The 71,843-nt window shown below is 47.9% G+C and overlaps 1 protein-coding gene across 3 annotated transcripts; it reads left to right on the top strand.

Moving 5' to 3' along the window:
• The first annotated feature begins 17,490 nt into the window (after positions 1 to 17,490).
• Positions 17,491 to 60,594, top strand: PWWP3A (PWWP domain containing 3A, DNA repair factor). Of its 3 annotated transcripts, none has more exons than XM_066604715.1 (13): positions 17,491 to 17,639; positions 22,201 to 22,265; positions 33,861 to 33,926; positions 42,516 to 43,199; positions 44,804 to 44,929; positions 46,893 to 46,963; positions 47,299 to 47,384; positions 52,049 to 52,109; positions 54,714 to 54,789; positions 55,859 to 55,909; positions 58,152 to 58,585; positions 59,689 to 59,777; positions 59,859 to 60,594. In XM_066604715.1, exons 3-13 carry the CDS (start codon positions 33,893 to 33,895, stop codon positions 59,944 to 59,946), a joined length of 1,800 nt encoding a protein of 599 aa, XP_066460812.1. In that variant the 5' UTR covers positions 17,491 to 17,639; positions 22,201 to 22,265; positions 33,861 to 33,892; the 3' UTR covers positions 59,947 to 60,594. The 3 variants fall into 3 exon arrangements, with proteins under 3 accessions (XP_066460812.1, XP_066460811.1, XP_066460813.1); XM_066604714.1 differs by having other exon boundaries at positions 33,856 to 33,926; XM_066604716.1 differs by lacking the exon at positions 42,516 to 43,199 and having other exon boundaries at positions 17,496 to 17,639; positions 33,856 to 33,926.
• The last annotated feature ends 11,249 nt before the right edge of the window (positions 60,595 to 71,843 follow it).

Below are 71,843 nucleotides of genomic sequence, written 5' to 3'. Positions count from 1 at the left end.
TGCCTGCTGGTTACCGGGGTCTCTTGTTGAGGCTCTTTGCAGCTTCGCGCCCTGTTCTCCCTCCACTTCCGGTCCGGCGCTGGGGCAAGATGGCGGCCGGGCCTGCACTTCCGGCAGGACTCTCCGACGTCGCGGCTCTGGCGATGGCATCCTGCTGGACTTTATGGATGGTGAGTAGGGTGCCTTTGGTGCCGGTGTCTCGCTGCTGTCTCAGGGGGGCCCTCTGTTGTTGCGGTTGCCGGCTGTTGCGGCGCAGCTCCGTCCGGCGCCATCTTGTCGCCGCGTGGGTCCTCTGTTCTTCCGGGTTCGGGCATCACAGATGCAGGGAGCTTGGGTCCCCGGACTCTGTCTAGGGGGTCTGTCCTCATAGTCTGATTCGGATTCTTCGGCTCGGCGCCGTCTCTCCCCCCTCTCCCCCGCCAGCTCGGCAGGGGGCCGACTCCCGCCTTCACCTCCTCGCCCGCGGCGGTCACCGCTGCAGAGATGTACCGGTCTAGGGGTCCGGAATCTTCCCCTCTGTTTCTCCCAAGGCTTACACCTCTCCTTCTCCTCACCATGATCCGCCTTAGGCGTGTTTTTTTGTGGTTTTGGATGCCTTTAATAACGATTTTCAGCCGTGAGGAGGACGGAGCAGAAGCGCAGCACGTCTTAACTCTCCATCGGCCAGGCCACGCCCCCCCCTTCCTTTTATTTTGATAGGCCAAATAAAATTTATTGAAAATGAAGCTATTACACAAGTTTCTGTATGTCCTTCAATTTCCATTATCCTAGTTTGCAAAAAATTCTTCACTACTCTTCATCAATTAGTACTTTGCCTTTTATAGAGAGGCTCTATCTAGGATTAAATAAGTGTGACAATGTTGTGGGGGCTTCCTGTGACCCCCTTGTGTGTGCGGCCGAGCATTATTGTGCTGCCTCTTGGAAGCCGCCACGAGAGGAACACATGTCGCTGCAGGATGTCCTGATCATATCACTAAGCGGTCATTGTCCCTTGTACCACTATTAGGGGGGACTGACTGTTGTATGTGATGGCCTCCACAGCAAAGGTAGGATTGAGGTGCTCACCCCTAGGTCTTCAGACAAGAACACAGGCGTCGTCAGTTCCCAAAGCAAGTCTAGATTTGTTGCTAAAGACAACCCGGTTCCATGCTGTAGTGGTCCAGTTTAGTTGACACCACTACAAAGGGAGGTGCTGTAAGACCAAATGTCCTTCATCTAAGTGCCTGCAAATGGTTCTGACAGACACAAGGACCTGGAACGATGGTGCCACCTGTCTCTGAATGGGATCAAAATTGTCAGTGATCGAACCTGCAACCTCCTTGCACTCCAGTCAATAGCTCTCTCCACTAGGCCATCCAGGATTTGGACAGTTCCTTCGCTAAAACCTAGCCTTGTTCTCCATTCCTCCTGATCTAGCACCTGCCTTTCTGTCCTGGCCCCGCTCTGATGCTAATTGGGACTCTATAAAAGCTGTAAGGTTGCTATTCATGTCTGCCACTCTCATGCGGTTCCGGGCAGCTGCAAGCGTCTCTGCTATCCTTGCCTGCTTTTGTCCAGTACTGAGAGGGTTAACCAGCTCTCTAGGTGTCAGCTCACCTGTGGGGTTAAATAGACATTAATCCTCTATTTAAGGTCAGCTATGACATCTCCTCTGGGCCTCAGAATTAGGTTTCTTTTCACGGCCGGCTGATATACACTGTGATCTGATGCATTGGATTCCAATGCATCAGATCACATGGTTGTATTCCTGAGACGTAAAAAGCACCGGGCCAATATAGCGCCGGGTGTTTTCACATTGGGCCCAAAAGATAGTCCTGGAACTATCTTTTGGGACGGAATATGTCGGCTGCTGCATGGGCTGCTATGGGAGCCCATGACAGTGGCCACAGGTGGGAGGGACTTTAGCAGCGTGGCTGCTAAACACCCTCCCTCTGCTCTCCTCCCCCCGTGCAGGCTCACCTGTCCTCCCCGCTGGCTCTCTGTAATGGGAGGGGGCGGAGCCCCTTTTCCCTCCCCATCACAGGCTCACCATTCTTTTTTTCCTAGCTTGTTCTTTGCAATGGGAGGGACAGGGTGGAGCTAAGCACCATCCTGCCTCCTCCCATTGATGTCTATGGACAAGAAGCAGGAAGAGGGTGGGAGCTTAGCTCCACCCATGTCCCACCCCTTGCCCACAGCCTACTGGCTGTGGGCAAGGGGTGGGACATGGGTGGAGCTAAGCTCCCACCCTCTCCCTGTGGGAGCTTAGGCAGAACGGGAGGAGGCAGAACGGGACGGCACCTAGCTTCGCCCCCTCCCACTGCAGAGAGCCAGCAGGGAGGAGAGGATAGGGGGAGAAGCAGAGGGAGAATGTTTAGCATTGGATTCCAATCAGGGATAGTCAGATCCAAGGTTCCAGTGCAGGGTCACCCTTATCGGGGCAATTGCCTTGCTTGTAGGTAGGGGTTTGCCGTTCCCTCTGGAGCCAAGAGTAAGTCTCTTTTTTCCTGGCAACAGTCCCTCGATCTGAGGAGTCAGCTGCCAACCACTATAGGACTGTCTAGGCTTGGTTGGTTGGTCCAGTGGATCCACATTCCGTAAATCTGTAACAAAAGCCTGGCCCTGCCACACCCTCGCATGATTATTCTGCTTCACAAGTATAAGAATATGTCAAGTGTGGTACAAGGCTCTGTCCTAGGCCCAGTGTTGTTCAATATTTTATAAATGATCTAGAGGAGGAAATTGAGGGGAAACTGATCAAGTTTGCCACCGACACAAAGCTAGGATGGATAGCTAACACTAAAGAGAGAGAATTCAAAGAAAGCTGCACAAACTTAACCCCTTAGTGACCAAGCCTGTTTACGCCTTAATGACCAGGCCAAATTTTGCAAATCTGACACGTGTCACTTTAGCATGGAAAAAGACCAGAAGGGTTTTGCATATCCAAGCGATTTTGACATTGTTTTTTCGCCACATATTATACTTCATTTAGGTGGAAAAAAAAGACCGATAGAATTTGTGTTTATTTATTAAAAGCGCCAAAATTGGGAACATTTTGAAAAAATCGTCATTTTTTCACATTTCCAACTGCAATATCTCAAATATGTGCAAACATAATATAGAAATTTTTGCTAAGATTTATATTTCCATCCATTTTATTTTGGGTGCACATTGGAAAAACTTTCGTTTTTTTTTTAACCATTTAGGAGACGTACAAATGTAACATTACTTTTCAGCATTTTGAGGAACACTTTGTTTTCCTACACCAATCCAAGATTGGAAAGGCTCATAGGAGTCAAAATGATAGATACCCCCACAAGTGACCCCATTTTAAAAACTACACCCTTTAACGTATTCACTGAGGGGTGTCATGAGTATTTTAACCCCACAGTTTTTTTTCAGGAGTCAATGCAATTTAGAAGAGAAAAACAAAAATTTCATATTTTTGCAAATATGTCATTTTAAAGACAGGACTTTTTTCTATAGTACACATGAAAATTAGGATTTGCACCCCAGAATGGATACCCCTGTTTGTCCCGTGCTCAGAAACATACCCATTGTGGCCCTAATCTTACGTTTGGATGCACAATGGGGCCCAAAATGAAAGGAGCAAGCGGTGGCTTTCGGAACAGAAATTTTGCTTGAAGGAGATTTAGTCCCCATTGCCCACTTGTAGAGCCCTTGAGTCACCAAAACGATGGAGAACCCCCACAAGTTACCCCATTTTGAAAAGTAGACCCCTTAACGAATTTATCTAGGGGTACGATAACTTTTTTGACTTCACAGTTTTTGAATGAATCTAAGCCAAGCCGAAGGAAAAAAAATAAGATTTTCATTTTTTTGGTAATTCTGTCATTTCAAAAGCAGTTTTTTTTGTACCGCACATATATGAATGAAGACTTGCACCCCAAAATGGATACCCCTGTTTGTCCTGTGCTCAGAAACATACCCATTGTGGCCCTAGTATTACGTCTATATGCACAATGGGGCCCAAAATGAAAGGAGCAACCGATGGCTTTCGGAACAGAAATTTTGCTTGAAGGATTTTTAGTCCCCATTGCCCACTTGTAGAGCCATTGAGTGACCAAAACGATGGAGAACCCCCACAAGTGACCCTATTTTGAAAAGTAGACCCCCTAACGAATTTATCTAGGGGTATGATCACTTTTTTGACTTCACAGTTTTTGAATGAATCTAAGCCAAGCAGAAGGAAAAAATTATGATTTTCATTTTTTTGGCAATTGTGTCAATTTAAAAACTGTTTTTTTTGTACAGTGTACATAGGAATGAAGACTTTCACCCCAAAATGGATACCCCTGTTTGTCCCGTGTTCAGAAACATACCCATTGTGGCCCTAATCTACTTACAGGACACATGGCTAGGCCCATAATGGAGGGAATGCCAGCTGGATTTCAGGGCAGAACTGAATAAATTCCAGGCCCCATTGCCCACTTATACGGAAAAAAATTTGACTTCCTAAAAATAATCCCCCCCCCCCCCCCCCCGACATCCCTATTTTTTGGCATTCCCTAAATATTAGATAAAGGTAATAATATAAACTGCGTTTTATGTCCAAAGACAGGGGTAATTACGGAGGCTGGTTGGGTTGGGTACATGGGGCAAGAAAACCGGGTATCCCCCCCCTCCTCTCATGTATTTTAGGGGATATTTCGTAACCTCAGCGGCGGGGATGGGGTGTAGAAAGTGGCGCTCTGTGAGGCTTTGTAATCTTGCTGCGGTGCAGCGGTTTTACAGAGAAAGCGCTCAACAAGCTGCTCCTGAAAGCTCCCGGGGCTTCTTGTAAATTACGGATTACAGGTAGCGGTCTGAATAACGCCGGGCTCACGTAGCCGTAGGCGGAATCTGCTTGCCGAGGCCTGCAGCGGATTCCAGCTGTGAGCCCGGCTGTGACCCTGCGTACGGTTGCGTAATGTACTGCATTACTGCAATGGACGGCATTTCCCGTGCCGTCGCTTAGAGATGACCCGGGTACCCGTAGCCCGTACACAATGTGTTTGCATATGGGCTGCGGGTATATCCGCGGTCATAGAGCACAAAGGGCTCTAGGTCGCAGATATTCGTGGTAAAATATAGCATGCTGTGTTCTGTTTCTGCGAGTGGATTACGTAATTCCGACCCGCTAATTGGGGGGAATTGTGTAATCCAATGCATGCGATTGATCCGTGGATTACCGCTGATCAAGCGCATGCAGAACCCGTAATTCCTCTCCGGTCATGCGTGACCGGCCTAATGTTAGATCGCTACTTTATCACGTGACCGGGGACCGCTCAACGAGGACACCGGTCACTGCTCCAAGCACTCAGCGACCGTTGGTCGCTGGGAGCAAGAAGATTTAAAATTTCCTGGGCTCCCCGGCTCCTGCGAATGTGTCCGGCGTTTTGCCGGCGGGCGCATACCCAGTAGCTAGCAGGATCCATGGAGGATAATCGCATCTGGATTCAAATGCGGAAGCCTCCGAGAAGATGTTTCATCTCCCCCAACCGATCGCATCGGTGAGGGGAGATGAAACTGCCACTTTTTAAAGAACTTTTACGTGATTGCCATTATGCATTGGGTAACGGCGATCACGTGACCAGTAACCGCATACCGCGGCTCCCCGTGACATCTCCAGGCTCTTGGCTACCTTTTGTAGCCAGCAGCAGGGAGATTTTACATTTCTTGGGCAATATTTCACTTTTGCGCATGCGTCCGCCATCATGCAGACAGGCGCATACGCCGAAGCTGGGGTAAGGTCCACGGATCAACATTCCACCAGGGAACAAATCCGGGACCTTGGGTACGTAATTTCATCCCCCCTTACGGATACGATCCATAAGGGGAGATGAAACTTTAACTTTTTAAACTTTTTTTTTTTTTTTTTTTTACTTTTTAACTTTATATGATCACCGTTATCCGATGGATAACGGTGATCATATGACTGGAAACCGCATACAGCGGTCCCCAGTCATATCTCCCTGCACTCGGCTATCTGTGACAGCCGGGTGCAGGGAGATTTTGAATTTGCCGGGCTCGCCGACTTCTGCGCATGCGCGCCGCATCGGCACATCGCAGAAGCCAGCGGGGGGTCCCGACACTGGCCGGAGGACATCGGCGGACCTGAGGTGAGTATTTTCACCTCCCCTCATGGATCCAATCCATGAGGGGAGGTGAAACTTTTCTTTTTTTACACTTTTTTTCTCTTTTCCGCGATCGTCGTTATCCATTGTATAACGACGATCGCGGTACCGGGGACCGCTCACCGCAGTCCCCGCTGACATCTCCTGCCTCCCGGCTACCTACAGGAGCCGGGAGATTTTAAGTCTCCCGCGCCGCCGGGCCTTCTGCGCATGCGGCTGACGTAATGCCGCCTGGCGCGCATGCGCAGAAGGACGGCTACGGCGCCCGGAGCATCGGGACAGCTGGGAGTCGTGCGGTGGACCTCGGTGAGTAATTTTAGCTGCTCCGATGGATCCGATCCATCAGAGCAGCTGAATCTTTAACTTTTATTGCACTTTTATTAACTTTTTTGCGATCGGCGCTATCTATTGCATAGCGCCGATCGCAATGCCGGGGGGGGGGGGGGGGTCCGAACAGCCCGGGATGACAGCTCCATGCTGTCAGCTACCTGCGGACACCGACAGCATGGAGCTGTCACGTCCACAGCCCAAGGGGCATTATTCTCTGCAGGACACATGTTTTTACGTCCTCAGAGAATAAAGCCCACTTCGGGAGGACGTAAAAACACTATGGGCTGGTCGTTAAGGGGTTAAACAGTGGACGGCGACTAACAGAATGGTATTTAACAAGGAGAAATGCAAAGTCCTACATCTGGGCAAGAAAAATGAAGAAAGCACATACAGAATGGGAGGAATCGGGCTAAGCAGCAGCACATGTGAAAAAGACTTTGTATTGAGAGCACAGAGTCTAGATCACGTGAGGTCATTATCCCCCTCTACTCTTCCTTAGTCAGACCTCATCTGGAATACTCTGTCCAGTTCTGGGCACCCCACTTTAAAAAAGACATAGACAAACTGGAGCAAGTTCAGAGAAGAATTACCAAGATGGTGAGCGGTCTGCAAATCATGTCCTATGAGGAACGGGTAAAGGATCTGGGAATGTTTAGCTTGCAGAAGAGAAGGCTGAGAGGAGACTTAATAGCGGTCTACAAATATCTGAAGGGCTGTCACAGTGCAGAGGGATCAGCCCTATTCTCATCTGCACAAGGAAAGACCAGAAGCAATGGGATGAAACTGAAAGGGAGGAGACAGATTAGATATTAGACAGTGAGGGGGATCAATGAGTGGAACAGGTTTCCACAGGAGGTGGGGAGTTCTCCTTCAATGGAAGTCTTCAGAGGCTGTACAGACATCTGACTGGGAAGATCCTGCACTGAGCAGGGGTTCGGACCAGATGACCCTGGAGGTCCCTTCCAACCATAGGCGTACCGGCAGGGGGTGCCGGGGTCGCAACGGCGACCCGGCCCTTGCGCTTGAGGGGGCCCAGAGGCCCCCCTTCAGCATATACAGCTTTACTTTCACTTCGCGCTGTCGGCCGCCGCTTGCTAAGTTAGTGTGGTCCGGCCGGCCGACAGCACGAGCCAGAGAGTAGAGTAGGAGAAGGGAGGGGGAGGACTTAAAGAGAAGACAGGGGAAGAGGAGGGGGTAGGGGAAAGAGCAGGGAGGACACAGAAGCAGACTCACTGCACCGGGCACAGCACAGCAAGGCATCGAGTGGAGCAGGGATGAGGTCATCTCCCTGCTGCATCCTCCTGCCGACACTGTGTACAGCTGCTCTCCTCAGCAGAGAAGTAGTCCGGGCACCAGGGTATGTATCTGCTTGTCTGCCTGTCTGTATGTCTTTCTATGTGTCTGTCTATCTATCTTGCCTGGTCTCAGATAGATAGATCTATCTATCTATCCCATATATCTATCTATATATCTCCTATCTATCTATCTATCTATCTATCTATCTATCTATCTATCTATCTCATATCTATCTATCCCATATATCTATCTATCTCCTATCTATCTATCCATCCATCTATCTCATATCTATCTACCGTATATACTGGCGTATAAGGCGACGGGGCGTATAAGACGACCCCCCAACTTTCACCTTATACGCCGGTAATACAGTGGAGAAAAAAAAAATCATTACTCACCTCCCCCGGCGTTCTGTCGCGCTCCGGCAGGATGTCGCTCGCTCCTCGTCCCCGGCGCAGCATTGCTTTCTGAATGCGGGGCTTGAAATCCCCGTCTCCAGAAAGCTAATACACACGCCGTCAGCCAGTTACAGCCATTCAATGACATCATTGAATGGCTGTGATTGGCTAAAACACACGTGGCTTCAGCCAATCACACTATTCAATGACATCATTGAATGGGTGTGATTGCTAACACACGTGCGCCTTCAGCCAATCACAGCCATTCAATGATGTCATTGAATGGCTGTAACTGGCTGACGGCGTGTGTATTAGCTTTCTGGAGGCGGGGATTTCAAGCCCCGCATTCAGAAAGCAATGCTGCGCCGGGGACGAGGAGGGAGCGACATCCTGCCGGAGCGCGACAGAACGCCGGGGGAGGTGAGTAATGATTTTTTTTTTTTTACACTTTTTTTTTGTATTACCGGCGTATAAGACGACCCCCGACTTCAGAGCAGATTTTTCGGGGTTCAAAAGTCGTCTTATACGCCGGTATATACGGTATCTCATATCTATTTATCTCATCTATCTCTCTATCTCCATATCTATCTGTCTGTCTATCTATCTATCTACATATCTATCTCTCTATCTCTCACTCCTAGGCCACATGTCCACTTGCTGAATCCCGCAGTGAAATCCGTACATGCCCACGGACATGGAGAGGGAAAATACAATATACTTACCTCTCTGGACGCTGCGGGGCTCCCCTCTGTGCAGGCCTGATCTTCTTTCTTCCGGTCGGCGGGCGAGCTCGGCAGCGTGCCGCGTGCATGTGCACCAATATTTTAAAAAATCTCCTGTTCTCCCGCGTATCCGCGGCACAGCACAAAAACTGCTGCGGCTATGCCGCAGATACGAACATCTTCCATAGGCTTCAACGGAAGCCGCGGGAGCCGTCCGTGTGGCAGATCCGCAGGAAAATAGAGCATGCTGCGATTTCTTCCTGTGCGTGTGACCCGCACTCTGGGAAGGAATCCCATCTGCATGCTTTTAGCTGCCCTAGCGATGCCAATGCATCCCTATGGGCAGCAAGATGCACGAATCTCCCGTGCGGATTCTATAAATCAAATCCGCACGTGGACATTGGCCCTCAGGCATAGCTACGGGGCGAGGGGGAAAAGGGCCTGGGGGGCCCGAGCTGAACCTTTGCACCCGGGCCCCTGAGCCTTTAGGTCCGCTCCTGCATCCAACTACCTTTCTATGCTTTTAAAGGGGTTGTCCCGCGGCAGCAAGTGGGTCTATACACTTCTGTATGGCCATAATAATGCACTTTGTAATATACATTGTGCATTAATTATGAGCCATACAGAAGTTATAAAAAGTTTTATACTTACCTGCTCCGTTGCTAGCGTCCTCGTTCCCATGGAGCCGACTAATTTTCGCCCTCCGATGGCCAAATTAGCCGCGCTTGCGCAGTCCGGGTCTTCTGCAGTCTTCTATGGGACTGCTCGTGTAGAATGCCGGCTCCGTGTAGCTCCGCCCCGTCACGTGCCGATTCCAGCCAATCAGGAGGCTGGAATCGGCAATGGACCGCACAGAAGCCCTGCGGTCCACGGAGACAGAGGATCCCGGCGGCCATCTTCAGCAGGTAAGTATGAAGACGCCGGACCGCCGGGATTCAGGTAAGCGCTGTGCGGGTTGTTTTTTTAACCCCTGCATCGGGGTTGTCTCGCGCCGAACGGGGGGGGGGGGGGTTAAAAAAAAAAAGAAAAACCGTTTCGGCGCGGGACAACCCCTTTAAGTCTGGTGCCCGGGCAGTGCACATGGCTGCCAGTACACACAGATAAGCTATCCTATTTGTGGGCAGAACTGAGGGGCTTATCTGCACGTGCGCCTGCAACCTAGTTGTGCCATGTCCAAGGGTATGTGTTATTTATAATGCTATATCTACTGGCTTGGGTCTTTTGAATATAGTGAGTTGGACCTACTCCTTGCAGAATGTTTCATGTTCATGCAGTGTTTGTCTCATCGGTTTTAACTATGAAACTGTTTATTAGCCCCTTTATGCCCATCTACCAGGAGGCCATTTTTTGTATCTTCAGCTGCGCAGCTTTGTTTTAGCTCGGTTTTTCCTATATGTGTTGATTGCTATATATTATTTAATTTGACTATGAATAAAGCCAGGCTCACATAAGGGATATCTCGGAGCATGCTGGCTACAAGATATAAAAAAAAAAAAGTTTAGTACGGTGGCGTCAGTAGAGCAAAAAAACCTACTCCAACCTACTCAGGGTTCTTCCTCAGGCGTAATGAAAACACGAGACATACACGTGTGGCACACAGCCAGTATGCATGATGTTGTGTACTGGCTGCATGCCACCCTTTCCCATGTACTATCTTGGGGTGTATGCGCACATAACATGCGCCAATATAGAACATGCTGAAATTTTGCTTCTGCAAAAGTCGTGCGAGCGGTAACATTGCCGCCCATGGGCGATTGCTACAGACTATTCTGCGTGCGGAATACGCAACACTGACACGCTCCGTGTGAGACAGCCCTTAGCATGTATGCCTATTTCTATGGGATTCTCTGTGTGGGTAGTTTTGTGTAGGTTTCATGTTTGAGGTATAACCACACATTTATTGGGAATATGTTTGCAGGTTTTGTACCCAAGCAGCAGTCTATGTCCAAAAGTGGCATTTCTGTACCTGGAAGAAGAGCCTAACAATTTATTGGGTTTCTCTGAAGACACAACGCTAAAATGTCGCATCTATAGGGGAAAAAATGTGGTCATCTTCGGGGGCATTCATTTCTGAACATGACATTTCAGAACCCTGCAGGCGCCCGCCAATAGTTTACACTCACAGCATTTCTGCAATCTGGAGAAACTACTTAGTAAAGTATCGGGGATGTTTTTTTCTTCTCCTATTTGCGTTGGGAAAATGAAGACTTTGTGGCTAAATCTACATGTTGGAAAAGTTATATTGTCTGATTATCACAACACTAATTCTATAGAACACCTTGAGCAGTGAAGTTTATAAAATGGGGTCACTTTTGGGAAGGGGGGGGGCACTGTACTGGTACCTCAGGGTTTCTGCAAATGTAACATGGCATCTGAAAACAATTCAAGCAAGAAGCTGCACTGCTAAGCCAAAGAGCGCCCCTTCCCTGTAGAACAAGGGTCCCCAACTCCAGTCCTCAGGGACCACCAACAGATCATGTTTTCAGGATCTCCTATGGTAAGACCACCGGTGGCAATGTCCGAGGACTGACGATAATTACATCACCTGTGCAATATTGTGGAAATCCTGAAAACTGCTGACAGCTTTCCTTTATTTGCAGGGTTTTTTAGGGCTGAGAGTCCACCTCAAATGTAAGAGGACAAGACCGCTGCCTGGCCTCCGGGCACCATAGTGAACATCAGCACCCCATGATCACATTGAGGAAAATCAATGACACTAGCAAGCTCCCCGTCCAAACCAATTATATGTTGTGGCCCGTGGCATGAGGCTGAATGTCCAGGATCGGCACCATCACTGACCGCTGCAGCAGGAAGCCAGCTGTTTATCACTGCCGACTCCCAGAGTACTTCAGGCTCAGCTCCTGGGACCACTCCTGTATATCTACACCAATTAACGAGAACTACTTGTGTGGTACATGTATCACAGATGTGGGAAAGGAAGGGAAAAGGCAATATTAGCAGCTTTGTCAATGATATGTAGGGCAGGGCTGAAACTCCGGGCCCATCCACATCTGCATCAGAGGCTCTGACCAAGTAGTGAAGCATGCTGTGCTATGGATTCTGCTAAAATGCCAGACAGGATGCTGGACAGACCCCATTAGAGTTAAAGGGATCCGTTCATCTCTAGAAGTTCCAGAATTGTTGCTGTCCAGCCCTGAAGGCTGAGCTGAGCAGCAGAACGGTCCCCAAGTCTCAAGCGCAGCTGTGCACGCGGCCTTATGTAAGGGGTGTTGGCAGCACTGATAAAATAAACTGGTCTTCTACAGAAAATGCTGCCACTAATGCCCTGAAGGCAGACTACTTCCTGAAGTGCTCTCCATTCAGCTGCTCCATAGCCAATTAGCATAGTTATTGTAAAAAAAAAAAATTAACTAACTAAAAGAACTCAGCATTTTGCTGCAGACCCCGTCCTGCGGTTCCATCTCAGGCAGATCTGTAAATGATGAGAGTTGTGGTGATTAGATAAACGGTCTTGTCACCGGAGGCCCTAAAAGTGGTCCACCCCACCCCCTTGTCCTATAAGAGCCTCTCGGAGGCCCCTTGTGTGTAGTGACCTCTTCTTCTGCTTGTGTGGAGCTTGTTGACCACTAGATGCCTCTACGACGTAGAGAAGAGATTTCACCCCGTTACTGGAGTCTAAGAGGGGCGCATTATTGGGGTGGGAGAAGCTGTATGGTTGTATCGATGAATTGTCCCCACACCGGCCGTTCTGACCAGACTATTAGGAGGTGTTGGCACATAAGGTGACCGGGCTCAGGACGCCACCTACAGACCATCAGTAAAGAGGAGCATCTGACCAGACTGTTAGGAGGTGTTGGGACCAGTGGATGTGTGAGGGCACACATGGTGACCGCGCTCAGGACGCCCCCTACAGACCACCAGTAGAGAGGAGCCTCTGACCAGACTGTTAGGAGGTGTTAGGACCAGTGGATGAGGGCACACAAGGTGCCCGGGCTCAGGACGCCCCCTACAGACCACCAGTAGGGAGGAGCGTCTGACCAGACTGTTAGGAGGTGTTGGGACCAGTGGATGTGTGAGGGCACACATGGTGACTGCGCTCAGGACGCCCCCTACAGACCACCAGTAGGGAGGAGCGTCTGACCAGACTGTTAAGAGGTGTTGGGACCAGTGGATGGGGGCACACAAGGTGACCGGGCTCAGGACGCCCCCTACAGACCACCAGTAGAGAGGAGCCTCTGACCAGACTGTTAGGAGGTGTTAGGACCAGTGGATGAGGGCACACAAGGTGCCCGGGCTCAGTAAGCCCCATCAAACCACCAGTAGAGAGGAGCATCTGATCGGCCGACAAGCATAAGTAGTTCCAACTATTTCATTGTCCGCCATCCAGAGACAGGTTAAAATAAATACATAAAAGAAATCTGCGCTAATAGGAATACTGATAAGTCCAAATGGTCAATTGGCAAAAGAGATGTTCGTAGACACTTAGCTTGAAGGAGGGGGTGTGATAAACAGAAGCCCCCTCCTAGTAACGGTAATCACACGTTCTGGTTGTAGGGTCCACAGGTTTATTCTTAGTAGCAAACAGATACAAATGGGCAACGGGTTTCAGAGCCACAACGGCTGAGTTCACAAGAACAAATCAACAATGATAGGAATCTAGTGAGCACTGATAATGCAAAGAGAGGAAAACGGTGTATAAAGTTATAGGGAAGCCGCGCGTGGGTGTAGACATACTCCGTATAAAGCCGCGCGTGGGTGTAGACATGCTCCGTTTAAAGCCGCGCGTGGGTGTAGACATGCTCCGTTTAAAGCCGCGCGTGGGTGTAGACATGCTCCGTTTAAAGCCGCGCGTGGGTGTAGAAACACTCCGTATAAAGCCGCGCGTGGGTGTATAAATACTCCGTATAAAGCCGCGTGTGGGTGTATAAATACTCCGTATAAAGCCGCGCGTGGGTGTATAAATACTCCGTATAAAGCCGCGCGTGGGTGTAGACATACTCCGTATAAAGCCGCGTGGGTGTAGACATACTCCGTATAAAGCCGCGTGTGGGTGCAGAAACACTCCGTATAAAGCCGCGCGTGGGTGTATAAATACTCTGTATAAAGCCGCGTGTGGGTGTATAAATACTCCGTATAAAGCCGCGCGTGGGTGTAGAAACACTCCGTATAAAGCCGCGCGTGGGTGTAGACATACTCCGTATAAAGCCGCGTGTGGGTGTAGAAACACTCCGTATAAAGCCGCGCGTGGGTGTAGAAACACTCCGTATAAAGCCACGTGGGTGTAGACATACTCCGTATAAAGCCGCGCGTGGGTGTAGAAATACGCCGTCCGGCTCCACTGACCACCAACAGGATGCACAACGGATATTATGTCCCTTCGAGGGTTTCGCAGCGGTTGGGTGTTTCTTGGGTCTCCGGCCACGATCTGCAGGATGTTCCTGTGATCCTGGATAAGCGGAGCCTCTTCCTGCACGTCATTCACAATAGTCCTTCATTCCACTTCAGTAACCCGCTTCCTCCTTCCATTAGGTGCAGCGATAACGTTCCCCATGTATAACGCAGACCAGAGGCGCGCAGCGTTATATACAGGAGGCCATGTTAGCGATGTTACTGCTAACGCAGGAGGAGTCCTGTAGGCAACATTGTGCAAAACACATACTTGTCTGTTGAAGCATTTGTAGCGCTGCTGACCTCAGCCCCACCGTCACACCGACGGACACCGACTCGTCCACCGTCACACCTACGGACGGCCACTCAGCCCCACCGTCACACCGACGGACGGCCACTCAGCCCACCGTCACACCGACGGACGGCCGCTCAGCCCACCGTCACACCGACGGACGGCCACTCAGCCCACCGTCACACCGACGGACGGCCGCTCAGCCCACCGTCACACCGACGGACGGCCGCTCAGCCCACCGTCACACCGACGGACGGCCGCTCAGCCCACCGTCACACCGACGGACGGCCGCTCAGCCCACCGTCACACCGACGGACGGCCACTCAGCCCACCGTCACACCGACGGACGGCCGCTCAGCCCCACCGTCACACCGACGGACGGCCACTCAGCCCCACCGTCACACCGACGGACGGCCGCTCAGCCCACCGTCACACCGACGGACGGCCGCTCAGCCCCACCGTCACACCGACGGACGGCCGCTCAGCCCCACCGTCACACCGACGGACGGCCGCTCAGCCCACCGTCACACCGACGGACGGCCACTCAGCCCACCGTCACACCGACGGACGGCCGCTCAGCCCCACCGTCACACCGACGGACGGCCACTCAGCCCCACCGTCACACCGACGGACGGCCGCTCAGCCCACCGTCACACCGACGGACGGCCGCTCAGCCCACCGTCACACCGACGGACGGCCGCTCAGCCCACCGTCACACCGACGGACGGCCGCTCAGCCCACCGTCACACCGACGGACGGCCGCTCAGCCCACCGTCACACCGACGGACGGCCGCTCAGCCCACCGTCACACCGACGGACGGCCGCTCAGCCCACCGTCACACCGACGGACGGCCGCTCAGCCCACCGTCACACCGACGGACGGCCGCTCAGCCCACCGTCACACCGACGGACGGCCGCTCAGCCCACCGTCACACCGACGGACGGCCGCTCAGCCCACCGTCACACCGACGGACGGCCGCTCAGCCCACCGTCACACCGACGGACGGCCGCTCAGACAGTGTGAGGGACAGATTTGAGCGATCATCTTTGCATTGTCTATAGTAGCTATTAAAGAGCTATGCAGGCACAGTGGGACACCGCCGCCATCACTCGGCGAACAATGCAGCTGTTCTGCATAAGCAAACAGCTCTAGTGTTCTCTGTGCTTACAGCTGACATCCCGCTGTGAACTACCAGCAGGACACGAGCAGAAAGAATCTTATCAGCGCCGCCGACTGCCAACAGCCTGCACCGCTGATAAGAGTTCATCGCTCAATTTAAGAAAACCAGAATTGAACAAGGAACAAATCGAACGTCCGCGCATTTATACCCAGCGGTTATCGCTCACAAGACGTCTGAGCGAATATCTTTGTGTCTAAATGGGCCCTTACCAACAGCGCTGCGAGGTAAACTGATGGAATCTGGCGTTATCCCATTACTGCGGCGCACAGGTGATCAGAGATACGAGAGGTTCACCTGAAAAGATGAATCCGGGACAAACATGGCTAAACCCCCCGGTGGCCGCGGGCCGCACTGCAGGCGACGACTGAGATAGTGCTGGGGGGAGGGGTGGGGCGGGGGCTAAGCTATTAGGGCTGAAAAATAAGGCCCACGCTAATATATATATATTACACTGCTCCGGGGGAGGGTGGGGTTACTGACAGTGAGTATATATATATATTAGGACTACTTCCCACGAACGGAATTCCGCACCGTGAAATCTCCCGTCCTCGCCCGCCGTGTGTTCTATTTGCCGCGGGTGTACGCACGGACGGATTGCAGTCAATGGAAGCCGTCCGTCACGCTATCTTCCGCTGTAGCACAGCAGAAGATAGCGTGAAACCGCTTCCCCGCCCACCGCGTCATATGACGCTGTGTCACGTGACGCGGACGGCACGTTACGTGATGCTGTGGCGCATGCGTGCCGAAGCGTTATGCGGGACGGAAGACGCCGGATCCGCAGGCAAGTATTGGGGTCTCTAGGGGGCGCCGCCTAAGGCAATCCACGTGCACGCAGTGTAGTCACGTGGTGCCGAAGAGCCAATCAGGTGCCTCTAATCTGCAGCGCCGGTTTAGGCCGGCTGCACACGAGCGTGACGGGCTCCGCCGCGGAATATTCCGCCCACCAGAGACCCCATACTTACCAGCGGATCCGGCGCCTTCGCTCCCGCATGACGCTTCCCTGCCCGCCGCGTGACGCGGCGGTAGGCGGGAAAGCGTTTTCACACTATCTTCCGCTGTTACAGCGCGAGATAGTGTGAACGAACGGCTTCCATTGACTGCAATCCGTCCGTGCGTACACCCGCGGCAAATAGAGCATGCGGCGGGTGAGGACGGGAGATTCCGCGGTGTGCCCTGAGCTATTGGGTGTAATAGAACCTAATAGCTGCGGGCAACGCGGCGGATGTCAGTCTGTGGGAAGGAGGCCTCAGTGTGGCTGAAATACCAAATATGCCCGCTGGAGACGCTGCCATGCGCGGGGCTCATGCAGTGCTTTACGCCCGCGGCGCCCGGCTCCAGCGCAGCTCATCAGCATCCAGGCGCCTCACTGCTGGCAGCCATGACTCCCTCCACACGCCGGACTCGGCCCTTCTGCATCCCAAGGCGGCTGACAGACTAGCTTTCTCCCGTATTACCATAAACCCCGGCGTCCACGGGCATGTGATGGCGGCCAGGGTCACCCGTTAGCTGCCTCCCAGGTACTACAACGGCGGGGGGAGCTTCAGTCACACAGCCGGCTGCCTCCGTTATACGCACGGGCCTCATCACTCGGACGGACTGCGCACGCGCCACGGAGAAGCGCGGGAAACATATTAGCCCTAAACCTAATGTAGTGCACGGCTGCTGAAGGCAATGCGCGTGCACGCTGTGTAGTCACGTGGTGCCAAAGAGCCAATCAGGTGGCTCTAATCAGCAGCGCTGCTTAAGCTAAGCAGAAAGTGCTAATATGCGAGCGGGAACGGAACACGTGATCCCAGAATTCCCAAGGAGACGCCGCTCCATTGGTCACTTTGATAAGCAGAAGCTGACAGCCCCTCCCACCCGGCGGCGATGGGCGTGTCGTCATCAGCAGGGCGGTGTTGGTCGAAGTAACCACGGAGCGCGAGCAGCTGACAGCTCCCTTCCTGCGGAGCGAGGTAACCGAAGGCGGGCGGCGGTACCGGCAGTCATTACCTAGTCAGCTCGGTCCGTGCAGGCGGTTCGGGTCCCCCCTCGGTCTGTGCAGCCTGGGGCTGCTGTGTGGCCCCGTCTGTCCGTGCAGGCAGTGCTGGGGTCCCCAGGTCCGTGCAGACTGCCGGCGGGTATTTTCCTAGGACTGTAAAGGCCTCATGTCCACCGGGAAAATCAGGGCCGCTGCGGATTCTCCATGTAGACTCTGCAGCGGGTCCCTCCTGCCCCGCGGACATGAGGCTGAAAATAGGAATTTAACAGAATTAACTCACCCGCAGCGGACCGGGAGGGGCTTCTCTTCCTCACGGCCGGATCTTCTTTTTCGGCCGACGGATGAACTCGTCATGCCGTCGCCGACGTGCCGCGCGCATGCGCCGGGCACATCCGCCGAGCCGAAGCAAGAAAGATCCGGCCGTGAGGAAGAGAAGACCTTCCCCGCCCGCTCCGGATGGGTAAGTTCTTTTAAATTCCTATTTTAGGTCTCCCGCGGATCCGGACGGCTTCCATAGGCTTCAATAGAAGCCCGCGGGAGCCGTCCCCGCGGGAGACCCGCACGAAAATGGGGCATGGTCCAGATTTTTTCATGCTCCTTTTTTTTTAAAATCCCTTTTATTGACCATCTGCGGGTATTTATCTACCCGCGGGTGGTCAATGCATCCCTATGGGGTGCGGATCCGCATACAGGTGATCCGCAGCGGATTTTAACTCTTCTCCTGCCCGCGGATCCGCACCCCATAGGGATGCATTGACCACCCGCGGGTAGATAAATACCCGCGGATGGTCAATAAAAGGGATTTTAAAAAAAAAGGAGCATGAAAAAATCTGGACCGTGCTCCATTTTCGTGCGGGTCTCCCGCGGGGACGGCTCCCGCAGGCTTCTATTGAAGCCTATGGAAGCCGTCCGGATCCGCAGGAGACCAAAATCAGAATTTACTCACCTGCTCCGGATTTTCCCTTCGTCGCGTCTTCATCTTCTCTCCGTCGCGGCCGGATCTTTTTTCTTCGGGCAGGCGCATGCGCGGGGCACGTCACCGACGTCATCCTGCGCATGCGCGGGGCGGAAGAAAGAAGATCTGGCCGCGACGGAGAGAAGATGAAGCCGCAGCGAAGAGAAGAAACGGAGCGGGCGAGAGGTGAGTTATTTCTTATTTTCAGCGCTCATGTCCGCGGGGCAGGAGGGACCCGCTATGGATTCTACATGGAGAATCCGTAGCGGCCTGATTTTCCCCGTGGACGAGGCCTAAGCCCCTGCACCCTGCCGTTCTGGATTCTGCATGCGGCGGCCGGTTGTACCAGATGGCGCGCGGCGGACGCGCCGTACAGAGTGTCTCCTTTGCCTGCGTCATCGCCTGCTGATGGCGCAGAGTCTGCAGCCTTCCCGCAATGTGACGAGCCGCGGATCGGACGGCCTCCATTGACTCTAATCGAAGCCGTCCGTGGGGAATCTGCGAATAACATGGAGTGTTTGCTGCACCTCCTCCTCCACGAGCGGGCGCCACAGCTGGTGTGCGGGAAGAATCGATGTCCCATAGCCTGCTGCGGGCGCCATGTGCTGCGGGACCCCTAATACTGCTGACCTGGCCGGCAGGACTGTTACTACGCGGTACAGAGCTGTACAACAACCGTCGGGTAGAGAGTAGCTGGATGATGTGACCCTTGGGGGGGCGCCGCCGCTCCTCTCTGATCTGATTTTACCCCGCAGGGGACGGGAAGGAGCCATCAGGGGGTGTGGCTGCTGAGACCCCAGCTATCGCCATAGTGGGGGTCCTGAAGTGAATAGCCTGCCAGCGTACGGCATGCGGCTTCCATCCTGTCATTGGGGGAACCCCCACAGATGACCCCATTTTAAAAACTAGACCCCTTAGGCCTCATGTCCATGGACTAGCTAAATGGAATAGCGGATTTTGCCCCTAGGGAATCATTGGCCATCCGCATCCATTAAATTGGTTTTTGAACCCGCGGATGGCATTTTAAAAGAATTGCGTTTTCATGGGTGGGAGAAAAAACGCGGCCTGCTCCATTGTGCCGCGGATATCTGCATGCAAAAAAATACCATTTAAAGCAAATCCGCGCGGAATCCATGGCAGATTCTGCGCGGATTGTATTTTTTGAGTGGACATGAGGCCTTAACGCGTTCCTCTAGGGGTGTACGCCGTATTTTGACCCCACAGTATTTGAATGAATCTAAGCAAAGCAGAAGGAAAAAATTATGATTTTTTAAAATTTTTTTGGCCAATGTGTGAATTTAAAAACAGCAATTTTTGTAAAGCACAGACAGGAATGAAGACGGTCACCCCAAAATGGTTCCCCTGTTTGTCCCGTGTTCAGACACACACCCATTGGGGCCCTAATCTGCTTGCAGGACACATGGCTCGGCCCATAATGGAGGAACAGCCGCTGGATTTCAGGGCACAACTGAATACATTCCGGATCCTATTACTCACTTGTGCAGGAAAAAAATTGACTCCCTAAAATTACTCCCCCCCCCCCCCCCCCCCCCCTTATAATGTAACTGTGTGGTATGTCTGCAGACCGGGGTAATTACGGAGGATGGTTGGGATGGGCACATGGGGCAATAAAACCGGCTATCCCCCCTCCTGCTTCTATGCTTTTTGGGGGTCATTTCTTGACCCCAGCGGCAGGGATGGGGTATAAAGTGGCGCTCTGTGAGGCTTTGTAATCTTGCCGCGGTGCAGCGGTCTCACACAGAAGACGCTCAACAAGCTGCTCCTGGAACTGCAGGAAGGCGAGCGTTCCCGGGGCTTCTTGTAAATTACGGATTACAGGTAGCGGTCTGAATAACGCCGGGCTCACACGGCCGTAGGTGGAATCCGCTTGCGGAGGTCCGCCGCAGATCCCTGCTGTGACCCTGCATATGGCCGTGTAATGTACTGCGCGTCACTGCGTACTCACACAGGGGGTCATGCGCAGTACACTGTATACGCAGGTACCCGCAGCCCGTACACGATATAGTAGCGTATGGGCAGCGGGTATATCGGCGACCATGGAGCACAATGGCCTCTATGTTGCCGATATCCGCAGTAAAATAGAACCTGCTGCGTTCTCTTTTCTGCGAGTGGATTACGTAATTCCGACCCGCTAATGTGAGCGGAATTGTGTAATCCAATGTGATTGATCTGCGTATTACCGCGGATCAGATGCATGCAGAATCCGTCATTCCTATCCGGTCATGTGAGACCGGCCTAAGGTAGATCTCTACCTTTTTATTACGTGACCGGGGACCGCTCAACGAGGTCACTGCTCGAGGCTATTGATGACCTTTGGTAGTTGGGAGCAAGGAGATTTTAAATTTGCCGGGCTCCCCGTCTCCTGCGAATATGTCCAGCATTTTGCCGATGGGCGCATGCGCAGAAGACGGGGAAGATCCGTGGGGGAGGATCGCGTCGGGGTTCTAATACGGAGGCCTCTGGTAAGAATTTTCATCTCCTTTCACTGATCGCATCGGTGAGGAAAGATGAAATGTCAATTTTTTATTTTTATTTTTTAACTTACATGATGACCATTATCCATTGGATAACGGCGATCACATGACCCAGTACCGCTCCCCACGGCGCCCATGAAATCCCCAGGCTGTCGGCTATCTTTGGTAGCCAGGAGTAGGGAGATCTAAAATTTCCTGGGCAATCCTTGACTTTTGCGCATGCGTCTGCCTTTTTGCTGATCGCATTACCGGGGGTGCAGCTTCTGCGGCCCCTGATGACAGCTGCAGGCTGTTCGCTACCTCCGGGACCCGACAGCATGGAGCTGTCATGTCCAGAGCCTGCAGGGCTTTAATCCCCAGAGGCAACATGTTTTGACGTCCGGATTAAAGCCCAGCAATGCGGGACGTAAAAAGGCAATGGGGTGGTTTTTAAGGGGTTAATGTACTGAAAAACTGTAATAAAGTGGAGTAACATTAAAAAAAAACATCTCTTCATGCGTCTTGTTTCTACGGCGCAGAAACTGCAACAAAAACGACATAATGACTTTATTCTGCGGGTCGGTACGATTACTGCGATACCGAACTTGTGTAGTTTTGTTTTGGTTGTTTTTTGTTTGTTTTGCTGTACTACTTTTATTTATTTATTTTTTTTTTTTAGACCTTTTTTTCTACGTTTATTCTCGGCTCCCATCTTCTGCGCACAGTACCTTTTTCTCTTTCTGTTGTCATTGTATGTGGGACGCCCTGTAGTTTATGTTGGTACCATTTCGGAATAAGTACGACTTTTTATGCGCTTTTTATTGCATTTTTTTTCTTGGAGCCCGGGTGATCAAAAAAGCTTAATTGTGTCGTTCTTTATTTTTTTCGGACGGCGTTCACCATGTGGGGTAAGTAATGCGTTACTTTGATAGATCGGACATTTTTGGACGCAATGACACCGAACTTGTATTTCTGTTTTATTTAGGTGATTTTATTGTATATATGGCAAAACGTTTTTTGGTTTTTTTTTTCTGTTTACTTTTTTTTAAATAATTAGTAAACTTTATTGTTCCGTGGGTGTAACACGATCTTCTCTTCTTCCTCAGGTCTTGGACAATCCAGCGTCCGGCAGATGCAGGCCGAGGGTCCAGATATTTGTCTTGAAAAAACAGTTGAGTAAATCTTGCATTTCACTACTTTACTAGTTCCTGTCCCCCCAGGATCTCCAGACGGCACCGCCTGAGAGATCGTCTCCTTGCTGATTGGACAACAGAGGTTTAAAGCTTGCTCAGTGTCTTCCCTGTCATTAGGCAGGGGCCCCGGAAGGAGCTGGAGCCCCCTGGAGTTCTTGGCAGGAAGTTTACCTTTTATTTGTGGTAGTTCTCCCTGGGTAGGACGTATCTCCACCGTGGGCGAGGGTGGTTTGATGTGGAGGCCGCCGTGGCCGTGCTCGGGCCCCTCCTAAGCACCTGGCTGGTCGCTCATAGACCCCGCTGTAGGGGTCTGTTCCAATATCCGTGAAGACTACAAGTAGTTTTGGTAATTAAGCTGACTATTAAGTGTGCTATTCTCTGAGGCTGAGGGGGTGGAAAGTCTTAACAATTCCGATAATAAGGACTACAAAAAATTCCTCTTCAATCCAGATAATATGGACAAATTAATTAAGGCAATTAGAGCCACTCATAAAGGCCCATTTAGACACAACGATTATCGCTCAAGATGATCACACAAAATTCTCTCAAACTGCAGTTTGAGTGACCATTTGAGCGTTCACTTTGCAAAAGCTGTTAAGTAGCTAATTAGCTACTTAAGAGTTTATCAGTGTGTAAATGAAGCTCACGCTGCGTGCAGAAGACAAGCGGGGCCGCTATCTTCTGTATACAGCTGTTCTCTTCTCGGAGCGCTCAGCTGTTACACAGCTGAGTGCTCCGAGTAGGGTATACAGAAAACAAGCGGGACTGCTTGTCTTCTACATACAGATGTTGTCTTCTCGGAGCGCTCAGCTGTTATATAGCTGAGCGCTCCGAGCGGGTTATGCAGAAGAGAAGCGGTCTTCATACCTGTAATTTGTTCTCTGAGCAAAATACCAGCTGAAACAGTATCAGCTGTATCCCGCTGAGAACTCGGCGCTCAGGGCTGATAAGGCGGATCGCAAGCTGAAAGTCAGCAATCAGCGAAAAGTGAACGCTGGCCGTGCGTTCTCACTCAGAAGATGGCTTTTGAGTGATAATTGTTGTCTAAATGGGCCTTAAAGGGGTTGTCCCGCGAAACAAAGTGGGGTATACACTTCTGTATGGCCATATTAATGCACTTTGTAATGTACATTGTGCATTAATTATGAGCCATACAGAAGTTATTCACTTACCTGCTCCGTTGCTAGCGTCCTCGTCTCCATGGTGCCGTCTAATTTTCAGCGTCTAATCGCCCGATTAGACGCGCTTGCGCAGTCCGGTCTTCTCCCTTTTTAATGGGGCTGCTCGTGCCAGAGAGCTGCTCCTCGTAGCTCCGCCCCGTCACGTGTGCCGATTCCAGCCAATCAGGAGGCTGGAATCGGCAATGGACCGCACAGAAGACCTGCGGTCCACCGTGGGTGAAGATCCCGGCGGCCATCTTCGCAAGGTAAGTAAGAAGTCACCGGAGCGCGGGGATTCGGGTAAGCACTATCCGTTTTTTTTTTTTAAAACCCTGCATCGGGTTTGTCTCGTGCCGAACGGGGGGGCTATTGAAAAAAAAAAAAAAAAACGTTTCGGCGCGGGACAACCCCTTTAATATAGATGAGTCTAATACCACCCAGGATGAGATATTTGGTGACCTGGGAGAAAGACATCAACACACCCAGTCCACAAGAAGGAATGGAGCAAGGCTGAATTAGGTTCCTTCATTCTAAGAGGAATTCTATCGCTCCTCTGAGGAGGATTGTGCAGACTGGGAGGCCATACCAAAAGTGGATGTCCCAGCAGGTAACGTTTCTAAACGTACCTCCTTACTCTTTGAGGTTGCTACACAGTAAAGACCCCCTGGATCAAAAAGCTGAGTCATCAAAAAAACCCAGGGGAGGTGGCTTCAGTCTTATCTAAACCAGGAGTGTCGGCTACATGTGGCTCTTAGAATTACTTAGAATTACATTAATAAAGCGGCCTTTATGGCAACAATGGATCCAGTGATGCCTATTACCACGTCTGTCAATGGATCCGGTGGTGCCTGTTACCGCGTCTGTCAATGGATCCGGTGGTGCCTGTTACCGCGTCCGTCAATGGATCCGGTGGTGCCTGTTACCGCGTCCGTCAATGGATCCGGTGGTGCCTGTTACCGCGTCCGTCAATGGATCCGGTGGTGCCTGTTACCGCGTCCGTCAATGGATCCGGTGGTGCCTGTTACCGCGTCCGTCAATGGATCCGGTGGTGCCTGTTACCGCGTCCGTCAATGGATCCGGTGGTGCCTGTTACCGCGTCCGTCAATGGATCCGGTGGTGCCTGTTACCGCGTCCGTCAATGGATCCGGTGGTGCCTGTTACCGCGTCCGTCAATGGATCCGGTGGTGCCTGTTACCGCGTCCGTCAATGGATCCGGTGGTGCCTGTTACCGCGTCCGTCAATGGATCCGGTGGTGCCTGTTACCGCGTCCGGCAATGGATCCGGTGGTGCCTGTTACCGCGTCCGGCAATGGATCCGGTGGTGCCTGTCACCGCGTCCGGCAATGGATCCGGTGGTGCCTGTCACTGCGTCCGGCAATGGATCCGGTGGTGCCTGTCACCGCGTCCGGCAATGGATCCGGTGGTGCCTGTCACCGCGTCCGGCAATGGATCCGGTGGTGCCTGTCACCGCGTCCGGCAATGGATCCGGTGGTGCCTGTCACCGCGTCCGGCAATGGATCCGGTGGTGCCTGTCACCGCGTCCGGCAATGGATCCGGTGGTGCCTGTCACCGCGTCCGGCAATGGATCCGGTGGTGCCTGTCACCGCGTCCGGCAATGGATCCGGTGGTGCCTGTCACCGCGTCCGGCAATGGATCCGGTGGTGCCTGTCACCGCGTCCGGCAATGGATCCGGTGGTGCCTGTCACCGCGTCCGGCAATGGATCCGGTGGTGCCTGTCACCGCGTCCGGCAATGGATCCGGTGGTGCCTGTCACCGCGTCCGGATCCATCCTGAATCTCGGCAATTCCTCAAATTTGCCATAACTACGGGGAGAGAAGTGCATCATTTTCAGTTCAATTGCCTTCCTTTCGGGATATCTTCTGCCCCAGCTTTTGGGGGGGACAAGGGGGGAAAAAGCATTAAAGAGCTCAATTTGTAGAGGGATTTGTCTATTAATGAGGCATATAAACCTTAAAGCTCATTTCAGCAGAGCCAGGACTACTTCATGGGCAGGACGGGCCTCGGCATCTGATCAAGTATGTAAATCGGCCATGTGGAATAAAGAACATTACAGACTAGATGTTCAGGCCAGCCTTGAAGTCCTTCCTGCAGTCGTCCCTCCTACGTTGGTTTTGTGGTGGTGCTGTCATGGAGAGGACTGGGGAAAAGACAAATGGCTTTTACCGGTAATCCGGTTTCCTGGAAGTCTCCATGACGTCACCCGTACATTCCCTTCCATATTTGTTTTGTGGTCATGTATATGTTTGGTTCCTGCCCTTACCGCTGCACCGCTCTGGATCTTCCTGTTCTCTCAGGCGGAGGGGCGTTTGTAGTGACTTCAAGGAAACTGGATTCCCAGTAAGACTAATCGGTGTCTGTGACGCCGCCATGTTTGTGTCTCACAGGGGAAGCTGGAACGGGTACAGTCTGAAGATCTGCTCTGGCGCTCGGGGCTCTTGGCACCCACTACTGTCTTAGAGCTACACCTTAGCAGCGTTGGCCCTGATACAAAGCATCATTTTCTATCTGTTGCTGAGGAGCAATTCAAAGGAGCTTCTGGGTTGTCTGAAATACTTTATAGGAAAAGAGATCAACTTGGGGAAGTTAACGCTTCCTTTTTAGATGTGGAACAAAATCTTCTTCATCTCTCGTTATGGCTGTGCATTCCACACTGAGAGCACATCAGACACTGACAGGGAATGTTGGTTTCCGATTGATATTCCAGGTGGGATAAGATGTGTTCATGAAGTCACCAGGGGAATAAGGAGGCCTCTGTCGTAATGACCAGCTCTGGGGCATGATCTGCCCCCGTGATGGTTCCCATCTTGGTCCATATAACCTCCCCCCCCCCAATCGAAGAGGAACAAATCAATTCTTGAGTAAACGAGGCAAAGACAAGCGGGTCTAGTCTCTGAGCCACGAGGACCGCACCAAGCATTTGAGCCGCGAGGCCCGCACCAAGCATCATGCAGTTCCTCACTTTGATATTGGGATTGAATTCAGTTCAGTTATTGATCCATTCCTGTATTCTCCTAAATTCAGATTGCCTTCCCCTATAGTTCGGCGTTTGTAAAGCGCCCCTTTTGCATCTTGGCTGTTTCTCTCGGAACATGTAAGAAAAATTAAGTTTGGCGCTTATGCGTAAAATATACATTCACTAAAGTGGAAGGGGCATTGGTGATCTCACGGACAGGGACTCTGAAACAATAATCTAGACATAAGCCCTGTTGAGAAAATGCTATAGACTTACTGATTTGCAATTAAAACAGATTTTTTTTTTTTCTTAGCGAGATTTAACCCCTTGAATGGCATGCCTGGAAATTTTCCGGGACGAGCTCCTCTTCTTATAGTGCTGGCTGTCAGAGGATAGCCAGGCACCAGCTCCTACAGCAGAGAACGGAGAAAACCTCCCATCTCTGCCGAGTTAAAGGGGTTGTCCCGCGGCAGCAAGTGGGGGGTATACACTTCTGTATGGCCATATTAATGCACTTTGTAATGTACATCGTGCATTAATTATGAGCCATACAGAAGTTATAAAAAGTTTTTTACTTACCTGCTCCGTTGCTGGCGTCCTCGTTCCCATGGAGCCGACTAATTTTCGCCCTCCGATGGCCAAATTAGCCGCGCTTGCGCAGTCCGGGTCTTCTGCTCTCTTCAATGGAGCCGCTCGTGCAGAATGCCGCCTCCGTGTAGCTCCGCCCCGTCACGTGCCGATTCCAGCCAATCAGGAGGCTGGAATCGGCAATGGACCGCACAGAAGAGCTGCGGTCCACCGAGGGAGCAGACCCCGGCGGCCATCTTCAGCAGGTAAGTATGAAGACGCCGGACCGCCGGGATTCAGGTAAGCACTCTCCGTTTGTTTTTTTTAACCCCTGCATCGGGGTTGTCTCGCGCCGAACGGGGGGGGGGGGGGTGTTAAAAAAAAAAAAAAACCCGTTTCGGCGCGGGACAACCCCTTTAACCCTTTACATGCCGCGGTCTATGCGACTGCAGCATGTAAAGGGCTGATACCATCGGACCCCCACAATGTGATTAGGGGGTCCTGATGGGTCTCTGGAAGTCCCCTAAAGGGACAAAAAAAATTTTTAAAGTTAAAAAAAATAAATAGTAAAAAAAATTATAAAAAATAACACTTTTCTCCCTTTACTTTGTAAAAAATTAAAAACCAAACTACACGTGTGGTATCCCTGCGTTGTAATGACCCATAGAAGGAAGTACATTAACCCCTTAATGACGCAGCTCCTTTTTTTTTTTTTCCCCCTTTCTGTCCCCCCACCTTTTTGAAAAAAATCGTAACTCCTTTATTTCTCCATCTCCTTCGCTGTATGAGGGCTTGTTGTTTTTTGCGGGACGAGTTGTAGTTTTCTATGGTGCTATTTACTGTATCATATAATGGACTGAAAAACTTTTACAAAATTCTAAGTTGAGTACAATGAAAAATAGACATTCGGCCATCTTTCAGCACGTCTTGTTTCTACGGCGCACAAACTGCAACAACCATGACCTGATAACTTTATTTTATGGGTCAGTGCAATTACTGCGATACCAAACTTGTATATTTATATATTTTTTTTCTTTTTGCTGTAGTACTTTTTCACAGACCTTTTTTTAAAAGGTGCGCACAATAACTTTTTTATTTTTCAGTCAACGTAGTTTTGCAGGATGTCCTGTGGTTTACGTTAGTACCAATGTGGACTTTTTGATTGCTTTTTATTGCTTTTTTTTCTGGGAGACAGGGTGACTGAAAGTGCATTTCTGGCGTTCTTTTTTTTTTTTTTCAGACTGCGTTCACTGAGCGCGGTAAATAATGCGCTACTTTGATAGATCGGACTTTTACGGATGCAGTGATACCAAATATGTATTTATTTTTTTTAAATTATAGATATGGCAAAAGGAGGTGATTTAACCCTTCCCGCTCCAGGACGTATAGGTACGTCATGGAGCGGCGGGGTATGTATGAAGAGAGGTTGCGTGGCAACCTCTCTTCATACAGTGCAGGCGTCAGCTGTTTATAACAGCTGACACCCGCGGACATCGTTTGGAGATCCCGCACGGCTCCCCCGTGGTGGGATCTGGGGAGCCGTGCAGGTATCATGGCAGTCTGGGGCCTAATGAAAAGCCCCAGGGCTGCCTTACCAGACTGCCTATCAAGCCATCCCCGTGGGGTGGCTTGATAGACTGTCTGTTAAATTGCAGTATGACATAATGCTATAGCATTACGTCATACTGCAGGAGCGATGAAAGCATTGCATGTTAAAATCCCCCAGGGGGACTTCAAAGTAAAGTTAAAAAATCAATAAATTTTTTTTTTTTTAATTGTAAAAAAAAAAAAGTTGTAAAAGTTTTATTAAAAAATATAAATTATAAAATAAAAATGTTTTTGGTATCGCTGCATCCGTAAAAGTCCGATCTATCAAAGTAGTGCATTATTTTTCCCGCACGGTGAATGTTGTCCGAAAAAAAAAAAATTGCCAGAAATGCACTTTTTTAGTTACCCTGTCTCCCAGAAAAACGCAATTAAAAGAGATCAAAAAGTCGCATGTACTCCAAATTGATACTATTGGAAACTACAGGACATTACGCAAAAAATGAGCCCTCGCACAACTATGTGGACGGAAAAATAAAGTTATTGCACGCAGAAGATGGAGGCAGAAAATAACTGAAAAAAATTAAATGTCTTTGAAAAAAAAAAGAGTAGTATAGTAAGAAAAGACCTCTACAAGTTTGGTATTGTAGTAACTGTACCGACCCGCAGAATAAAGTTATGTCGCTTTTGTTGCTGTTTGTGCGCCGTAGAAACAAGAGATAAACTAAAAGATGGCGAAATGTCTTTTTTTTTTTTTTTCATTTTACTCCACTTAGAATTTTTTTTAAGTTTTTCAGTACATTATACGGTACATTAAATAGCACCATTCAAAAATACAACTCGTCCCGCAAAAAACAACAAGCCCTCATACAGCGACGTCGGTGGATAAATAAAGGAGTTACGAATTTTTTGAAGGGGGGAGGAAAAAACGAAAATGGAAAAACAAAAAGGGGCCGCGTCATTAAGGGGTTAAACTTTTTTAAAATTAAATTAAACTGTGAAAAAGTCGCGAAAAACCAAAAACTATTACAATTTGGTATTGGCATAATCGTACCGGCCGGTAGAATTACCGTAATATATTATTTATACTGCTCAGAGAATTCAGTGAAAAATGCAAAACAGCCAGAATTACAGATTTTGTTAATCGTGCCACTAGAAAAAATGGCATAAAAAGTGATCATTTATCTAAGATTTAGGAACATGTAATATTTTGAAGACTGGAGTTTATCCTGCAACAAACAAGGCCTTCTGGAGCGCTGACAATGGGAAATAACATTAATACGGCTCTTGGAATGTGGCGACACAAAAGCAAACCTTTAAAGGGGTTCTGACACAAATAATGTTTTTATGCTTTAGCAGCCATTGTTCCCTGGTCTGCCTAATGGACCCAGGGAACCCATGGTTTAATGGCTGCTAAAGCATAAAAAGATAACACTTACCTGTTCTTCTGTTGTTGTTGACATCGGGGGGGGGGGGTCATCTCCCAGCAGCATATTAGCACTTTCTGCTTAGGTTAAGCAGCCTGACTAGAGCCACCTGATTGGTGCACGCTGTGCAGTCACGTGGTGCCGAAGAGCCAATCAGGTGGCTCTAATCAGCAGCGCTGCTTAACCTAAGCAGAAAGTGCTAGTATGCCTCCCGGCAGGCGCTGCTCTTCCTCTTCTTCCTCCACGAGCCGCGCTGCTCCAGGATCGCGCGCATGCGCAGTGGAGAGGTGCCCTTTGACAGGAGTCAGGACGGGCTGCGTCTCCACTGCGCATGCTCAGCACTCCGGAGTTCAGCCAGGACGGACAGGCCGCCCACAGCAAGCACTGCTTGTGATGTGCTTGCTGTGGCGGTCCGTCCGTTGACCTCGGAAGTGCCTGACGGACGGACCAGAGCAGGAAGCGGTCTTTTTGACCGCTCCTGCTCTGCTTTAAAGGCACAGAAGAAGATGCCGGCTGGAGGGGACATGCCTGGCGATCGGGCCAGGCAAGGTGAGTACAATTTTTTTTTTTTTCATGTCAGAACCCCTTTAAGAAAAAAAATGTTTAAAATGTACAAAAATAGCAAAACATAAACAAACTGTATAAACTTGGTATCGCCGGAGCCGGAATCGTGTGACTCAGAGAATACCGTTATCACACTATTTATTCTGAACGCCATAAAAATGAAATCCAAAACACAAATGGCAGAATTTTTTATTTTTTTTTTATTTTCCCCATTCTCCCTACAAATTTATTTTACAAAAGTTATACAATACGTTATATATACCCAAAAATGATGCCATCAAAGTACAAAAAACAAGCCCACATATGGCCGTGTCAATGAAAAAATGAAAGAGTTATGGCTCTTGGAACGCAACTGGAAACTTAGCCGAAATTAAATCATTGGCCAATTTAAAAAAAAACCCCTACCCTGATGTGTCTGACGGGGGTAAGAAACTCGCCACTAAAGGGTTAAGGCAAGAAGATGTGGAGATTTAGGATGCGAGCACTTGAGGTGCCTCTCCTTTTATAAGGTGCATTGTTTGGGCCATAAGTAAGCCAGCGCGTAGCTTGAGGACGTTGCGCCAGAACAAACTGTTCAAACCCTCAACATACAAAGAAGACATGACTAGACATGGCCTATAGTGACTAAAGCTGCGCTGCCTTCCAGCGTACAGAGTGGCGGATACGTAGCCTAATGACAGCTATAGAAGAGTCCCCCTAGTACCCATTTATAAAGGATGAAGGGTCATTTGGGGCCAATAAGTATTGAAGGCAAAAGAAGGAAACGTCCCCAAAAATAAGCTTAAAGTACGTCTTGGTTGGTGTGAGGACCATTCCTGTGGAAATCGAGGTGTACGCCGTAGAAACAAGATGCACAAAAAGATGGCGGAATTCAATTTTTTTTTTCCCCATTTCACTCCCGGTTTAAAAGATTCAATGAAAACGAGAACTTGTCCCACAAACAACAAGAAGCGGCAAACCTCTGCCTGAAGGGGCGGATGAGAATTGGGAATTTTTTGAAAGGAAAGGAAAACCAAAAATGGGGGGGAAGCCATCTTAAGGGGTTAAAGACCGACAGGGATGACAGCTATGTGAAGGGGAGCCCGAAGAGATGTATGGCGGAGTCTTGGTTTACATCGTTGTGCCGTTCTCTGCTTAACTGATGGAAGCCAGGACCGAGCTAGCTCTAGATTGTAAGAACGCTCTAGGAAGAGCCCAACGATGGCGCCGGCCAGCCTGCTGGCAGCGGATGCATTGTCAGCTCTGTCGTGACTGATGTGGTAGGTTGACGTCGCTGTTCTGTCACCCCTAATCTTAGATCTTCTTAGCGGCTGGGGAGGCGTCTGCTGGATGCACGGAGCGGCATCGGTTACACTAGTCCACACACTGCGCTCTGACATCTCCATCGGCCGTGGATGTCATGTAGCATCGTCCCAGGACATGTATGTACCTCCTAGGTGCCTGGCATCGGGAACCACAGCTGACCCCCGACCACAATAGCCACTGTTAACCCTTTAAGTGTCAGTTCTGACAGCGGCATTTAAATGTCCTGATCGTTCGGAGTCCAAGACCGCACAACCGGACGGACTAGCTGGAGAGTGTCAGATGTAAGCCGTGACATAAGGAAGACTTGGGGGTTACATACAGGTGGACAAGACAAGAGGTGTATTGAAAGGAGGGTCAGGATTAGCTTTATGGATAAAGGGGTTGTGTGTATAGAATTATATTTTCTTCTTAAAGGAGTTGCGGTTATTATAATCTAGGGTGGTGTTCCCCACCTCCATTCCTCAGCGCCCCCAACAGGTCATGTTTTCAGGATTTCCGCAGTATCTCACAGGTGATGTAATTATTATCAGTCCTCAGACATTGTCACTGGTGGTCTTACTATAGGAGATCCTGAAGACATGACCTGTTGGGGTCCCTGAGGACCGGAGCTGGGGAGCATTGGTAGGGTGTGTAGATGCTGTGAGTATTGTATTCTCTTAGTAATCTATCACTTGTGTGGTTTTAAATCTATATATATAAAATTGAATGTATGTGTGTCTGTGTGTCTGTCCTGTCTGCCTGCCTGCCTGCCTGTCCTTTATGTATTACTACACCATTCATCCAATTGCCATGAGACTTTGGGAAGTTGTTGAGTACACTCCTGGGAAGATTATAGGCATAGTACAACTATCCTATGATAAATGGCGTGCATGCGAGCGTCGTCGACAGTTACGCCCCCCCCCCCACGTAGATCGTTCGATTTCCATCACTGCCACTAATTCTCTCACTTCCCAATGTCATAGAAACATGAAATTTGGCACGAGCATTGATTATGTCATAAATAGGAAAAGCTAATGGGTCCCAACTCGATTATTCAATTCTATGCGCAAAAGAATTAGCGTCCAAATTTTACATACGGAATCTAATTCTCTCGCTTCCCAATGTCATAGAAACTTGAAATTTGGCACGAGCATTGATTATGTCATAAATAGGAAAAGTTAATGGGAAGTTGCTGAGTACACTCCTGGGAAGATTACTGGCATAGTACATCTATCCTACGATAGGTGGCGCGCGTGCGAGCGTCGTCGACAATTATGCCCCCCAGACAAAGATCGTTTGATTTCCATCTCAAGCACAAAAGCAAAAGGCATTACGAGCAACAGGATGCATGTTCAACTACAAAATGATGCATCCGCCGAACGTATCACAAGACAATTGCTGGATATTGAGAATGCTGAGGTAAAATAAAAGCTGTGCTGTGATTGGTTGTTATATATTATACCACTGAGGTAAAATGAATGCTGCGCTGTGATTCGTTGCTATTTTTTATATTGCTGAGGCAGAATAAAAGTTGCGCTGTGATTGGTTGTTATATTTTATACTGCTGAGGTAACATATAAGCTGCGCTGTGATTGGGTGTTATATATTATAAAGCCGAGGTAACATGAAAGCTGCGCTGTGATTGGTTGTTATATATTATACTGAGGTAACATGAAAGCTGCGCTGTGATTGGTTGTTATATATTATACTGAGGTAACATGAAAGCTGCGCTGTGATTGGTTGTTATATATTATACTGAGGTAACATGAAAGCTGCGCTGTGATTGGTTGTTATATATTATACTGAGGTAACATGAAAGCTGTGCTGTGATTGGTTGTTATATATTATACCACTGAGGTAACCTAAAAAAGCTGCGCTGTGATTGGTTGTTATCTAGATATATAAAAATGAATGTATGTCTGTCTGTCTTTGCAGCAACGCGCGACGGGTAAGCTAGTCAAGTATAAGTCCAATAAGTTACATCTTGTGGTCTTTTGGGGGGTTTTTTATGTTGATTTTTGCCTTAATTATTTCCTATTCTTTTCAAGGATAGATGAGAGTTTGACTGATACAAAACCCTTCCTGATGGACGAACTACAGAGAATTGGTGGCGTACCAGGTAAGGGGCATTGGAATCTATCCGTCCTCCGTGGAATAGATGATACATGTCTGAGTCTGAGACCTCCACCGATCAAGAGAATGGGAGCGCTCATCTCCCTTTCCTCCAGCCCTGCTGTTCCACTGTGGCCTCCCCTCGCTACGAGGTGCAGTGAGTGGGATAGAAGAGTCCATTCTTGTAAGCGGTGAGAAGTGTTAATTGAGGAAATACCCTTTAACCCCTTGAGTGGCGGGTTTCCTACCACCCTGTCGTGCCCACCAGGGCAGGTTTTTTAAAATGGTCTAATCATTGAATTTCAACTAATTTTGCAGTTGCGTCTCAAGAGCCATAACTTTTTCCTTTTTCCATTGATACGGCCATATAAGGGCTTGTTTTTTGCGGGACAAGTTGTGATTTTTTTTAAACAGGGGGGAGGAAAAAAAGAAATGGGGAAAAAAGAAAAAAAGGGACCATGTCATTAAGGGGTTAAATAATGTATTAACTTCCTTCTCTGGGTCATTACGACTAGAGATGAGCGAACGTGCTCGGCCACACCCCTTTTTCGCCCGACTACCGCGATTTCCGAGTACTTCCGTACTCGGGCGAAAAAATTCGGGGGGCGCCGTGGCGGCACGGGGGGTAGCAGTGGGGAGTGGGGGGGAGAGGGGGAGAGAGAGAGGGCTCCCCCCTGTTCCCCGCTGCTACCCCCCGCACCGCCACGCCTCTCCCCCCCCCCCCCCCCCCCCCCCCCCCCCCACGGCGCCCCCCGAATCTTTTCACCCGAGTACTGAAGTACTCGAAAATGGCGGTACTCGGGTGCGTAAGTACTCGAAACGAGTACGTTCGCTCATCTCTAATTACGACGCATGGATACCACATGTGTGATTGTATTTTTTATTTTTTACAAAGTAAAGGGAGACAAGTGTTTTTATAATTTTTTTTTTATAATTTTTAACTTTTTTTTTGTCCCTTTAGGGGACTTCCACAGGGACCCATCAGGACCCCTGATCACATTCCAGGGGTCCGATGGTGACAGCCCTTTACATGCTGCAGTGACAGCCCTTTATATGCTGCAGTCACATAGACTGCAGCATGTAAAGGGTTAACACAGCAGAGATCGGAGGTTTTCTCTGATCTCTGCTGTAAGAGCAGGTACCTAGCTGTCCTCTGACAGCCAAGCACCAAGCTCTCCCTGCCACAGAGACCATCGGCTTGCTTCTGACAAGCCGATGGTCTCTATGGCAACCTGTAAACAAACCAGTGCAGGAGATTGCCGGCATGCCGGCAATATCTTCTGCTGGTTTTTCAAAGCCCTTGCACTGCTCTGTGTGGGTCTGTGCAGGCAGAGCACACTGTCACAGCTTGTGGCATTGTGCTCTGCAGCTCCCATAGTGATACATAGCCCGGAACTCTTCCGGGCTATGTCACTATGAGCAGTGGAGCTCCTCCCGGAAAATTTCCGGGTGTGCCACTCAAGGGGTTAATGGACCTCAATGTTTTGAGTTAGAAGACATTTTGTATTGCAAAAGAGTTTCATTTGCATTTTAGTGTTCTGTCTTTTTTTATTTTGTTTTTTGTGCCCCGTGTGGCGCGGAGTGTTAAGGCAGCAGATATGCGGTTCTAAGCTCTTGTTCATGACCTGAAGGTTACGAGTTCAATCCCCGCATGGGTCAAGTAGCCTTCCGTCCTTCCCAGGTTGGTACAATAAGTACTCAGCTTGCTGGAGGGGTAAAAAGGTGACTGGGGAAGGCAGTGGCAAACCACCCTGCAAAAGTCTGCCAGGAAAACCTCGTGATGTGACGTCACCATAGGAGCAGGCCATGAGTCGGTGCACCAGGGGACTTCACCCTTTTATACCTATTTTTTTAATTTATTTATTTTTTTAACCGGCAAACGTTTACTTGGCAGCCAAAAATAGACTTGTCTGTCTGAAGCCAGAAAGCCGGAGCTTCAACGGGGACTTCTACCAATCATGTTCACTGTTGTGAGCACACATGACGGGCCAGTCGGCTCTCAGAACGTAGAGTGAATTCTGTACTGTAACCCTTTCCAATCCACTGTCTGACGTCTTCCTACATTCTGATTGAAGCTTGTACAGCTCCAATTTCAGAAGACGTCCGACAGGGTATTCTTACCGTCTATTGCCAGCCACTCCTCTGTCAGAGCCTCTCTGGTGCGCACACACTGGCTTTAGCCAGCAGATGGCACCGCTGTATAACAGCAAAAAGAGAAAGCCTTTTAGGAAACCCTGAATCCAAAATTGGATTGGAAAGGGTTAAAGCCTGGTTTAGACAAGATTATCGCTCAAACGTTGAGCCATCACCTTGCGCTCCGAGCGGGGGATGCAGAAGACAAACGGGGTCGCTTGTCTTCTGCATCCAGCTGTTCTCTGCTCGGAGTGCCTGGCTGTTGTACAGCCGAGCGCTCTGAGCGGGGGATGAAGAACACAGCTGGACCGCTCTGTTCTTCATACCCCGCCTGTCATCAGGGAGCGGGATGAAGTAATAGTATCAGCTGTATCCGCTGTGAATCCCTGATGAGGCTGATCCTCAGCACGCAGACAGATCCCCGACAGCTTAATGAAAGCTGCAGGATGTCAGTGCGGTCACACACTGCGATTATCACTCAAAACATGGCTTGGAGCAAGAATCGTTGTGTCTAAAACAGCCTTCAGACTGCGGAGGTCTGCAGACAGCTCTGGAGGACGACCGTATGAGGCCCAGTTACATCTGTATTTTTATCTGGTTTTAATGGATCGGACTTTTCCCTGTTTTCAAAATTAAACCCAAACCGATGACTGGTTGATATACAGACCGGACCGACCGCATCCCGCATCTTGGTGGATTCAATGACTTTTACTGTTGCTGCACCTGCAATAGCAGCCCTGCCCGCTGCAGTGCAGGGATATATGACTGCAATGACCTTGTGCCCAGTGAGAAGATCATTATGTGCCCGGTGATATACCATTGTGGAAACCGCACGAACTCCATTGTAGTTGGTGGTATCCCGCCCTTGATATTCCTGAGTTGTGGCTACCGCTGATAACCGTTTTCTGCTTAGTACTTTGCATAGAGACCCCTGCCCGTCAGTGGTTGGCGATGCCAGCCTGCAGCTCCTCACTATCGAGGACTAGTTCTCTGTGGTTGCTACTAGTAAAAGAAGTTTCTCCCGAATGACTGCCCAGATACATAGAGCAGACCTATCTCTGCACTCATCACGCCTGCCACTACCTTATACCGCTCAGGGAGGGCTGCAAAAACATTGAGAGATTCCCTTTAACCCCTTGAGTGGCACGCCCGTAAATTTTCCGGGACTAGCTCCACTGCTCATAGCGATACAGCCCGGAAGATTTCCGGGCTATGCATCACTATGGGAGCTGCAGAGCACAATGCCACAAGCTGTGACATTGTGCTCTGCCTGCACAGACCCACACAGAGCAGTGCAAGGGCTTTGAAAAACCAGCAGAAGATATTGCCGATATGTCGGCAATCTCCTGCTTTGTTTACAGGTTGCCATAGAGACCATCAGCTTGTCAGAAGCAAGCCGTGGTCTCTGTGGCAGGGAGAGCTTGGTGCTTGGCTGTCAGAGGACAGCTAGGTACCTGCTCTTACAGCAGAGATCAGAGAAAACCTCCGATCTCTGCTGTGTTAACCCTTTACATGCTGCAGTCTGTGACTGCAGCATGTAAAGGGCTGTCACTGCAGCATGTAAAGGGCTGTCACCATCGGACCCCTGGAATGTGATCAGGGGTCCTGATGGGTCCCTGTGGAAGTCCCCTAAAGGACAAAAAAAAAATTAAAAATTTTTTTTAAAAAAAGGTAAAAAATTATAACAAAAATAATAAAAACACTTGTCTCCCTTTTACTTTGTAAAAAATCAAAAATACAATCACACATGTGGTATCCATGCGTCGTAATGACCCAGAGAAGGAAGTTAATACATTATTTAACCCCTTAATGACATGGCCCCTTTTTTTCTTTTTTCCCCATTTCTTTTTTTCCTCCCCCCTGTTTAAAAAAATCACAACTTGTCCCGCAAAAAACAAGCCCTCATATGGCCATGTCAATGGAAAAATGAAAAAGTTATGGCTCTTGAGACACAACTGCAAAACTAGTTGAAATTCAATGATTAGACCATTTTAAAAAACCTGCCCTGGTGGGCACGACAGGGTGGTAGGAAACCTGCCACTCAAGGGGTTAAGTTGCACGTTTTAAAAACGCAACATCCTATAAAAGGAGTTGCACCCCTAAACCTTATATGTTCCTGAAAACGGCCAACCTGCTTGCTGTTGGCCTCACTGCTTGCTGACAGTTGTGGAAGTTTGTGACAAACAGTAATTGTTTTACAGAAGTTGCACTTCATTCACAGCAACCTTCAGGCAACTTTGTATCAGTGATTCTAAGCGCAGTTATTGCATGTTGCAAGTAAAGTGCTTACGAAGGCAAACCTCCTATGGAAATATGTGCTTTCTGTGATGATTGTTACAGAAAAACAAACTAAGATGTGAGGCGTTCATACGTGCCTACATACAGCTCTACATACATGTCTGCGCTTACAGAGACGTGTTAAGGAAAAGCCAAAACTGCAGGAATGCACCAACCAATGTTTGTATAGCCCTGTAATGAAAATGATCTTTATATAGCGCCAACCTCTATCAGAGGGTACAGGAAAGGACAATCAGACCGTATATACTAATGACCAACATGAGGGTCCTGCCTGCAAGAGCTTATACTGCGCTGACACAAGATGAAAGTGCTCGTTCTGCTCTAGATGTGTTTGGGGTTTTTACCTTACATGAAGCTACACGTACCAGCATGGGATGGCGGTAATACAGTGGGAGGAAGGGATCAGGTTTAAGGGGGAATGTAGGATCAAAGTAAACAGAACAGTTAGATTAGGGAATGTGAGGGACCCCCTTAAAAGAGAGGTATTTTTAGGGCATGTTTTATATACCTTGATACCAGAGCAACCTCCAAAAAAAAAGATTTTATGATAAAATTATTAATTAACCCCTTAAGCACACGGCCTATTTTGGGCTTAAGGATGCAACGATTTTTGGCGGATTTTCTTCTCCATTTTTCAAAAGCCATATCTTTTTTTTATTTTTCGGTCGATGCGGCCGTATAAGGGCTTGTTTTTTGCGTGGCGAACTGTAGTTTTTATCGGTGCCACTTTGGGGTACATAAACTATATTGTAAAACTTTTATTATTATTTTTATGATAGCAGGGAGAGAAAACGCATCAATTCTGCCATAGATTTTTATAATTTTTTTTTTTTTACAGCATTAATCATGCAGCATAAATGACACAATACATTTTTTCTGCGAGTCAGTACGGTTAGGACAATACCAAAATTCTTACTTTTTTAGCTTTTTTTCCACTTTTCTGCAATAAAAACCCTTTTTTTGGAAATTTTTTTTTTTTTTTTCCAAATCGCTGCATTCAAAGTCTTGTAACTTTTTTATGTACGGAGCTCTGTGAGGGCTTATTTTTTGTGAGACGAGCTGTAGTTTTTATTGGTGCCATTTTGGGGAACATACAGCTTTTGTGACTTTTATTGCGTTTTTAAGGAGGCAAAATGCTAAAAATGCTAGCATTTTGCCTCCGTTTTTTAGCGCTGTTTTTTTCGTGCACAGTCAAAAAGCATCTGCAACTTATTGTACGCGTCGTTACAGACACGACAATACCAGATATGTGGGGTTTTAATTTTTTTATGCTAATATGAGAAAAAGCGTAAAGATCTTTTTTTCTTTTTTATTCGTTTTTTTTAAATCTTGCAGCACAGCACTGATGATCGCTGTGATAAGGCATGGCAGGGCTACTGCCATGCCTTATCGCTTATACAGCGATCATAGGCTATGGCACTACAGTACGCCATGGCAACAGGCCGGGATCTCTGCGATTTATATCGCGCTCCCTCTGTGAACCTTATAGTGCGCTCCCTCTGTGAACCCTTTCCATGCCATGATCTACATAGATCGCGGCAGGGAAGGGGTTAACAGTGCGGGGAGGGGGGGGGGCGCAATTCCAATGCACCCCCGCTGTTTCAGCGGGAGGCCGGCTAAGACTGACAGCCGGCCCCCGCTGCGGGATAGCACGAGATCCTAAGTGATCTCACGCTATCCCCAGAACGTAAGTTAATGCCCTGTTGCGGGAAGTACCCCGCTGCCAGGATGTAAATGCCCTGGAGCGGGAAGGGGTTAAAATGACAAGGTGAAATTGAGAAAAAACCCTACCATAGTCCTAGTGCATCACTACCTAAATGGGGCACCCGCCCTGACAAGGGCCACCCTGTTTAATCTGGAAGGCGCACGTGGCTTCAGCCAATCACACCCATTCAATGATGTCATTGAATAGTGTGATTGGCTGAAGCCACGTGCGCCTTCAGCCAATCACAGCCATTCAATGCTGTCATTGAATGGCTGTAACTGGCTAACGGCGTGTGTATTAGCTTTCTGGAGGCGGGGATTTCAAGCCCCGCATTCAGAAAGCAATGCTGCTCTGGGGACGAGGAGCGCGACAGAACGCCGGGGGAGGTGAGTAATGATTTTTTTTTATTATAAGACATACCCCGAAAGTAAGACATAGTGGGGCTTTTGGGGATAAAAAGAAAGTAAGACACTGTCTTACTTTCGGGGAAACACGGTACCTGACCCCAAGACCCGGATCAACAACCCGCGGTCACCTAATGTCTATAGCCTGTAATATCATAGGGCTCTAACAAGACATCTAGTGCCTCTTAAACTCCTCTATGGATCCTGCCATCACCATGTCCTCAGGCAGAGAGTTCCACAGTCTCACTGCTCTTACAGTAAAGAACCCCCTTCTATGTTGGTGATGAAACCTGCTTTCTTCTAGACGTAGCGGCTGCCCTCTTGTTACCGCCGTAGTCCTGGGTATAAACAGATCAGGGAGAGATCCTTGTATTGTCCCCTCATGTATTTATATATAGTTATTTGGACGCCCCTTAGCCGTCTGTTTTCCAGGGTGAATAATCCCAATTTTGGTGCCTCTCTGGGTATTCCAGTCCCGTCATTCCATGTATTAGTTTAGTTGCCCTTTTTTGAACCCCCTCAAGCACTGTGACATCTTTCCTGAGCACCGGTGACCAGAACTGTATGCAGTATTCCATGTGAGGCCTGACAAGTGCCTTATATAGTGGGAGAATGCTGTCAAACGCTGCAGAGATCAAGAAGAATCCAAGTAGTTGCCATTAGATTTAACAAAGTGCTGAAAACTGAAGCCGCCTGGAAAGGAAGTGTTTGAGGAGTGCCAGGGTGGCCATGGTCTGGCTTGGGATAGGGGAGCTGCTTTGTCCAGGGCACTTTTCAGAGTTCTCTTATGTTTGGCAGCCAGATTAAGCCAGGAGAGGGACAGCGAGGACTACGGGCAGTCCCTAAACTACTGAGTGCTAGCAGCAAGTAGATTGTGTGTGCAATAGCCGTGTCCTGAGGAGGACAACAAGAATTCTTGGTATTGGTGGGGGGTTTAGTCGGAGAGCGGGAGAGAACAGTCTGTTGTAGAGCAGAGCCAGAAGACCAGATGAAGTCTATTGCCATTCTTTTGAGTAGGATAAGCAGTAAGTTGTGAAAAGCCTGGGGAGGAGGTTAATAACCGGGACTGAGAGGCCGATGGGAGGATCGGGGGATCAATGGGGATCTTAGTTGGAATTTCATAAAATAGCAAATGGGAAAGCCAAGCACCAAAATGATCCAGGAACTGATGGGGAGGGTATGGGGGGCATTAAAGACTGCCACTGGCAGCAGGGAAAGTCAATGGGAGAGTCTGCAAGAGTGGATCTCAAAAGAAAAGAGGGGAATATATGTGAGATTATTGGGGGGATAACTGGAAAAGTGCATTGTAGAGACCGCCTGTTCTCAGGTCTCGGGGGTAAAGGTGTAGGCCATCGTAAGAGCAGCTGGGAAAGCGGGGTCAGAATCCTGATTCCATGTTTCTGTGGGAGACTGGGGGGGTTGCACACCGATCAGCATGCACATTTATAGGAGACGGGCGATGTACGATGAATGGTAGCCAGATTTGCAGGGTTTCTTTATGGGGTGGGTAAGAGGTTGGTGGTAATAGGTGGACCTGGGTTAGGAGAGACGTCTCCTGCAGGTAGTAGCGGGAGAATAGAGGGGCTGGCAGCTGGCTCAGTAACTGCTACCTTGTGCTACACAGGGGAATAGGCTGGTTTGAGGGGGTTTAAGAAAGCGACCAGTGATGTGAGCACTGATTCTTCCATGGCCGCTGACGCCTGTGCACAAGGAGCTGCACTAGACCTCTAGCCTGCTTATTTGGGGTCCCAAGTGGCGGCACCAGCTTGACGCAGGGGGCCACTGGGATAGGTGAGCATATCGGCTTTCTTTCTTTTACACAGTTCTAAGCCGGTTTAAAAAAAATAATAAAGGAAGTCCGGGAAACCCTTGTAGTTAGAGAGAAATTGTTGTTAAACGGAAGAAAATCTGTAAATTCACCCTCAATATATTACTCGGGAGACTGATCCGTTCGAGGTATTTGTTCGCACTGCATGTTTGGGGGGACTTGGTCTCTGATCTTGTATTTTAAAAACATGCTTGTTTTGTTTTTTTTTGTTTTTGTTTTTTTTAATAGCCAGAAGTAAAAAGGGCATCAACACGGGTGAAGGAGGAGACTATCGGAGGGCTCTAAAGCGTGCTGCGGACCTCCTCAGGCAACCTTCCAGCTCAGCACCTCGGAGCGCAGGGGCGCCCAGCACACAACTAGATCAACGGAGATGGACCCTCGCCGACAGAAAAGAATGTAAATCATCTGGAACCCCTGCCAGGCAAGATAAAGGAAAACGTGAGAAAAGTAGTAAAAAGAAGCAGAACGATTCTGCTGCAGAGGTCTCCAAAGCTGCCCTGGGAAGTCCTCCAGCAGGCGACAGCGGAGGACTGCCAACTACAAGTAATGTGCAAAAGAACAAGAGGCCACTGGATAAAAGACAAGCCAAACCTCCACGTGCAGAAGAACCCAACGACGAATCCCCTGCAGATGAACAGAAATCTCAAAGTATTATTTCAACCAGTAAATTAAAGGGCCGTATTCACACATTCTGGGGTTTGAATAGTTTGACAAAGTCTCAAAAAAAAGGGTTGAAAAAAGAGACTAATGAGCGTCCTGTGCAGCGCAGAGTGCACCTTCCCAGCAAGAGACTGCGAGAGACCGATGCAGATTTGCAGGCTAAATCTTCAAAAACCGATAAAGTGAAAAGAAATGGTCACAGTGCACACAGAAACTTGAAGCGGGACATGCCAGACTTTGAAGAGGAGAAAGGTAGCGCTACAACACTTAAATGGGTTTATTACAATATAAATGACCTGTCTTCAGGGTAGGTCATCAGCACCTACACCAATCAGCATGTGTGAAGGAGGTGGGCCAAGAATGGTACTGCAGCACTCGCCCTCTGAAATGAATGAAAGGGAGAGGTGGTGTGGCTAATAGGCGGGGGTCATGAATGAGAGCGTATCTTTTCATATTTTGAAAGTCAGTTACCTGATCCAGACCATTCCATGACTAAAAATGCAAAGTAATAAGTTTACCTCCACACACTGATTACCCCGAGCTCTGGTCTTTCAACAGTACAAGGTCATTAGAGTCTTGAACAAGCAGAGCTTGTTCTTTTTCAAACAGCTTTATCTCTTGTGGCTATAAGAATCTTTGCTTTAAAATGAGACCGAAAGCGCGGCTGCGGCCGCAATGGAACCGGAGCCTTTTGAATTAATAGTGTGAATACAGAATTTACTGAAGCTGTCACTTCATGCTTTGGAAGGGGGTGGTTGGCATCAGGGGACGAGCAGGCAGCAGAGAAGATCTGTTATTCTTCTGTCCCCGTGGTCCAAGGGTTGACATGGACTTTTGTGAATGTTATGACCCACCCACACATCAATCAGGGAACATATTTGCTGTAATTGTCACGCTGGCATTTTTTTTCCAGTACAGGAGTGAAAAGTGACCTCTCCTCTGCCGAGTTTAACGGCACAGATGCCATTGCTGACCACGGCCTGTAAAGGGTTTTACAGTAAAAAAAAAAATCTCCCTTCAGTTTTTTTTTTTTTTTTTTTAACACCTTGCCTGACTCCATCCCAAATATCTGTCAAAAATTTAAAAAAACACATATGCTTACCTGTCCACCGCTGTTGGGGTCTGGCGGGTCTTGCCCCGTTTTCCCCGGCTCTGCACTGAAGATCTTTCAGCCGGCGGGGAGTTAAAAATTCCCGCCAGCTAAAAGTGCTGTCTCTGATTGGCCGAGCACTCAGCCAATCACAGGCATTCCTCAGCCATTCCTTATATGACAGCTGAGCGCTGCCTGTGATTGGTCACAGTGCTCAGCCAATCACAGGCAAAACAACCTCTTCAATTTCAATTCCTCTCATATTCTGCGTAAGGGGATATCCTGGGACTATTTAAAAAAGCAGGTTATCAGTAGGTGATTAGTAGGGACCTACTACTCAGATCCCAGTTGATCAGCTGATTCCCACTGCCACGATCTCTATGGTTAGCAGAAAAAACTAATCGCTGACCATAGCACGGTGGCCCGGGTTGGTATTGTAGGCGCAGTTCTTTTTGAATTCAGTAGGAGTTGCGCTGCAATACTAATTCCTCCCCCGACCATAGAAGTCATTGGGAATCGGCTGATCGACAGGGATCAGAGCAGTTGGTCCCCATTAATAGAAAAAGTTGAAGTCTCAGAAAATAATTCTAAAACTATTTTCTGAATGGAGCAAGGCTTCTCAATGACACGAGTATCGGAGCTCCTGAGTGCTCCACCGCACCGAAAAATGTAAATGAGATCCTTTTTATGGCTCATTTTATGAAGAGATTACGAATGTCAGAGTTTATTACATCCACATCATTTTCTCATATCACCTTCTCTTCAGGATTATGTTCATCTGAGCTCTCGATGGAAATCAGCTCTCCTGAATGTGCCGCTGGGCGAGCGAGGTCCCCACCGCAGGATGATACGGAGGAGGATGTACAATTCCCTGTTGTTGTGCTGCAGAAAGGTAATGTGCTTCAGCTGACTGGCTCTTCTCTTCCTCTAACCGCTTCATAAGGACGGTGTAGGCTCTAGTCCCATACATGGCTCAGGCTGAGGTACTGCTAGAGCAGCTGTAACCTCGCCTCACACGTCTGTTCAGCTGACCGACTCTTCTCTTCCTCTGACCGCTTCATAAGGACGGCGTAGGCTCTAGTCCCATACATGGCTCAGGCTGAGGTACTGCTAGAGCAGCTGTAACCTCTCCTCACACGTCTGTTCAGCTGACCGGCTCTTCTCTTCCTCTGACCGCTTCATAAGGACTGCGTAGGCTCTAGTCCCATACATGGCTCAGGCTAGAGTACTGCTAGAGCGGCTGTAACCTCTCCTCGCAGCACGCCCTATTCTGGCCCGGATTACAGACTGAAATTGCCCACTAAAATCAGTGGGATCGTGTAAATGAATATACATATTCATCCATGAAGGCAGGAGGAATCTTTGGGACCTCATGTGCTTTTTTTTTGTTTTGTTTTTGTTCTTTGGGGGGTTTTTTGCGCACGTGAAAAAATGCATTTAATACATGTAACCCCCCCCCCAAGTCCAACATGCAGTGAATATGCACAGTTTTAGTTAATGAAAATGCTGTGTATTTCACAGATTAAAACTGCATCCGCTGGTGTGAATGAGCCCTACATGTAGCTCCTCCTCACACGGCAGCGGCGCTCTCTGCACTATGACAGGTTTCTCCCCTTCACCTCTCCGCTTCCTGCCTCGGCAGGTGTGAGGTAGAGCCCAGTGCTGTCCGACATCTGTGCAGTGTGGAGGTGCGCCAGAGCTCAGAATCCAAGATGGCACCCGCTCCCTGTGCTGGCTCCGCCCTCTTTGCAAAGCATACACTGCATTGTCTGGGGAAAGTGGAGAAGCGGTCCTTCTGCGTCCAGACTTTGCCGTGGACCACATAAAATGATGTGGTGGGACGGATTCAGCCGTGGGCCTTGACTTTGACACATGCTATAGACAATAGCCCTTTAAGGTGGGGGGCAACACTTTGGTGCCTCTGCTCAACCGAAAGAAACTTGAATTTCATATTGCCCAAAAGTAGGCGGCGTCCTGCCAGCTGGCGGTGTATACGACCGACTCCAACTATGGGGAAGCCTGTATGAAACCGTCTTCCTGCATTCGGCTCTGGTAACATGAAAGCTGCGCAGTTATTGGTTGCTATGGGCAACTACAGGAAGACCGTTGTTTCTTTTTAGACCATTTCATTAGTCTGTCCCTAAGAGCGCCCCCCACAGTATATACAGTGTACTCCACTAAGCTTCTGCCAAAGAAATATTCGCAGCTTGTGTTCTGATTGGCCACTACAATCTGCCATCTAAGGGGTTACTTTTTTTTGGTTTTTTTCTTCGTTTTTAATAACTTCCAGATTTGAAAATGTTTGTAATTTCTGTAGATTTCAGATTCTACGATATATAAAACTTATACTGGGGGGTTTATTTAAAAAAAAAAATGGTTAAAAAAATGTTGAGATTTTAGGCTGAACAGATGGATTTTTGAGCAGCATTGTTAAAAGGTATTCCCATCTGGGCCAATCATCGCTGAGTCAGTGATGCCTCCTTGGGGTGGCTGGTGGTACTGCAACAGCTGAGCGAGCTGCACTACTGCTGTTGACTGGTGTAGGAATGATTGAGGGTCGGGAGCTACAGAGACTACACAAACCCCCCCCCCTTCATGCCGCACGGTTTCTGTAACTCGCATTCACTTTTATGTGGGTTACGGAAACTGCATAAAAGCTAGGAAAACGGAAACCCCTGGAGCTGGCAGCTCCAAGTTCCTGAGATGGGGGGCCGGTCCCAAGGGCCTTGCAGCTGTGGCCCCACTGACTCCATTGCATCGGATCTCTCCGTATTCTGCAGTTCATGCCTCCTTCTTTCTTCATACGCCTGATATTGCCACTATTTATTGACCATCTCTTATTACCTCTCCTTCAGAGCCGGCTGAGATCACTCCAGGGTCCTTCGTCTGGTGTAAATTTAAGCGTTACCCCTACTGGCCGTCGCTGGTAAGACCATGGCTACAATTGGTTTTAGGTTCGGTGCTGCTTTTAGGCTGGGTTCACACTGGGTGGATTTGCCGCAAAAATTCCGTCCGTGATTTCGCCGCGGCGGATCCGCCTGCGGCCGCTAATCACGGGATTGGCCAGCCATGTGGACGAGATTTCTCCTCTATGGGAGCACCGGACGCAGCCTAAGTGCCGCGGGTTTTGAACCAGCACTTCTCCCGGCGTTTTTTCGCTGCGGCCAAAACTGTGAGATTTCCGCCGGGATTCCGCTGTGTGTGAACCCAGCCTCATGTTCACTGGACGCACTAAGCAATCCGTTTTTTTTTTATCAACAGGTCAAATTGGTGGATTCAAGACAAAAGAAGCTGACGATCGTATTTTTAGAGGAGGCCATTTCTGACCCTACAAAGAAAAAGAAGAGGTGAGATACGGATATCTGGAATGGTGAGAGCTTAGCTGGATTTGTGAGGTATTTCCCTTACCTATGAATCTATACCGCCACGTTGGCCACTATAGGCTGCATCACTCCATCGAGTTTCACCCAAAGACATCAGACTCTCCATAAGCTCGTAAAGCTGGAGCCGAAGTCAGTCAGGTACAGGTACAGCAAAGTCTAACATGACTCTCTGAGCCGCAGTTGGTTCACACGTCCAATTACTTCATTAAGGCTTTTGTCATGTGGCTTTTTAATGTCTTTTAAAGGGGTATTCCGGCGCTTTATAATTACTTCACAAGCACTTTATCCTCCCTGGTTGTGGCTGACAAGGATCTGTGACCGCTGCGAGCAATCACTAGCCGTAGCAATGACCTACATAGCCAGTAACTGGCTGCAGCAGCCACAAAGGACAGGGTGCTTGTGAAGCAAATGTAAGTCTCTGGACTGCCCCTTTAAGATATACATTAGAAAATTATATATAACCGTAAACTATAAATCTGTATCCAGCGTGCCCCCCCCCCCCCCCCAAAATGTATAATGTATGCAGATCATTCAAGGTTCCACCCCTCTATTGCACATCCTGAGTACGGTGCCCCGCTGTCTAATATACACCCCCTTCCTTTAAAGATGCATTCACACGGTGTGGTATGGATGCGGAATACGTTGCACTACATGTGTGTTTGTGTTTTTGCTGCATCTGCAAGAACTCGTGTAGTAATTAGTGCATATTGTACTGCGCATAAACCTTCCGATGCGAATTATTTCTAGAAGAAGCTGCACCCCATTTGTAGCCCAGTGATCACCCCTCCATCAAACAGGGATGGCAGCCAGGTGCCCCCTCGATCCATCCAAGCAGGGATAGTAGTCAGGCGCCCCCCTCGTCCCCGCAGTGACTAGAGCCGCTGCCGTTGTGGCTCAGAGTCCTTGCATCACTGCAGAAGAATACCATAGAGGAGGGGAGGCAAGACCTCCTGTGGGTGCGGGTCTACTGCTAGATGTGAGTAGCGTGCAGCACACTACACGTCTGCTAGACGAAGAGCTCCAGTACCTACTAATTGCTGGCAGTCAGTGACTGTTCTAACGTCTGGTTTACGTAGATAGGACAAATTGTCTTATATTTCAAGTGAATATTTTTGAAATAATATCATTCTCACTCCCTAAAGGATGCTTGCTGGATGTGAACTGAAGCCGCTCCCATTAACCCCCTGAGTGGCACGCCCGGAAATTTTCCAGGACGAGCTCCACTGCCCATAGCGATATAGCCCGGAAAATTTGCAAGCTATGTTTCACTATGGGAGCTGCAGAGCACAATGCCACAAGCTGGGACATTGTGCTCTGCCTGCCCAGACCCACACAGAGCAGTGCAGGACTTTAACCCCTTCCCGCTGCAGGGCGTAAGTTTACGTCCTGGCAGCCTGGTACTTCCCGCAACAGGACGTAAACTTACGTCCTGGAGATAGCGCGGGATCACATATGATCCAGCGCTATCCCGCAGCGGGAGCTGGCTGTCAGTCACAGCCGGCGTCCCGCTGCAGCAGCGGGGGGACATCAGAGATGTGCCCGCCACTGTTAACCCCTTCCCTGCCGCGATCTAAGTAGATCACGGCAGGGAAAGAGTTCACAGCGGGAGCGCGGCTCCCTCTGTGTCTCCGGCCGGAACTCGCGTCCTGTATTGTCTATGCCTGAGATCGCTGTATGAGCGATAAGGCATGGGAGAGCAGTAGCTCTGCCATGCCTTATGACAGCGATCATCAGGGCAGTGGTTAAAGTCCCTCAGAGGGACACAAACAGTGTAAAAAAAAGAAAGATTAAAAAAATGTAAAAAAAGAGTAAAAAAACCATTTTTTTATGCCTTTTCTCAGATTAGCATAAAAAAAGGTAAAAAAAAAATAAAACCCCACATATTTGTTATTGTTGCGTTCGTAACGACGCGTACAATAAGTTGCACATGCTTTTAACTGTGCACGGAAAAAACGCTAAAAAACTGAGGCAAAATGCTAATTTTTAGCATTTTGCCTCACTAAAAACGCAATAAAAGTGATCAAAAAAGCCGTATGTACCCCAAAATAGTACCAATAAAATCTACAGCTCGTCTCGCAAAAAATAAGCCCTCATAGAGCTCTGTACATCAAAAAATAAAAAAGTTACGGGACTTTGAATGCAGCAATTTAGAATAGAAAAAAGATTTCCAAAAAAAGGGGTTTTTTTGCAGAAAAGTGGGAAAACCTAAAAAAAAAGTTATAATTTTGGTATCGTTGTAACCGTACCGGTCCGCAGAAAAAATGGAATGTCTCATTTATACTTCATGATTAACGGTGTAAAAAAAAAAATAAAAAAATCTATGGCAGAATTGATGAGTTTTCTCTCTATCATTAAAAAAAAAAGTTTTACAATATAGTCTATGTACCCAAAATTGGCATCGATAAAAACTACAGTTCGCCACGCAAAAAGCAAGCCCTCATACGGCCGCGTCCACGGAAAAATAAAAAAGTTATGGCTTTTGATAAACGGAGAAGAAAATCCACCAAAAATTGTTGCGTCCTTAAGCCCAAAATAGGCCATGTCATGAAGGGGTTAAAAAACAGAAGCAGGAAGATATTGCTGATGGCAATCTCCCACTTCTATTTTCAAAGTCCTGCACTGCATTGTTTACAGGTTGCCATAGAGACCATCATGGTCTCTGTGTCAAGTAGAGCTGGTGCTTGGCTGTCAGAGGATAGCCAGGCTAGCTCTACACAGCAGGGAATGGAGAAAACCTCCGATCTCTGCTGTTTAACCCTTTACATGCCGAGGTCTATGCGACTGCAGCATGTAAAGGGCTGTCACCATCGGACCCCTGGAATGTGATCAGGGGGTCCTGATGGGTCTCTGTGGAAGTCCCCTAAAGGAACAAAAAATAATAAGTAAAAAAATAAAACTAAACCACTTGTCTCCCTTTACTTTGTAAAAAAATTAAAAATAAAATGACACGTTGGTATCCCTGCATCGTAATGACCCAGAGAAGGAAGTTAGTACATTATTTAACCCCTTAATGACACAGACCCTTTTTTTCTTTTTTCCCCTTTTCTTTTTTTCCTCCCCCCCCCCGTTTTTAAAAATCATAACTCTTTTATTACCCGTCGCTGTATGAGGGCTTGTTGTTGTTTTTTGCAGGAGGAGTTGTATTTTTCACTGGTGCTATATAATGTACTTAAAAACTTTTACAAAATTCTAAGTTGAGTAAAATGATAAAAAAACGACATTCCACCATCTTTCGGTGCGTCTTGTTTCTACGGCGCACAAACTGCAACAACAATGACCTGATAACTGTATTCTATGGGTCAGTACGATTACTGCGATACCAAACTAATGGAGTCTTTTTTTTGTTTTGTTTTTGTTTTTTGGTGGTTTTTTTAATTTTTTTACAATTATTTTCTGCTGCATCTTTTGCACGCAATAACTCTTTTATTTTTTGTTGACGTACTTTAGCAAGGGCTCATTTTTTGCGGGATGTCCCATTAGTCCCACTTTGCGGGAGTTTCCATTAGCACTAATTCGGAATACATACGACTTTTTGATCACTTTTTATTGCATTTTTCTGGGAGACAGGGTGACTGAAAAAGTGCATTTGTCGCGTTCTTTATTTATTTACTTTTTGGACTGTTTACCGTGCGCGGTAAATAATGTGTTACTTGGATAGATCAGACTTTTACGGACGCAGTGATACCAAATATGTATTTTTAGTTTATGATTTAGATTTTTTTATTATATATATGGCAAAAGATTTAAACTTTTTTTTTATTTTTATTTTTTTTAAACTGTGAAAAAGTTGCGAAAAAAAAATAAACTCTTACAATTTGGTATTGCCATAATCGTACCGGCCTGTAGAATTACTTTAATATAATATTTATACTCTCCAGAGAATGCAGTGAAAAATAAAAATAAAAACCTTGCCAGAATTACAGATTTTGTAAATCTTGCCACTAGACAAAATGGAATAAAAACCAATCAAAATTTTACATATTCCAAAAAATTAAATAAAGGAAGATTGGAGTTCATCCCGCAATAAACACGGCCGTCTACAGCGCTGGCGATGGGGAAATAACATTACGGCTCTTGGAAGGTGGCGACATAAAAGCAAACCTTCAAGAAAAAATAATGTTTTAAATGTACAAAAATAGCAAAACATGAAAAACTGTATAAACTCGGCATCGCCGGAATCATGTGACTCAGAATAACGTTATCACACTATTTGTTCTGCACGCTGAACGCCGTAAACCTGAAATCCAAAAAACTCATGGCAGAATTTCTTTTTTTTTTTTTTTCCTTACTAACGCAGAAACCTAGTAGCATTAGGACACGAGGAAAGTAGTGAGCAGGTATTTGTGCCAATATGTTCCCTTTCACCATGCTAGTGTGGTCAGTGCTAATGACACACAGGACATGCTGTGACTAACCTATAGGGGGCACTCCTGCCATGTGCTAGTTATGTTAGTGCTCCGAGGGGATGATCAGTGCGGGGGAGGCATAGGGACATTTTTCTGCAAGAAGATAGATTTTAAAGTTTCGTCCGTTGGCTTGTACTGCTGATTGATGCAAAAGTGTTGGAAAGGCAATGCTCATCTAAAGCTCTACAAATGAAGACTAAGTTTGTTTTTTTTCTTGTACAGCTTTAAAGTTCCACTTCGCTCAGTAAAACATTATGACTGTCCAGAAAAGCAGCAGCTCTTGGTAAGTGGTGGCAGACTGGTATAACCGTGTCGGGCGCTCCTCACATCCTGCCGCTGTTTAAGCAGAAGTCATTTGTGGCTTATTTACTGTTGCCCATGCTTGTTACTTGGCCTGTGCTCGCCTTCTGGGGCCACGCTGCAGCCGAACCGATGCGGGCTTCACGGCCTGCTATTGCATTGTACATGGCTTTGTGGTATTGCAGTCCTACCTGTGATACCAACTGCTTTACTTAAAAACTAATCCTCTTCCTGCACAACAGCGTTTCTCAAATCCCAGTACTTAAATCCCCCAACAAGTCATGGTTTGAAGATGTCCCATATAAGGAACCCCTGTGACCATGTCTGAGGACCGACAATAATTGCATCACCTGTGCAATGCTTTGGAAATCCTGAAAATCTGACCCGTTGATGGACTTGGTCCTGGAGTCGAAGCGTTGCTCTGGAACAGGAATTCACAACTCCAGTCCAGTCATGTTTTTTGGATTTCCTCGGTATTGCACAGGTGACGTAATCATTGTCAGCGCCTTAGACTTTGCCACAAGATATCCTGAAGACATGACCTGTTGGGACCTTGAGGACTGGAGTTGTGCACTCCTGCACTAGAGCATCTGTTGCTCCTGGAACTACATAGTGGCTCCCTATAAACTGAGACCCAAAACCTTTATATGAGTTATGTAAAGAAACTTTCCTGTTGGCCAAAAGGCACCGCATGGTCTCCCCCCCACCCACCCTCCCCCCGTGTCCCCTAGCATTGTAGGATGAGTAGTCTACATATAGTATTCAGCAGGTGGAATAGCATTGGTGTATTTACTATAGATCTAGTTTACATCCTCGCCAACCAACTCTTCCTTGGAGGTTTGGAACAGCGGAACTGGCACATCTAAGTACCAACAGAATGCCAGTGCCGGCCACTGCAAGATGTATGGCGCTGTATTAGTCCTGGTAAGCAGCTGATTGGTGGGAGTGCGGAGTGTTGGACCCCCATTGATCTTTTATCGATGCCTATCCTTAGGATATATCAGCAATAAAATAAAAATCCTGGATGACTACTATTAAATAGAGCTTTTATATCAAAGGGGTTTTCCGGGACTAACATGTATGAGCTGTCCTCGAGAAGCCATCAATATTAGATCGGAGGAGGTCTGCCACTCGGGAATCTTTGGGTGGACCCTTCCCTGCCTAACAGGCACAGCAGCCCAATCCCATTTACTTGAATAGGACTAAGCTGCTTTTTGGCCATGTGTCCGATTAACGTGATATCGAATACTGGAGAGGAGGCCGCAGCCTCTGTAATCAGCTGATCGGCGGGGGTCCCAAGCGGCAGACCCAGCGGGACACCAGCTGTAAGCTCCGAGAACAAAGCAGCTGTCAGCGCTCCTGCTGTTTCTCGGAGCTATCAGCTCAGCAGGACACTGGTGATAACTGTGAGGACAAAGCAGCTGTTTTGTATATGCAGATAGCTGCTTTGTTCTCAGAGCTCTCAGCGGTGTCCCGCTCCACCTGCATTTATAACTCTTTGTAGCCAATTATCTACTTAAGAGTTATGCAAAGATGATCGCGCAAAACTGTCACTGAAACTGCCGTATGAGCCATTTTTCTGTCTAAATGGGCCTTTAGGGCTGACAAACATATAAGAGACAAACAATCATGTGGGGGGAATTCAGTAAACAGCGCACTGTCCAGAAAGCCAAAAGTGAGGGGCATATAGCGGACAGTGGTAACCACTAAAAATTGACACAATAGTCACACAGCAGGTTAGATGGCGAGAGCTCTGCCGCAAAGGTCAACTTTTTTGCTAGAATTTTTTTTTTTTCTAAGCCGCAGTCTTTATGCCAGTTTTTTGAGCCAAAGCTAGAAGTGGATCCTGCAGGAAGCCCAAAACTTGCAAAACTTTTGAATCCATTTCTGGCTCAACACAACTTCGTGAAAAACTGCCATAAAAACCTGTGTTACACGACCCTAGACGTAATCTAAAAGTAGACATTGGTAATCGGGTTTGGGGTTTTTTTCGTGTGTGCTTTAAAAAAATAATAAAAAATTCCTTATGTCATTATTACTATTTTAAGTTAATCCTAAAATCTTTCAGTTTTGGTCCCGGTGACTGAGCCACACAACATGCTGGACACTTCCTGTTTTGTAGAGATCGTTTTCAGCAGTCCTCACGTTCTCATCACAGTTCAGATTACAATGTAGGGTAGTTGGGGGGTGCCTGCTCAGACCCACCGCCCCTCAGGTCACGGAGCATGCCCACAAGTCGGAGTCCTCTCCAGTCTGCTGTTTTGAGATGTCTATTTGGCTGCTTCAAACCAAATCTCTGAAGATCTGCGAGGCGCTGCAGCAGCTCAGGCAGGATGGTCGTCACCATAGTTCTGGAGTAAACTACAAGCGGAACATACAGAGTTAATAGAATATGTGGTTTAATAAGTCAAAGAATCTAGGTGGCCGCCTGGTGGGCAGCAGCTGGTTAACATGGGGCTATGTGCAATACATTGGGGGGCACGGTTCCCCATTTTCATGCAAGGAGTTGCAGTATCGGGGAGACCCTATAAAGTTTGCTAGAAGTCATTCCCAGCAAACATGAACTGTGATTTCTCTCTAATTTAAGGAAAATGCCCGCAAGGATTATGGCAGGTCCATTGACTGGTGCGACTCCCTAATATTCGACTACAGAATCCGCTTGGGTGAGTTTCCTCCTTTTCATCATGTTGATATTTTCTTTCCTCTCAAGATGGCGTCGTTCTTCGTAAGCGTCTCTTATGAACGGGGTAAAGTCCTATCTGGGGGGTCCGTGGCAGCAGACTAGTGGGCCCGCCATCTTGGAGCCGCCCTGCTCCTTGTGTAAGGTATTCCCTCTTCAGGCCTTTGGCACTCGTGTTTTGTAATTCTCCTAGATGGAATGAAGGTCCCGTTACATTCCTGGTATCGGTGACTGTCCTTGGCGGCCGCCGACGGGCACTGCGCAAGAAATCACTCACTTATTAGGACTAGAATGCGGCTGTCAGCCGTGTAAACAAGCGGTTGTTCAACTATCAACGCCTTGCGGTTTACTCTGAATGGAGGAGGAGATTGTTCCCGCCCGTCTCCATTCACAGAGCGACTATGGCTCCCGCATAGGAGTGCTAGTCGGGCCCTCGTGTTCCCAATCGTCGACCCTTGTGAAGGCGCCTCAAGGCTACAGGTGACGGTCATGGCACCCGCTGCAGCCAGTGATGGTTTTGGTGGAAGTTGACTTTAAGAAGCGTTCTGTAAGAGCACTCGCATCCAGACGGACAGAACGCGCTTTTGTCACAGTAAACCATGTTGAACAATGTAAATTATCATTAATTGTTGCTGGTGGCGTTCATCATTCAGATTTGTGCCATCCAGCAATAATCTGACAGTTTAGGAGGACCCTACGATGTGTTAACCCTCTCCGCACTGGGTCTTTATAGGCTTCCTTTCACTGTCTAGGCTTTGATGACATGATGTATCTAGTTTCTCTTCCTAAGATGGCAAGTCCCATCTAGGCCCCCCCCCCCTCCCCCCACCGTGAAGTTTGGGAATCTCTGTCCATCCTTTCTGTTCTGATTTTCTGCAGTCGGTTCATGAACAGTCTGTCACGTCGGTTTCATCGCGGATCGGTCTCTGGATCGGTACTGGGATGGTTTTTAATAACTCTTGTTGCCGTTTCTATTTGCAGACATTTTGGGCCTCTGCATAATTAATGCATGATTACCTGTTGCCAATAACTTGTATTTCCCTATATTCCAGGCTGTGGTTCCTTCTCCGGCTCCTTTATGGATTACTGCACTGCAGCCATCAGTAAGTGGCTTTAGATCCTTCAAATATCCACAACTTTTTCCCTAAGTGATGAGGACCGAGCGCTGTAGATTGGTTCTGGGCTTTAATCCCAGCTGATACTAAAATATGTGCGTGGGATTAACCCCTTGAGTGGCACGCCTGGAAAATTTCCGGGACGAGCTCCACTGCTCATAGTGACATAGCCCGGAAGATTTCCAGGCTATGTATCACTATGGGAGCTGCAGAGCACAATGCCACAAGCTGTGACAGTGTGCTCTGCCTGCACAGACCCACACAGAGCAGTGCAAGGGCTTTGAAAAACCAGCAGAAGATATTGCCGATATGTCGGCAATGTCCTGCTTTGTTTACAAGTTGCCATAGAGACCATCGGCTTGTGGCAGGGAGAGCTGGTTGTTAGCTGTCAGAGGACAGCTAGGTACTAGCTCTTACAGCAGAGATCAGAGAAAACCTCCGATCACTGCTGTGTTAACCCTTTACATGCTGCAGTCTATGTGACTGCAGCATGTAAAGGGCTGTCACTGTGCCATGTAAAGGGCTGTCACCATCGGACCCCCAGAATGTGATCAGGGGTCCTGATGGGTCCCTGTGGAAGTCCCCTAAAGGGACAAAAAAAAAAAAAAATTTAAAAATTAAAAAAAAAAAAAAATTAAAAAAACACTTGTCTCCCTTTACTTTGTAAAAAATCCAAAATACAATCACACATGTGGTATCCATGTGCGTCGTAATGACCCAGAGAAGGAAGTTAATACATTATTTAACCCCTTAATGACATGGCCCCTTTTTTTCTTTTTTCCCCATTTCTTTTTTTCCTCCCCCCTGTTTAAAAAATCACAACTTGTCCCGCAAAAAACAAGCCCTCATATGGCCATGTCAATGGAAAAAGGAAAAAGTTATGGCTCTTGAGACGCAACTGCAAAATTAGTTGAAATTCAATGATTAGACCATTTTAAAAAACCTGCCCTGGTGGGCACGACAGGGTGGTAGGAAACCCGCCACTCAAGGGGTTAAAGCTCCTGCAATGGAGCAGGTCGGGTCCTTGGCTGTTAGTCACGGCTGAGGACCCGGAGAAGAAGGGAAAAGTGTGGTGGTGTTTTTTTTCTTTTCTTTTTTTCCTTTTTTTAAACAAAGACCATACAAGTTATATATAAAAAATGTCAAACACAATTATAACCCAATGATGCACCCATTGCTGGGCTTTGTTGGCGTAGATGTACTTTTTTTAAAATTTTTACTTTTTAAGCTTTTTACCCCTAATAAACTGAATTGCATCAATTAAAAAAAACAAACTGCTGAGCCTGGGGATTCAAATCCTGTATCACAAACAAAAAGACTAACTTTCCACCTCTATCTCAGCAGTATAAACACTAGTGGAAGAGGGGGTACCAGTGTAGAACGTAGCAGACTCCTAGATTAGGGGCTGATCGTGGAATATACCCCAGAATGAAATACCTGAGCTTTATAGACCCAATGCATATCATCAGGGGTTCAGGAAATGATTTATATAGAGACTGGAAATAGACCGCCCCCATCAGGCAGGGTGGTGTAATAAGGGTTTCAGGTGCACAGTAATGTATACAGCAGGTGTTATCAAAGATTATCATGGAACAGATCACTTATTTGGACCAAACGGTGGGATTTAATGCATTGCGTGGTAAACGTGAGTGAACATGTATATTACAGTATGCAGGCGAGGGGTCCAACATCATACAGTAACATACGTGTGCAGAAGAAACCTCAGCTGACGGACTTCTCTCCTGCATCGTGTTGTATACATGTATCGGACCTCGCCGGGAGCTATGGAGGAAATGCTCTGTGTGTGAGGTCCGACGCTGGATTGGAAAGGGTTAGGGCTTTGTACGGGCGCCGACTCCGCTTACATTTTGTCTGGTTATCCACGCGAGACCTTTAAAGCTGGAAAGGGGACCCCTGTTCTCTGGTAAAACCCCGCTTATTTTCTTCAGTGATATCCACATGTAATATGTAAACGCTTCCTCAAATCGGAGTAGAAAGGCCGCCTTGACATCTGTGCCAACAGGAAACGCAGCACACCGGCCACATGCCTGACAGACATAGGGGGTGCATCAGCCATTTGGCCCCGGGATGTGCCAGACTTCTTGTCATCCAGCACCTACGATGGAGCTGAACAGAGGCATTAGAGGAGCGCAGACCTGACTAACGATAGTCGTGGGCAGGGGTGTTACACAGCTTGCCGTTCTGTAACTGGGTGTGTTGTGTACTGCAGGTTTGCCCGTACGGAGAGAACTGCAGGGTGGCAAGAGAGAAGTCCTTTTTCCTGCCGTAGGCTCGGGGGTAACTGAAGATGAGCAAGAAGTGATCACCATTAAGCCCCAGAGGAACAGGAAGCTGCTTCCAGACCGAGCGCGGGCAGCCAGGGACCGCGCCAATGAAAAGCTGGTGGACTTTATTGTTCATTCCAAAGAGGCAGAAAACCACCTTCTGGACATCCTAGCTGGGAAGAGAACGTCGCGATGGCTAAAGAAGTTTCAGTCCTCAAACCAGCGCATAAACTGTTTAGAGACCTATATTGAAGATGAAGAGCAGATGGAGCTCGTGGTGGCCTACCTGCAAACCGTCTGCCAGAGAATGAGCAGCGCAACAAAAAAACTCATGCTTGGAGATCAGACAAAGTTTATCTTTGATGTTTTAATCCCCGAGGTAACATGTAATGGGCTTCCACTTGTACTTGACATGTATAGGAAAAAGTGAATAGAAGTAAAACTATATAGCTGATCACTGGCCGGGTAATTCCAGAGGGCTATCATCACTGCTTATGGGGAGACTAAGGCCATGCATGCTCCTCTGGGAAATATATGCAAATAAGGAAGATGGAACAATACCTCTGCAGCGCCACCTAGTGAATGGCAGCATTCCTGCAAATCAATGTGTACGACCCTTTATACTAGTCTATGCAACTATTCTATATTTCCCAGAGGAGCATGAATGGCTTTAGAAGTCTCCTCAAGGAGTAATAATACCCCTCTCGACTCACATCATAGGCATTACAATAGCCAAGCCAGAATCCTACTGCACACTGATAAGGGGCACAAACCCTGGACCAGCTGTCGGTGTATGGACCCTGGCTTGGCTTTCAGTTCCCAATCCTTGTTCCAAACACCTGTATACGTGAATAGGAATTGAGAGCTCCACAGTTTGAGGCCTATGACGTGAGAGGGGTATTACCACTCCTTAAGGAGACCACCAAGAAAGTGAGACCACTTATGCCATTCATGCTCCTCTGGGAAATCTATAGTTCTTGCATAAACCAGTATAAATGGTCGGACATTGATTTGCAGGAATGCTGACATCCACTAGGTGGCGCTGCAGAGGTATTGTTTCATCTTCCTTATTTGACCAGGTGATGTTACAGTAGGTACACGCTAGGATAAAACAGCCCTATACTTCACCGGCCATTGACCTACTAATAACCAAGGATTGCTCTGCTTGATTGAAGTGGCATCCTTACTGCAGTCTTAATTGCATGGAAGATCCGCAATTATTACTTTCTGATGCGGGATAGGGAATGGAATTTTAGAATTGGACGCCAGTATGATAGAGGGATGCATGAAGTCTGCACATACACCCCTAAGGGGGGCTGTGGAGAGCCAGGACCGGTCACATGGCACGTTCTGATCCAAGACAACGGTCTTTGGGGCAGTTAACACTACTTTTAGCCATAAAGTGAGCGGTGTAGTAATGGCAGTCTTCCCTCTGACCACTCTGATGCATGTGTAGATGGTTTGCTGCTACTGTATTTTCAGGCTGTCATATTTGCGATTGCTGCCACCGAACAAACGAGCTATGAGGAAGCGGAAGCGAAATTCTTAAAGGGGCCGTCTATCACTAAAAGGTAATAACCTTGGCAGCGGTCATTGATGATATTGATGGCTGTTTTATCATATTTCACAGCGTCTGTTTTTTGTTTCTTCAGGGAAAGAAGAAGCTTTGAAGAACAGATTTTGGAAAAGAAGAGACTTAAGTTGTCAGAGGCTAAAATCAAAAGGGAGGCAAGAAAATAGCGACTGGGGTTCGACTGACCGGAGAGCTCAGATGTCTTGCTACGGAGTTCAAGCCCTGAGCTTTTGGCTTCCGTACTTTTGGTTCCATTTTCCATGCCAGTTTTCCGGCAGCACCCGCTCATGTGATCTCATCATGTCCGCGGCGCTGAAGGCTGGGGTGATCCAAAAGCTCCCACTCCTGCCCCCTTGCCTCGGTGGTGTAGCACATCTGTGCGCAGGTACTTCCTGTTGTCTCCATTGCCGCCTTCTCATTGCAGACAAGCGGGGAGATCTGTAGTGCACATTGCATGTATTCTCCGTGTCTTGCTACTCTTTGGTTATTACATCTCTACAAGGGGGGGGACCGCTGCTTTGGGTTGATGTGTGCTGAAACGTTGGCCGAGATGTTTCTGAGGTCTGTAGGGGCGCAGCGGGAGCACGCACCTTGTACAACAAACCTCCGGCCGCGTATAGAGGCGTAATATGGAATTAGAACTCCAGGAATGCTTGGGCACCGTTTTTGGACGTTACCTGCAGGGTTCCCACCAACCTCGCCGTCTTGTTCTGCTTTTGTATTTATTTTTTTTTTTTTTCAAAAAAAATTCTATTTTTACACTTTTACTGTTCCGGACAAAATACAAATATAAAAACTTTGTTACTAAGAAATAACCGTTTCTCTGTATTCATTCCTTAGTGGGAAATGTTACTGCATGTTTTTACTTTTCCTTGCAACTAATAGAAAAGTAAGTGAACCCCTTGGATTTCTCGATGACCTTTTCTATAATGTGGTCTGATTGTTCTAGAAGTACAATTGCTGAGCTAATAAGACGCGCTGCTGCTGCACTGCTTGGCTTGTGTTGAGCGCCTTCAGTAAATGCCTGCAGTGCAGGTAGAAATGGCGCTTCTAGGCAGCGATTATGTCCGAGTCTATCCAGGCAGATAAACTGTTCGCTCGTAGCCGTGACTGAGAGCGACTGAACACGCGGTACTCAATCTGAACGATTGGCGAACGAGCTATTTACATGCTTGCATAAAATGAATGATTGGTGAGCGGTTCATTCCTCGTTCATTCCTCGTCCAATCGCTGGCCGCGGTTACTCGGAATGGCTATCATGCAGAACAAAAACAAAACTCCAAATAATTCTAATGTGAACGATCCGGGACCGGGGAGCCCCTGGATCTTGTGTATCCGGACCTTTCCAAAGCATTTAATACGGTGCCTCATAAAAGGTTGGTATGTGTGTATATATAAGTTTTATGTGGGTAAGTAACCGCCTCGGTCATAGAAAGCAGAGGGGGGTTATAAATGGTACAAGCTCTGATTGGGTCATTGTTACTACAGTGTTTCCCCGAAAATAGGACAATGAGACCTACTCTGATTTACAGAGGGCTTGACATATAAGCCCTCCCCAGAAAATAAGCCCTAGCTAGGCTACATGAAGCAAAAAAACAATACTCACCTAGCAGGCGCTGTTCGGGGTCCTTCTCGCTGGTCTCAGTCACTCCAGCAGACTTCCGTGTAGTCCTCAGCACTGAGAGAGCATTCTCTTCCTGGTAACGGGACTTGAATAACCCCGCCTCCAGCAAGAGATTGCTGTGATTGGTTCAGGAACACTGCATTAGCAAATTCAAGACCTGTTACCAGGAAGAGAATGCTCTCTTCAGCGCTGAGGACTACATGGAAGACTGCCGGAGCGACTGAGACCAGAGAGAAGGACCCCGAACAGCGCCTGCTAGGTAAGTATTAGGACACCCCCTGAAAATAAGACACTGTACCTCTTTTGGGGCAAAAATAGAAGACATTATCTTATTTTTAGGGAAACACAGTAGTGGGGTTACCACAGGGCACTATTGGAGGAGTTACTGTTACTAGTGGGACACCACAGGGGGCAGCATTGGGCTCTATCTGTAATATATTATAACCTGGTGGGATTGTACAGTAAAATATCAATAATTACAGATGATACAAAACTATAAGGGAGTTACAACAGACAGTGAGACGATGGAACGCTCTGCCTGAGGACATGGTGAGGGAGAGTGAGGGCCTGGATGCCTTTCTTGTGTTACAATATTACATCCCTGATTACTCAGGAGGGTCGGTGATCCGGGGATTATACCGATTGCCAGATTGGAGTCGGGAAGGAATTTTTTTTTTCTTAAATGAGGAAAATTGGCTTCCACCTAATTATTTTTTTTTTAGCCTTCCTCTGGATCAACATTAAAGGGGTTGTCCCGCGCCAAAACATTTTTTGTTTTTTTTCAATAGCCCCCCCGTTCGGCGCGAGACAAACCCGATGCAGGGGGGAAAAAAAAACAGATAGTACTTACCCGAATCCCCGCGCTCCGGTGACTTCTTACTTGCCTTGCGAAGATGGCCGCCGGGATCTTCACCCACGGTGGACCGCAGGTCTTCTGTGCGTTCCATTGCCGATTCCAGCCTCCTGATTGGCTGGAATCGGCACACGTGATGGGGCGGAGCTACGCGATGACACGTAGAAGGGGGCGGAGCCAGAACTCCGCTGCTGCTGAGACCCAAGAGAAGGGAGAAGACCGGACTGCGCAAGCGCGTCTAATCGGGCGATTAGACGCTGAAAATTAGACGGCACCATGGAGACGAGGACGCCAGCAACGGAACAGGTAAGTGAATAACTTCTGTATGGCTCATAATTAATGCACAATGTACATTACAAAGTGCATTAATATGGCCATACAGAAGTGTATAACCCCACTTTGTTTCGCGGGACAACCCCTTTAAGGGGGTAACAGGCTGAACTGGATGGGACGTGTCACTTTTTGGCCTAACATACTATGTTATTACACTATCCTATGCTATACGCACCTTTTAGTGTCCTAGTACCTTTTACATGGTACAGCAGTTGCTCCTGTCATCACACAGGAGCGATAGTAGTTTTAGTGAATGAAGGCCGAGGATCGTTCAGACAACCCGCCTCTATTTACCGTAAACGGGACCGATTCATAGATTGAGTGACTCCTGTTTACATGGCCTGGCAGTCACTTGGGTTCTAGTAGAGTGAAAAACTAAGTGACTGACGGGCCCGGGCGGTGGCCCCTTGTACACAGGACAACAATAGCCAAAACTTGCTGTTTCCAGCAACCATTTTGGGTAATTGCACCGTGTACAGGTGGGTACCTGTAAATGACCTCCACTTTATGCACAAGGTGTTTGGATGGAGGAGATTAAATTGGAAGTGTGGGATTCACAAGCGTTTTGCCTATTAAATAAACACACAAATCTGGTTGCTGCCAAATCTATTGTTAACAAAGATTGCTTCGTGTGAATGATGCCTCCATGGAAGCAACTTACAGATGTGTTCTAGACGTGCATGAGCCTGGAAAAGACTATAAAGACTGGGGTGTACCTCGACAAATCAAGAAAATGCTGGACTGTTGCTGCTCTGCCTCGGTGCTGCTAAGATCACTCCAAGAACAGCGAGCAATCCTGGAAGAGGTAGAATGAACGCAAGGGTTAATAATAGTAGATGGCCTACAGAGAACTCCACTGGTAGAAAATCCCTACACAAGACTGGTGGTCATGGAAGGACCTCATGGGAACTACTGCAGTCCAACAAATACGTTCTAAACTGCTTCTGGAGCAATGTTCTATGGATAGATGCTGTTTCCCCAAAAATAAGCCCTGGCCTAATTTTTTGGGGGTGCTTGAAGTATAAGCCCTGCCCTGAAAATAAGCCCTAGTTACACTACATTAAAAAAAACAAAAGAATACATTGCCTAGCAGGCTCGTTCCAGCTCCCTCCCGCTACTCTAGAGGTTTGGCGCACTTTCCACAGTCCTCAGCTGCTCGCAAAACATTACTTCCTGGTTACAGAATTCATAAATCCCACCACCAGAAAGCGATGGCTGTGATTTGGTTCTTCGACCACTGCTCAGCCAATCAATGCAGCGCTGGATGAACCAATGCAATGGCTGTGATTGGCCATAGCTCAACCAATTCACGAATCCCACCTTTCAAACGCGATGGCTGGTGATTGGTTTATCCAGCACTGCATTGATTGGCTGAGCAGCGGTCGGAGAACCAATCACCAGCCATTACTTTCTAGAGGTGGGATTTATGAATCCTGTAACCAGTAAGTTATGTTGTGTGAGCGGCCGAGGACTGCGAGAAGCGTGTCGGAACAGTGGAGGGACTTGATCGAGCCTGCTAGGTAAGTAGAATACGACATCCTCCCAAAATAAGACCTAGTGCCTCTTTTGAGTAAAAAAAAAAAAAATAAGACAGGATCTTATTTTCAGGGTAACACGGTAGAACACACATGCGGAGCGCTATGTTGAGCCCCACCCCTCTGTGTGTTAGTGTAGTTAGATTGGTATGCAAGTCAGAATTGTATCCCTACTAGAGATGAGCGAACGTACTCGTTAAGGGCGATTTCGCAATCGAGCATCGCTATTTTCGAGTACCTGGCTACTCGGGTAAAAAGATTCAGGGGTGGCGTGGTGGAGCGGGGGGTAGCAGTGGGGAACGGGGGATCTCGCCTCCCCCCACCCCCTCTGCAGCCCCCGACGCCCCCCGAATCTTTTTACCCGAGTAATCAGGCACTCGAAAAATAGCGATGCTCGATTGCGAAATCGTCCTTAACGAGTACGTTCGCTCATCCCTAATCCCTACACAAACATCACATAATCAGTAAAGAAATCCAGGTGTTTCTAAATTGTGTCTAGGCCACCTTTCTACAGCAGTCCTGCGCCTGGGTATTATGACATTGTTACTGCATTGCATCACCTTATGTTCTCTTCTGCCCTCTTGGGTTCCCGTCTTGCCTGCTGTTAATGACATTGGGGGTCAGAAACACTCTTTTCTCCTTAGGGAGAGCAACTATATACTATAAACTAGGTGAGGAGACTCAAATGGCCACGCACGCTCCTCTGGGTAATATGCAAATAAGGGAGATGGAATAAATCCTCCACAGCGCCACCTATTGAAAGGCAGCATTCCTTCAAGTCAAAGTCAGACTTTTTATACAAGTCTTGTTACAATGACTGGGATTTAAAAGCAAAGCCAGACCCCATGTACATACAGCTGTTTCCGGGTTATTACCTTTTGCTAGTCCGACTCCTACTGTACACTGATGGGCAATAACCCGGAAACAGCTGTATGTACATGGAGTCTGGCTTTGCTTTTAATTCCCAGTCATTGTAACAAGACTTGTATAAAAAGTCTGACTTTGACTTGAAGGAATGCTGCCTTTCAATAGGTGGCACTGTGGAGGATTTATTCCATCTCCCTTATTTGCATATTACCCAGAGGAGCGTGCGTGGCCATTTGAGTCTCCTCACCTAGTTTATAGTATATAGTTGCTCTCCCTAAGGAGAAAAGAGTGTTTCTGACCCCCGTCCCAGGCCTCTGACTAGCAAAAGCCAGACTCCTACTGTACACTGATGAAGGGCAAAAACCCTGAAACAGCTGTCTGTACATGGAGTCTGGCTTTGCTTTTAATTCCCAGTCATTGTAACAAGACTTGTATAAAAAGTCTGACTTTGACTTGAAGGAATGCTGCCTTTCAGTAGGTGGCGCTGTGGAGGATTTATTCCATCTCCCTTATTTGTTCATGACATTGAGACAAGCCTAGATAGAACTATTGCCTTTCTCATGATGCCCTTATCTCTCGGGTGGCTATGAAGATGGTGATGCCAATTAGGTGGGTTTTCTCTGGATTTTTTTATTACCTTTTATCTATTTTTTTTCTAAGCACCTCTTAGTCCTATAAAGAGACTTGAAAATGCAGTTATTTGGTCACTTATATCTTATGTAGTGCACTGTATATAATGCATGTCCGTACCCTGCCAGCCTTCCTATTAGACCCTTTGTTAGGGCCTAACAGTACACCGCAGACCCAGAGGTCATCATTAGCCTGCACTGGCAACCTATCAGCACCTGTTATTTTGGGAGTAGGGTGATGGGTACAGGGGAATCCCTCTTTCTCTGTAAACTACTTAAATGCCATGGTTGCAATAGTTTGTGTAATCTAATAGGTTAAACAAAGGGAATCAGAAGCTTCTCCAACCCCAGCTGTTAGAGCAGGAGCCTGTCTGCCTTTAGACAGTTTAAGCATCTACTCATAGCGGCCTGTGACATCCATGCAAGCCATAAGCCCCATTTAGACGGGCCGAATGTCGGGCAAACGATGCCCGACACTCGTCCGCGCACATACTGGCTGTGGTGCTGCTGCATGGGAGCTGGTATCGCTGGCTCACAGCAGGCGGCTGGAGGAGATTTCAGTTCTCTTTCCCCCCTGCCCCTCTCCATTCAGTTAACATAGTGGCTGTTCAATACTGAACGGCTGCTATTTATACTGCACTGTCATAGGTAAACTCATCGCGCATCGTTTATGCAGCATGCATAGTTCAGTATTGAACGGCCACTATGTTAACTGAATGGAGAGGGGCGGCGGAGAGTGAAGACAGAAATCTCCTCCTGCCGCTCCGCTGTGAGCCAGTGATACAAGCTCCAGAGCCAGAATGTGGGGGGACGAGTGTTAGGCATCATTTGCCAACACTTGTCCAGTCTAAATCGGCCTTTAGGCTGCTATAAAAAAAAAACTTCAATGGGACTTTCTAATGTTAAAATCGCATAGCACAAAAATTGCAAGTTTGTGCTTTTGCGATTTTTGTGTGATGCAATTTTAACCCCTTCATGACGCGGCTCTTTTTTTCTTTTCCATTTTTGTTTTTTCCTCCTCCCTTTTAAAAAATCGTATCTCCTTTATTTATTCACCAACGTGGCTGTTTGAGGGCTTGTATTTGGTGGGACGAATTGTAGTTTTCAATGGTGCGATTTAATGTACCATATAATGCACGGAAAAACGTTAGAAAATTCTAAGTGGAGTAAAATAGAAAAAAAAACACGACATTCTGTCATCTTTCAGTGCGTTTCTACGGTGCACAATTTTTTTTTTTACTGTACGACTTTTATTTCTTTTCAAAGACAATTTTTTTTTAATTATTTTGTGCCGCCATCTTCTGCGTGTAATAACTTTTTTTTATTTTTCCGTCGACGTAGTTGCGCAATGACTCATTTTTTGCTGGATGTCCTGTAGTTTCTGTTAGTACCAAATCGAAATACATATGACTTTTTGATTGCTTTTTATTGCATTTTTTCTGGGAGACAGGGTGACTGAAAAAAAAGTTCATCTCAGGAGTTGTTTTTTTTTGGATGACGTTCACCGTGCGCGGTCAATAATGCACTATTTTGATAGATAGGACTTTTACGGACGCAGCGATACCAAATATATATTTTTTGTTTATGATTTAGATTTATTTATTATAGATAAGGCAAAAGGGAGAGGTGATTTAAACTTGTTGTTTTTTTTTTTAACAATTAATAAAACTTTATTGGTGTTATTTGCACTCTTTTTTTTTTTTTTTAAGCCCCCCTGGTGGACCACAACTAGCGATGCTTTGATCACTCCTGCAGTATGACATAATGCAGTAGCCTTACATCATACTGCGATTTGACAGGCAGCCTATCAAGCCACCCCACGGGGATGGCTTGGTAGGCAGTCTGCTAAGGCAGCCCTGAGGGCATATTAGCCTTTCACTCCCTACTTCTACACGAGCCAACCTAAACAACCAATCACCGTGAATCGGCCAACCCAAATAACCAATCACCGGGAATGAGTAAATCCAAACAACCAATCAGGTTGCGAATGGTGTGGATTTAGGAAATAATATAGATATATGCGCTCTGGGGCCTTTCAGAAGGACCCTGGCTGCCATGACACCCGCATGTCTCCCTGCGATCTCATGGTGGTAGTTGAGGCGAGGGCGTATGGTACTCCGAACATTGTTCGGGGGATTTAAATGCCGCTGTCAAAATTGACAGTGGCATTTAAAGGGCTAATAGCTGTGATCGGTAACATGGCCGATTGCAGCTATTGCCCAAGGGTGTCACCTGTAATAAACAGCTGACGCCTGCGCTGTATGAAGAGAGGTCGCGCCGGGTACGGGGATTTTAAACTGGCTGAGTAGTGTGCACAAGCATTTATAATCTAATATAAGCCTACAGGCTTCTCTTGCACCCACTTTGACCCCTTTGCGTGACCTTTGGTGGATGATTTTGGTGTCCTTAGATCTTTGACATCCTCACCACCGCCGAAAAATCATAACCGAGTCTGATAGATGGAGGGATCTGTCAGGCCGGATCACAGTTACTATGTTGAGCGCCGCTACGGAGAGTCAGGGCTCCTTCACACCGGCGAGAGCGATATCGCCCAGCAATCCATGTGGAAACTCCTGGATGCAAGGCTTTTCACATGGAAACAGCCTCGCGTCCCTGCGGGGCTGAAGGAATCCCCTGGCGCGTCTGTCACAGCTGTGGCAGGGGAACGTGATGCTCAGTGGTCCTGCTGGCCCCATTGAAGACAATGCGCAATATTGCAAGAAGAAAAGAAAAACTGCGATTGTTTCCCTGCATAGCGTCAACATGCAGGGAAACATCGCAAATGTGAAAGTACCCATGTTAGCCTACCGAACATTGCGTCAGTCTAGTCTTTATGAAAAGCTGAATGTCTGCACAGAGCTGTGTTTGTATAGCAGAACGATAGGAAACATTCCTAAAACTTTACGCCAGTTTCTTGCATTAGGAAAACAAAAAAAACGCTAAGTATTGCACAAAAATTTTGGTGCTGCCCCAGCCACGTTTTTTTTTTTAAGTGGACAGAGCTTGTCAGGAGGGGGCATAGGTACCCGAACCAACAGATTTATGTATAGCTTATTTAAGAAACTTTAGAAAAGCAAGGTTTGATCGGCTCAGAGCTGCCCCGAACCTTAATGACTGGGTCAAAATTAAGAGTACAAACAAGAAATGGTAAATGTTTAAAAACATCTTAAATATTACTGTAAGCGGTTTGTACCTTACAGGAATAAAGGGATAAGAATAGGAGAAATCAATGTGACTCAATAAAGATGTAAAGGCGACAATAAGCAAAAAGGAAAGAAAAACATTATGAAATAAGCAACAAAAGTGGAGACAGAGACTTACTGCCAAAGAGAGTAAAACTGTTAAATAGGTTTTTTCTCCAGTGTATTCACAGAGGAAAATGAAATGTCAGATGAGATGCGAAGTGATAAAGTAAACTCTCCACTAAGTGTCACTAGTCTGACCCAGAAGAAGTGCAGAGCCGTCTTTAAAACCATTAAAATAGACAAATTGCCAGGTCCCCATGGCGTACATCCTTGTGTGCTAAGGCATTTAAGTAATGTGATAGACAGACCGTTATTTCTTATATTTTAGGACTTGATACTGACAGGGTCTGTTGCACTAGATTGGCGCATAGCCAGTGTGGTGCCGATATTCAAAAAGAGGTCAAAAAGTGATCATGGGGGTAGTCTTCATGGTGGTCTGGGCCCAGACAGAGGAGAAAAAGTAATGACTTCCATCTGAAGACATGTCACCTGTGATCACTGGAGGTAAGTACCCTGTAATCACTACCATTGTGTAGATCAGCTATAGAGAGACATGTTAGTACTGTGAGGTGGTGACGGCACTATTAGGGCAGCTTCACACAGGCGTATTTCCGCAGAGAATAGAACCCATTTGTATCAATATCTTTATACACATTTTCCTTTTTTGTACATGCATTTTTCACACACACACAAAAAAATAGGACCATGCACCCCCATAGAAGTCTACGGGAGGTGTGGAAATGTGCACACAAAACGCAAGGGGATGTGATGCACGATCCAACGTCTGATGTGACACCCAGGAATCCTTTGGAAGTGAATCTTTACTACTGTGCCAGCGATAAGCCTCATTAGCGCAGCGCAGTGGGACACCACTGATAGTGTTGTTTAAGCTGGTATCCTGCTCCGAGAACACAGCAGCTGTATACAGAGGACAGCGCTTCAGCTGTCTTCTGCATACAGCGGAGCCTTCATTTACACACTAATAAGCTCTTAAGTAGCTAATTAGCTACTTAAAGGGGTTGTCTCGCGCCGAAACGGGTTGTTTTTTTTTCAATAGGCCCCCCGTTCGGCGCGAGACAAACCCAAAGGATGGGTTAAAAAAAAAAAAGATATATTACTTACCTGAATCCCCGCTCTGCGACGACTTTTTTCTTCCTTCTCCAAGATGGCCGCCGGGATCTTCACCCACGATGCACCGCGGGTCTTCTCCCATGGGCTCTGTGCAGTCCATTGCCGATTCCAGCCTCCTGATTGGCTGGAATCGGCACACGTGACGGGGCGGAGCTACGATGACGACACTGGACCAGCTCTCCGGCACAAGCGGCCCCATTCACAAGGCAGAAGACCGGACTGCGCAAGCGCGTCTAAAAACGCCAGAAGACATCAGAATTAGACGGATCCATGGAGACGAGGACGCTAGCAACGGAACAGGTAAGTGAATAACTTCTTATAACTTCTGTATGGCTCATAATTAATGCACAATGTACATTACAAAGTGCATTAATATGGCCATACGGAAGTGTATAACCCCACTTGCTGCCGCGGGACAACCCCTTTAAGAGGTTATGCAAAATGAATGTTTAAAACTGTCACTTAAACTGCCGTTTGAGAGATCATCTTGCGGTGTAAATTCACACAATTATTGCTCAAAAGATTGCTTTTCAGCGAATTTTGAGCGATAAACGTTGTGTCTAAATGGGCCTTTACACAGGATTCTACATGAAGGAGGCGTCTGACCAGATGTTAACACTATCGGTTGGAATTATCTTTACATTAAAGAAAGAAGGAAGTATATTTACTTTCAGTTTAGTAGGGAAAGGTGGGAGGGAGAAAGTGTTAGTGGGGGATCTGCAGCTACATTCCTTCTGGTATCTGATTGCACAGTGTTCATCAGCTACAACTCGGCAGACTGTATCACACAGGAGAGGATTAGATACATAGTAATCAGTTGATGGAAATAGTAGGGGTGAGGGTCCTGCTCCAACAAGCTTACATACTACAGATAATGGGGTGATACAGAAGGTAAAGGGCTGGAGATGTGCACGGTATGGTGAGGGGTGATATACACATAGACAATGGTCAGACGTTCAGTCATGTGACGGGAGTAACGATATGTCTGCAGGAGCGGTTTATGATGGCTAGCAGGGATTGCAGTCAGTAGGTCAGGGAGCATGTTATCAGGCGGAGTACAGAGGGGTTTGTTTAGGAGATATGGTATACCTCCCTGAAGAGGTGCGTTTTTAGAGCACGCCTGAAGTTCTGTGAGTCCTGGATTGCTCGGGTAGCCTTTGGTAGTGCGTTCCAGAGGACCGGTGCTGCTCTGGAGAAGTCTTGGAGGCGGGAATGAGAAGTTCGAATTAAAGGGGCGCTCAGTCTGGTTTCGTTAGCAGAGCTGGGTGATGGATCGAGATGAGGGAGGCGATATAGGGGGGCGCTGCACTGTGGAGGGCTTTGTGGATGAAGGTGGTGAGTTTAAATTGAATTCTGTATTTAACGGGCAGCCAGTGTAGTGACCGGCACAGGGCAGAGGCGTCCGAGTAGCGGCTGGACAGGAAGATGAGCCTGGCTGCCGCATTCAGGATGGATTGGAGAGGGTAGGGTCTGGTGCAGGGGAGGCGGATCAGCAACGAGTTGCAATAATCGAGCCGGGAGTGGATGAGGACAACAGTAAGCGTTCTTAACGTGTCTACAGTGAAAAAAGTGCAGATTCTTGCGATGTTCTTGAGGTGCAGCTGACATGTTCGAGCGAAAGATTGGATGTAGGGGGTGAAGAAGAGATCGGCGCCGAATATGACCCCAAGGCAGCGGGCATGCTGGGAGTTATGAGGGGAGAGGGTTGCTAGCGCGGGTGGTGGGGCGAGCAGAGGAGAGCAATCTGGAGACTTCTTCCTCTGTCATTGGTCTGAGTACAGACAGTGAGCAGGAGCTAGATGCGGTGCTGACAAGACTAGGGTCGGGCTAGTCTGGGATTGGGAAGC

The sequence above is a fragment of the Eleutherodactylus coqui genome, chromosome 5 (genome assembly GCF_035609145.1).
Source record: "Eleutherodactylus coqui strain aEleCoq1 chromosome 5, aEleCoq1.hap1, whole genome shotgun sequence".
Classification (NCBI taxonomy): Eukaryota; Metazoa; Chordata; class Amphibia; order Anura; family Eleutherodactylidae; genus Eleutherodactylus; species Eleutherodactylus coqui.
Note: the sequence above shows the minus strand (reverse complement) of the source record. Positions and strands in the feature narration are given on the sequence as shown.

Coding starts and splice junctions, on each gene's coding strand:
- PWWP3A (XM_066604715.1), top strand. CDS start 33,893: ATGGACGAACTACAGAGAATTGGTGGCGTACCAG. Junction 54,790..55,858: donor CGACTACAGAATCCGCTTGG/GTGAGTTTCCTC, acceptor CCTATATTCCAG/GCTGTGGTTCCTTCTCCGGC. Junction 58,586..59,688: donor TTGATGTTTTAATCCCCGAG/GTAACATGTAAT, acceptor CTGTATTTTCAG/GCTGTCATATTTGCGATTGC.